General features: G+C 42.3%; 2 protein-coding genes across 3 annotated transcripts; both read left to right on the top strand.

The window, feature by feature from the left end:
• Positions 1-6845: 6845 nt before the first annotated feature.
• On the top strand, positions 6846-9698 carry LOC139435781 (uncharacterized; the record flags this gene model as incomplete). Its single annotated transcript, XM_071206638.1, has 2 exons — positions 6846-7516; positions 7603-9698. A coding segment is annotated over one exon (636 nt), but the record flags the coding sequence as incomplete, so codon positions are not given.
• Positions 9699-25784: 16086 nt separating this feature from the next.
• On the top strand, positions 25785-64199 carry arhgef40 (Rho guanine nucleotide exchange factor (GEF) 40). 2 transcript variants are annotated; one of them, XM_034106133.2, is made up of 27 exons: positions 25785-25960; positions 33601-33690; positions 34529-34636; positions 36936-37221; positions 37599-38694; positions 38913-39145; positions 39246-39434; positions 40512-40626; positions 41097-41190; positions 41295-41384; positions 42217-42333; positions 43019-43117; positions 43250-43401; positions 44413-44551; positions 44634-44753; positions 46156-46347; positions 46585-47091; positions 47406-47785; positions 48184-48433; positions 49480-49569; positions 51505-51711; positions 53255-53434; positions 54071-54251; positions 55408-55518; positions 58292-58401; positions 60201-60244; positions 61212-64199. In XM_034106133.2, exons 1-26 carry the CDS (start codon positions 25958-25960, stop codon positions 60225-60227), a joined length of 5166 nt encoding a protein of 1721 aa, XP_033962024.1. In that variant the 5' UTR covers positions 25785-25957; the 3' UTR covers positions 60228-60244; positions 61212-64199. The 2 variants fall into 2 exon arrangements, with proteins under 2 accessions (XP_033962024.1, XP_033962025.1); XM_034106134.2 differs by lacking the exon at positions 25785-25960 and adding an exon at positions 27221-27336.
• The last annotated feature ends 7890 nt before the right edge of the window (positions 64200-72089 follow it).

Here is a 72089-nt window from a genome sequence, read left to right as displayed (position 1 = left end):
AAACATAACCGAAAATTTAGCAAAAATACCTAGGATAAGATATACCACACTGCAATAGCCTAAAGAAAAAGGGGGACTGGCACTTCCAAACCTAAAGGAATATTATCATGCAGCACAACTACGTCCTCTCATTTATTGGTGCAACTCCGATTATATAGCCCACTGGAAAGACATCGAAATACTTACTTATGACTGAGTCCCCAATTCAACCATTCATAGGGCAAAGAGAAATGCCTCCCCATATTAAAGAAAAGGGAGACCTAGACCCAATAACAACATTTACACTCGAAACATTGTATTCTATCATTAAACAATTTAATGGGAAGGGAACTTGGACTATTAGACTGGATAGCCTATGACAAAGGATTCAAACTAGGAAGCTATGACTGTAGATTCACGCAATGGACAGAAAAGGGTTTAACAGCCATATGCACGGTTATCTAGAAGAGAGAAATGAGAAGCTTTCAAGACCTGAAAAACCTCTTTGACTTAGAAAACAAAGACTTATTCAGACATATGCAAATGAGGGACTACTATACAAAAAAGGTAAGAAAAATGAAAATGACATACAACCTATTGTAAATGAACCAGGACTTCAGTGCTGGATTGAGACAGGGCGGAGTCTGGGGAAGAATGCAGTCCGACCGGGCGATGTTTTTTATGTGGGGTGCAGATGAGAGGGAGCTGTCCAGAATGACACCAAGATGTTGTGTTTGAGTTGTGCTCTTGATAAGCCATTACAACAGTAAAATAAGGCACCGGCCACACGAGGACGAAAACGGCTAAACGCATAGGATTAACGCAAACACAATCGCAAAAAAGCTTCCGTCCACACGCAATATTCACCGGATAGTAGGCGTGTTTGAGACGCATTGCGGCTCGCCTCGAAAGTAGATGAGAATAGCCGATCGCAGCCGGGGGAGGTCTCAAAAAGCTGGCCTGAAGTCGGACAGCTCGGAGTCGGCTTCGTCTTCTTCTTCTCTCGGTTTTTTGCAAACAACTTTAAGGTGCATACCGCCACCTCCGGAGTCGGCTTGACTCGGTTTGCATTTATAAAGAATGCACACGTGTTTAATCGTTAATGTCAGATATGTACTAAGTAAATACATGTACATTTGTTCCTGCTCAAGATTAGATTCAACTTTATTGTTATTGCACATATTACAGGTACTGAGACAACGAAATGCAGTTTAGCTTCTAACCAGGTGCAACAAGCAGTGAAGTGGAAAGTAATGTACACAATCCACAAAATAACATATAGAATTAATTGAATGATGAATAAACAGTGGGGTATGAATACACTAGATATCAGCCTGTGAGCAGTATGAACAGTGTGTATGAATATGCTAAGATATATAAAGTATGAAAACGGTAAGCAGTATAGTATAACATATATAGATATTAATTTCATGATGATAAACATTGTGGAACAATGATGAAAAATAGGAATGGATGTGGCGACGTAAAACTGACACAAAACAACAACAAACGTTTGCCAGCCAATTGGAGAGTTTCATCAGCAGCACGTGGTAAAAACCACCAATGAGCGCTCAGCTCGAGATACCAGCGAGCCGTTTCCCATCAAGCATTTCGTTCCGCAGCCCGTGGAGAGGAACTCCGAGTGTGCTTGCTTTTCTCTTTGAAAGTCATCACATAACGGCATTGTAATACACGGTTCGGCTGCATTAAATATTATATATCTGCCGTAGTTCTGTATTTATAGAGCCCTAATGAGAAGACAAACATGAGGAACTGAAAACGTGACGTGGATCATAAATATGTCAGCCATTAAACAACATCTTCCATTTCTTTTCCCACAATGCGTCTCCTTGCAGTATCAACACTAATTCGGCTGACTTTTATATTTGATCCAATTGGTAGATAGGCTGTATTTACACCATAAAGGTGCACAGCTGATATAAAGGGACACCTGGTGGTTAAAGCATGTTATTGAATTTCATTATTTTTATTATTAGATATTAATAGGATCCCTATAAAGTATATTCATTACTCGTTATTCTCTACTAATAGTTAATTAAAGACTGTATATAATGACTATTTTGCACATCCCGTTCAAGATTTCAAGATCTTCTAAGGTTTATTGACATATCATATAGGCCTACACAACTGTGGTGTAGTTCTGCCCTGAATGAAAAACTTGGGTCGCAGGTTCCTCAATAGTGCATTACAAGACATCTATCAATATGTGTGCATACCTCCAGCAATGTTAACTATGTTGAAGCACTTATTTTAACTGATATTATACATAATGTATTATACTCTTATAAGATGTATGTAGATATTTCATCTCCGGCCTTGTCAGGTATTGAACAATCAATAAATAAAGAACACAGAATTGTTAAATATAAAACACAACATTTGTGTGATTATACTAAATGATTTACAAATAAACACCACTGCATATTTACAACTGTTACACATGCTGATGTAACGCAAATGTTCCAACTTGGGATCAATAAAGTATATCTTATCTTAAGCTGATCGATGGCTACTGCCATATTTGCAAAATGTGCCTCTGAACCTTGACAAGTGCATGTTTCAGGCTTATCAATTAATGTAATGTAATGTTATCAATTCACAACAAGGGTCACAAACATAATACCAGCTGTTAAATAAAGCTCTTCTGACCTTAGCTGGCATGTGTGTATATATATGTATATATATATGGGCACGAGCAATTTTCACCCATTTATTAATTATATGTTTTAAATGTGAGTGTTTCCTATCCCCTAAACCTCCAGGGATGTACACAGTTTAATACTGGCAACTTCTTATTATGGGAAATACGAAAACGTCTTTTAAAACTACAACTCCCAGTAGAGACGTGCCATAGATAGAGAACATGTTGCGAAACAGAATAGCCAGCATGTGTAGTTCTGGGGACGGGTTGGGGGAGGGGGGGACGCGGTGGACCCGTTCAAATCCAGTTCTGGACAGTCTGCCGTGGTTCCATCCCATTTCAAGTGCTGTTCGAGAATCGGCTTAACCCTCGGAGCACACTCTCCAATCACAGAGCTTGAGGACTATCACGGGTTTGTCAAACAGAGCACATGGTGTAGTCCAAACGATAGCTGGAGATTCTGGGTAGTGTAGTGTCTTCTGCCATCCTTTACTCCGAAAAAATATTTGTTTCTCCGAATCGAAGGGGAAAGATACAAAAGCATTGCACACAATTTAAACCAATCAATGTTGTGTAATTAACAAGGATAATCTGGTGTTTTTTAGTAGTGCAGATATCACTGTAAAATCAATCGACAGTAAGAGGAGTACTTACTTCCGGGTGTACAATTCTCCGTTATCCAATGAGAATGGACGCTCACATTGCCTTTCAGGGCAGCCGACACAAACGAATGCCGTGCTTCCATGAGCGTCAAATCCCGCCGCAGATGGGAATACATTGCAATCAGTTGAAAGCTATTTGCGTCCCTTTATGAAGCTGAAGGAGCCTAGGAGCGTCACAACTGCACGCCACGGACACTGACCAAACGTCGCTCCTGGACGATTATGGAGTGAGAGTGTGTTGGTTTCATGCAGCAGCTGATCCAGTAATGAGTGACCCGGCCGACAGTAAAAATAAACATATTTATAACTAGTTTAGGTAGTTTGAGAGGTGTCTCCGTCCTGTCAGATTAGACTTCACTCGCGTTTAGGTCCATATCGAGAGAAAGATAAATAATCTGAATTCAGTGTGCCGTTTACTTTGACGCGGTGGTGAGCAGCAGAGGTGGGGAGAGGCGGGGCTATTGCCTCATCATTATCAGAAAATGATCATATAGGGCGTACACACGGAGCCGTTGGACCCCCCAGAGCGTTGCGTATGCCGTTCTATCCACCTTGGGAACCGTTATCGTTTCCGCAGTCGTTTAGTGCCGTATTCGGTCATCCTCGTGTGGCCGAACGGTCTATATGACACTAAACAGTAATGCAAACGACCGTTTTCGTCCTCGTGTGGCCGGGCTCTAGTGTCTCCTGTGCACCAAAACATTCCCATCTGTTATGGAAAAAGAAAGTATTCCAAAAGTATTCTAAAAGTAATTTGAATACGTAACTTTTTTAAGACACGTAACTGTATTCAGATTCTGATTACTTTCAGAGCCGTGTATTCAGTATTCAGGAACTAATTACATTTACAAAGTAACCCTCCCAACCCTGGTCACCAGTCTCATGTCCGGCTTCATATCCGTGCAATTTTCCACAGGCACACTCACACACACTCTGATGCTCTCAGAGATATTTGCACTGGGGGTGGTTTGTATGGAGAGCTCACTGAAGGGATCTGAATAGCAAGTGCTTAGCTAAAACATAGTGTTTTGACCATAAGAATAGGCACATTTTCTCTTATCATTGTATTATAATAATAAAAATTCTTTGTGCTCAATTCTTATTATTAACATACCATTTTGGAGGTGCAACTGGATTTTTAATTTTCGGATTGAATATTGAATTAAAATTGGGACCCTGTGAAACCTAATTGTGGCAATTAAAAAATCTCATTGTGAGGCTGAATAAACACACACATATTAGACAACATTTTCTCCGTGACTGAAATCTTCCAGGAAACACATACCAACAACGAACCCTGATGTATGAGACTCAAACCCTGAGCATTATGTGTACTATTTAAAACTTATTTATAATAACCAGGATGTTGCTTTGCATGACACATATCATAAAAGAGAGCCATGTAGAAAGAAAGACCTTGCACAATGCACACGGTAACAGAAAGATTGTTATCTTTTCTTTATAATGTCAATAATGAACTGGGATCCCTCAAGGAAGTAATGCTATTAGAAACCAGATTCTAGCAGTCAGAGAGGCTGCTGCTCATAACCAATTGCCCCTTGCGGGATTAATAAAGTTGTTGATTGATTGATTGATTGATTGATTGATTGATTGATTGATTGATTGATTGATTGATTGATTGATTGAGAGGTAAGGTGCAATGACAACGCAACAGCTCCATCAATTACATCATACCTGCTCTTAAGCACTTATTCTCCTATTCCCAGCCACACCTTCTACAAACACCATCCATGATGATGGAGAAGTAATTGTTTTCTTGTCTTCGATATCTGGACTTGTCCCAACCCTCTTTGGTTTAAATAGCGGGACGGAGGGAACAGGTGTCACATCTTTAGCTGGGATCCTGCAAGGAACATCCTAAGGGCAAAAATACCATTGGTAACATCTGAGACTATAACTACACAAGACCGTGGAACTGAGCATCCTTTTGTTTTCGCCGTATTGCACTGATCGTTGGAACAGCAGAGAAAAGGTAGGCTAAAACAATGCACCCTGATATCTATTACTCCTGGAGGAACTCTTTTAATGGAATTTTACTTTAATTTAAGTGTCTTTTGAAGTAAATACTTAAAATGTACAGCCCAATGACAATTTTTGATATTTACATTGTTTAGAGGAAAATAAGAAATATTATGAGCCATTGGTGATTGTTATGAGAATTTGTAGTCATATAAAGTCAAAATTATTATAATAAATGTATTTATTAATTTAATTTTGTATGAAATACATAAGAGGTAAAAGATAACTTATATATTTACATTTTAAAAAGACTACATTTTATTCATTTTTTGTAGAATACTGCTTTTAATTAGTAGTTAGTTGCAGTACAGCAGGCTAAACAATTGTTTTAATATTTTTTATTTGAAATTTAAGTTTAAATTAATCATGTGTAGGATTCAATGTTTGCTCATTCAAAGATAGAGACAAACAATTCTAAGTTACTTTAAAAAGTGAAGTTATTCAAAAATATATATAAATGTAGTTGTTTAAAAAATTAAAAAATTAAAAAGTATTATGAGCCATTGGTGATTGTTATGAGAATATTTAGTCATATAAAGTCAAATATATTATAACAAATGTATTTTTTTTTGTATCCTCAATTTTCATAGTTGTCAGTTAAAATAACTAAAAAACAGAGTGAGCTTAAAGGTGGGGTAGGTACATTTGAGAAACCGGCTCGAGGTCGCTAGAATTTGAAAATACACAACCGGAGAAAATCTGCCACTTCCTCACAGAGCCCCTCCTCCAACACACACGAACGCGCACATGACCAATGAGGGCACGAGTTAAGTTTGTGCCCCGATGGAAGGCTGACAGGCAGGTAGGCCATCCAATCCGTTTAGTTGGTTGTACTTTTTACAGTATTACGGCTTCTACAGATGACGTTTTGTTATGGATTTTTTGTCAAAGCACTTCAGATATTCCTTGCTATCGGGATGTTAAGAGCATTCCATGGAATATAACAAAAAGTGTATCTCGAGCCGGTTTCTGAAACTTACCTACCCCACCTTTAAGTTAGAGATGATCTTTGGTGTTAATTTAAATGCATTTTACAATGAATAAAGTCAAATGATTGGTTAACATATTATTTATTAACCTTTTTATTACACTAAATAAGTTAACTTCGACATCTAAGGGTGCTACCACAGAGTGTTTCATTTTACGATTTAACTGAATCACCACCTTACTCCACCTGTTCCAGCCATGGACAACAGACTGGTTTTCCTCACTGCCCTGCTAGTGACGCTGTCCTGGATGTCAGTGGGCACCTACGCAACTACAACAGCAGCAGCGACAACGACAACAGCAGCAGCGACAACAGCAGCAGCGACAACGACAACAGCAGCAGCGAAAACGACAACAGCAGCAGCGACAACTACAACAGCAGCAGCGACAACTACAACAGCAGCAGCGACAACAGCTGCAGCGACAATTACAACAGCAGCAGCGACAACAGCAGCAGCGACAAAAGCAGCGTCAGCGGCTGCAGCGACAACAGCAGCAGCTGCAGCGACAACTACAACAGCAGCAGCGACAACTACAACAGCTGCAGCGACAACAGCAGCAGCAACAAAAGCTGCAGCGACAACAGCAGCAGCAACAAAAGCTGCAGCGACAACAGCAGCAGCAACAAAAGCAGCAGCGACAACAGCTGCAGCGACAAAAGCAGCGACAGTGGCTGCAGCGACAACAGCAGCAGCGACAACAGCTGCAGCGACAACAGCAGCAGCAACAAAAGCTGCAGCGACAACAGCAGCAGCGACAAAAGCAGCGACAGTGGCTGCAGCGACAACAGCAGCAGCGACAACAGCTGCAGCGACAACAGCAGCAGCAACAAAAGCTGCAGCGACAACAGCAGCAGCGACAAAAACAGCGACAGTGGCTGCAGCGACAACAGCAGCAGCGACAACAGCTGCAGCGACAACAGCAGCAGCAACAAAAGCTGCAGCGACAAAAGCTGCAGCGACAACAGCAGCAGCGACAAAAACAGCGACACCGGCTGCAGCGACAACAGCAGCAGCGACAACAGCTGCAGCGACAACAAAACCAGCAGGAGCTACAACAGCAGCGGCTACAACAAAACCAACAGCGGCTACAACAAAACCAGCAGGGGCTACAACAAATCCAGCAGGGGCTACAACCCCCACCATTACTAGCCATGCCATTACAATCCAGCAATCTCTGACCCAAGGTAAATCAAAAAGATGGGGTTGATAACCTGAAGAGATCAAATGTTTTAAAAACAAAGCCTAATACATGATTTTTTTTTTCCTGTAGCTCTGCTGATCACTGTTGGTGTGCTTGTTCTGACCGTGCTCTGAGGAAACTGACAAGTCCAAGAGTCAAGACAAGACAACCATTTTCCGTCTTAGCGTGCTACTGAATATAATCATCTCTCACGAAAAAGCAGTTTCCAACATTTGAATCTGAGCCTTTGGCAGTATCTACATTTTTGGTATAGGCCTATTTTAAAAGTATTGATCTAACTTGACTTATTCTTACTTTTTTTATTCAGGGGAAAATTTAGAATATCAAAAGGCTACTAAATGTATATGAGAATATGTATTTTTAAATCTAATGTAGTCGACCAAGTGTGTCTCACACACCTACCTTTGTTTTTGATGAATGTGTTGCAAATATGCAAAAAAGAGGATATTAGCTGATTTAAAAGTAGTTAAAGAGATAACTAGTATTTCCAACACACTCTCACTCCATAATCGTCCAGGAGCGACGTTTGGTCAGTGTCCGTGGCGTGCAGTTGTGACGCTCCTAGGCTCCTTCAGCTTCATAAAGGGACGCAAATAGCTTTCAACTGATTGCAATGTATTCCCATCTGCGTCGGGATTTGACGCTCATGGAAGCACGGCATTCGTTTGTGTCGACTGCGGGCGGGTCATTCCAGAATTGGAGGACATTTCATACCCCCCATATAAAAAATCTAATAATCCATGCCCAAAAAGCTAAAAGATGCCCTTGTTGTGTTAAACATACTTGTCTTGAGACAAAATGTATATAAAGTTGTAGAAAAAGTGGTTTCAAAATATTATTTAAATTATCAAATAGCTCTCGAACATCCCCTAAAATCGCATTTTTCTCTTGTCCCCGCTTCTTGGTGACCAACTTACAAGTCAAATATAACATTTAAAATAGGGATTTTATTTAGTTTTTTTGGTATTATTCTATTGATATATGTCTCTTGTAATGGTAAAATCAATTTGTTAAATCATAAACATATTTTAGATAACAGTAATTTTGCACAGAAGGTGTGTCCCTCAACATGCGTTCAACCCTGTTACCCAAACCTTTTTAGATTGGCACAGGAAGTGAAAAAACTGTAAGTCAGATGACACATCTGCAAGCCATGTGCTAGTGCCATGGGTAGACCAAAACTAAGTCCTCTCTTTTATTTTTCATATTTTTACAATCTTTTCAGTCTTAAAAGAGTGTGGCACTCTGACCCACTCAACCCTGTTACTGATATTATCAGAATAAAGCATATTCATGTAAAAGTTATCTTTCTTGCATTAGATATCCAAGTTTGTCCTTGCCTTGAAAGTAGCATTACATGCTACATCTAGCAATAATTCCTGAGGTTAAAGCTCAAATTAGTATTGATTTTCAACCCTGTTACTATAATTAGAGTAACAGGGGTAATTCTTCATTGGAAAATATGAATTTGATGCCTAGCTGGGCAAATCACTTTTTTTGATGGTTTATTGTCTGTTTTTCCTAAATACATTAAATAAAAGTTCATTTGTGTCTAAATTGTCCTCCAATTCTGGAATGACTAATGTGAGCGTCCATTCCCATTGGATAACGGAGAATTGTACACCCGGAAGTAAGTATTCCCCTTACTGTCGATTGATTTTACCGTGACATCTGCACTACTCATCGACTAAAAAACACCAGATTATCCTTGTTAATTACACAACATTGATTGGTTTAAATTGTGTGTAATGCTTTTGTATTTTTCCCCTTCGATTCGGAGAAACAAATATTTTTTCGGAGTAAAGGATGGCAGAAGACACTACACTACCCAGAATCCCCAGCTATCGTTAAGACTACACCATGTGCTCTGTTTGACAAACCCCGTGATTAGTTCTCAAGCTCTGTGATTGGTTGACCTCCAACTGCATTCCATTATGAAAAAAAAGGTTTCGTAAAAGATAAAATCATACTTTATTCAACAGTGCTTGCTTTACTCTTTGAAAGTCATCACATGAATGCATTGTAATAAATGGTTCGGCTGCATTAAATATATTACACATCTGTCGTATTTATATTTATTTATCTACAGAGATCGGGCTCAGAATAGACCGGAAACTATTCTTTTACCGTTCTGTTTGAATTTCACAATAAAGTTAGTAGTAATATTTTGTTTTGATATTATTGTTTTTTATGAACTACTAGACCGCTGGGTCATGTTAAGACCATCTTTTCTGTGTTGCTGTGGGGTTTTTCCACCGCTTTTGTGTTACAAATATCAAAACAATAACTGTAGTGGCAATATTGTCCAAAGAAAATCCATGTTCAAAGGCCACTTAGTCTAGGAGGCGAGCTCGAGTATTGACTCGCGTATATTCAAAAAATCAGATACCTTGCTCGTTCCATTCAGGTGCTTTATTGAGAGGTTCAATAGATCAGCTGGCGGCCCACTGCCGACGTGCAACATGTGCATGGTATTTAAACAAATAAACAAACAAGATCCCTTGGTCATACGGATGTGTGCGGTCAAAAACTTTTTCCAACTGCCTCTCTAGACTTCCTGCTGTGTCATGCTGGCAGCGTCATTTATACCTGAGCACGCCCCTACTATTGCTTTGTATAAATAATAACAAAACATAAACTAGAGCTGTCCATAAGCAAGATGACACGTTACAAAAACAGTAAAATAATAATTCATAGTTATTCAGCTCGTTAAATTAAAGAATATTCAATTGACTCACAAAATCATAATTCATTACCATAAAATAATGTGCCTAAATGGCTCTTACAATAACTAAATATATCCGTCGTAAACTAAACCAGAAACAGCAGTATATTTTATTTTGTTAACACTGTAAACTTGACAGCTTTTTAACCCAAACCACCTACTGGTTAAAGCACGTTATTACATGTTTAGAGTATTGCAATGCAGGTAGATTGTGTTGCTTTTTAATGACTGTTTAAAATGCCTTTTTCTTAATGTCTTTTATTATTATTAACTACTTGTTACTGGTTGCTAGGGACGCTGCTATCGATATTATTTCTGTTATGTTGTGTAAATGTTTAATGGTGTTATCTTTATTGCTACCCCCTTCCCCGTCAATGCTGTTGGTCCACAGCGCAAACGTATTAGTTTAACAAAATCTGCATCTAAAATATTGGCATAGATCTACGTTATTTTCCCCTGTGCAATTCTCCATTTACTCAACAATAACACATAATTATCCTTGTGTTTATTTATTTGTTTGATAAATAAACACAAGTTGGAGTCCATCAGGACCGAGGGTCGGAGCAGCTCATTTGCTTTAGAGAATATTACACCGGGAAGTAAGTATTCTCTCCGCTTCGCTTGACAAACCCCGTGATAGTCCTCAAGCTCTGTGATTGGAGAGTGTGCTCCGAGGGTTACGCCGAGCCTCGAACAGCACTTGAAATGGGATGGAACCACGGCAGACTGTCCAGAACTGGATTTGAACGGGTCCACCGCGTCCCCCCTCCCCCACCCCGTCCCCAGAACCACACATGCTGGCTATTCTGTTTCGCAACATGTTCTCTATATGGCACGTCTCTACTGGGAGTTGTAGTTTTAAAAGACGTTTTCGTATTTCCCATAATAAGAAGTTGCCAGTATTAAACTGTGTACATCCCTGGAGGTTTAGGGGATAGGAAACACTCACATTTAAAACATATAATTAATAAATGGGTGAAAATTGCTTGTGCCCATAATGGGCAGCATTAATATATATACACACACGCCAGCTAAGGTCAGAAGAGCTTTATTTAACAGCTGGACTTATGTTTGTGACCCCTCCTGTTGTTCATTGATAACATTACATTAATTGATAAGCCTGAAACATGCACTTGTCAAGGTTCAGAGGCTCATTTTGCAAATATGGCAGTAGCCATCGATCAGCTTAAGATAAGATATACTTTATTGATCCCAAGTTGGAACATTTGCGTTACATCAGCATGTGTAACAGTTGTAAATATGCAGTTGTGTTTATTTGTAAATCATTTAGTATAATCACACAAATTCTGTGTTTTATATTTAACAATTCTGTGTTCTTTATTTATTGATTGTTCAATACCTGACAAGGCCGGAGATGAAATATCTACATACATCTTAAAAGAGTATAATACGTATAATATCGGTCAAAATAAGTGCTTCAACATAGTTAACATTGCTGGAGGTATGCACACATATTGATAGATGTCTTGTAATGCACTATTGAGGAACCTGTGACTCAAGTTTTTCATTCAATGCATAACTACACCGTTTGTGTATATTTTTATGATATGTCAATAAACCTTAGAAAATCTTGAAATCTTGAAAGGGATGTGCAAAATAGTCATTATATACAGTCTTTAATTAACTATTAGTAGATAATAACGAGTAATGAATATACTTTATAGGGATCCTATTAATATCTAATAATATAAATAATGAAATTCAATAACATGCTTTAACCACTAGGTGTCCCTTTATATCAGCTGTGCACCTTTATGGTGTAAATACAGCCTATCTACCAATTGGATCAAATATAAAAGTCAGCCGAATTAGTGTTGATACTGCAAGGAGACGTATTGTGTGAAAAGAAATGTAAGATGTTGTTTAATTGCTGATATATTTATGATCCACGTCACGTTTTCAGTTCCTCATGTTTGTCTTCTCATCAGGGCTCTATAAATACAGAACTACGGCAGATATGTAATATTTAATGCAACCGAACCGTGTATTACAATGCCGTTATGTGATGACTTTCAACGAGAAAAGCAAGCACACTCGGAATAAAGAATTATTTAATTTTTTTAAAATGTTTTCGGTCTGTTTCCGGTATTTGTTAATGACGATGTGCTCTGAGATGTGAGACTGGAATTGCACAGGGGGGAAATAACGTAGGCTATCTTTAGATGCGGATTTTGTTAAATATGTTTGCGCCGTGAACCAACACATATACATTGACGGGGAAGGGGGTAGCAATAAAGATAACACAATTAAACAATTACACAACAGAAATAATATCGATAGCAGCGTCCCTAGCAACCACCTTGGTAACAATGAAAACGTTCTATGGACGCAATTTCCTGAAGTAATCTTCGTAATAACTAGCAAACTAAAGATCATGTACATCCACTGCACACATAATCTGAAATAACAACTCGTATTTTTCGCATCAAATGACATCAAAACGCATTTTAATGGCCAAACTAACTTTAAAATAGGCATTTTACACCGAGAATAAAACGAAGTTCGGCCATGTTTTTTTTTTCTGCAGGGAGAAATTTGAAAATCACGTGACATAGCCATAGCCATTGGAATGAATGGTGGAAAAAAACGGGGTTTGGTATGAAGCTGAAGGAGCCTAGGAGCGTCACAACTGCACGCCACGGGACCCTGACGAAACGTCGCTCCTGGACGATTATGGAGTGAGAGTGTGTTGGTATTTCCTGATGAGACCCCATACATAGACCTTCATCTCGTTAGCCTTTGAAAAGTAACGTTATATTATCAGTCTATAAAGCTAAGTATCGTAGCCTAGCAACACTAGCTAATCAATAGGGTAATCAACCGGTGTTCGGTAACCCTAACTTAAGATGAGAAGCAGCATTTTACGGCGCTATGCATGGGGCCACCTTGAGGGAGTTTCCCGACATGTCGTTGCAGTAAATTAAAGGGTGTTTCATGTTGTCATTGCTGTGGACCTTCTTAATCTCCCTTCTTTGGGGGCCCCATTCTGGTCTGGGGCCACAAGCAGTTGCCTGCCTTGCCTGTTCGCAAGCAGTGCCCTGGGTGAAACTGGAATACATGAGTTAATAGTTAAACATGTGTATACACGTCAGGCCTAAACATTTAAGCTACACAACCATCGTAACTTTAGCCAGGAGTTGTTCAATAATATACATTAGGTTACACTGCTGCTAACGTTTACCAATGCCTAACTTCATACCTTCTTCACATGACTTTCTGTCTGAGAACAAAAATACAAACGAAGCAAGTCATTTTAAAACACTTACCTGTGTTTTTAAGATACGTTTAGCATACAAACTGAAAGAAGACATATTATGTGGGCTGAACAATCTTCTCTTTATTAGTCCAATGTTCACGCATCACAAGTTCCTATTTTTAATTCAAAACAAAGATGGCGGCCGGAAGTGACTTAGGTCTATATCATCATCTTTTCTTTTTCTTCTCCTTTAGTCAAGAATATATATATATATATATATGTACATTGAACAGTATACACATAACACATTGACATCAGGGATACAAAGGTGAATATCCAGAATAAAATTAATACGAAAATATAAACTAATAAGGAAAAAAATATAGAGAAAATATCTAAAATATTTATCAAAGACACATTTGGTTTGGATTGCCTTCTTTTCTTTTCTTTTTAATAGTGGTGCCGTATTGTTGTATTTAAACTTTAGAGTCATTCCATTTCTTCTTGTGAATGTGGATTTTCCCAAAAATTAAATTAGTTGAATAAATATTTGTATCAAATCCATCAAGGTCTATCATCTTGCCTATCTTTAAAGGTGCGTCGCCAAATAAACAGTGTTTTACGTACACATGCAATGTTGCAAAACGTACAGTATGGTGTCTATGTAGGGCTAGGCCAACCCAGTCTCACAAAAAAACATGTAATAACTACGTTGGTCCACAACTTGGGACGTAGTATTTCTACAAAAACGCCTCTTTGTAAGATCCCTACGTTTTTTTTCACCATTCATTCCAATGGCTGGCGTCTATGTCTATGTAATAACTAGCAAACTAAAGATCATGTACATCCACTACACACATAATCTGAAATAACAACTAATATTTCTCGCATCAAATTACATCAAAACGCATTTTAATGGACAAACTAACCTTAAAATAGGCATTTTCCACCGAGAATAAGGGTGCGTTCACACCTGCCTTGTTTAGTCCGGTTGAATCGAACCCTGGTGCGTTCAGCCGCTTGGTGCGGTTCATTTGGGTCGGTGTGAACGCAGTCCGAGACTTCTTAAGTGAACTAAACAACCGGACTCTGGTCCGCTAAAATAGGTGGTCTCGGAGCGCTTGCTTGAGCGGTTCATTGCTGGTGTGACCGCAGTCCGCACCAAAACATAGGAGGTGCAGTATTTACGTGTCACAAGAACGCGGATATCTTCAAAAATCTTTAGCGAAAGAGTCTTTCAAGACATCCGCGGTTATTTAGTTAAAGAGTGAAGCAGAATGAAGTGTTGAACAGTGTCGTGTAAAGTAAAAATTCTCCGTCAGCTAGGCCTACATAAAAGTAAGAACACCTGTCATCGGTGAAACGCCCCTCCTTACTGCAGAACGTCTCTCATTATATGTGTTAATGTTTTTTAACGGACGTTGTCTGATTATATAATCGTATGCGCGGGCCGCTAGAGTCTGTTGATCTCCAGACTAACAGCAGCATGAGAATAACCTGCCGAAAGTGCCGATGCTCCATGGCGGAGGCTCCGTTAGAAATTGCCGGGATTTGCGTTTTTACCCCCTTAATGTCTGACCAATGGTTGAACAGCATTTCCGTGCACATGACTTGTGTTTAAAGTTTATAGTTCGTTTGAGTTTTGTCCGTGTGAACGCAAACTGAACCTTCTGAAAAATGAAACAATGTAACAAACTGTGGTCTGGTGCGCACCAGAGAGCGGACTATTAGGTGTGAACGCACCCTAAAACAAAGTTCGGCCATGTTTTTTTTTTCTGCAGGGAGAAATTTGAAGATCACGTGACAGAGACGCCAGCCATTGGAATGAATAGGGAAAAAAAACGTAGGGATCTTACAATTTCAGAGGCGTTTTTTGTAGAAATACTACGTCCTACGTTGTGGACCAACGTAGTTATTACACGTTTTTGTGTGAGACTGGGTTGGCTAGGCCTTATGTAGCCTAAGAAATAATATACCAAAAAGTGTACTATGTAAAATGTGTGTAGGCTAGCAACACTTATTTATTTGTATTGAAACAACTTTTTACATACTTTTCAAAACATAAAACAACATATTTTGTGACTATGTGGCATCATATAATCTCCTTTTAAAATGTTCCAAATTGATTTCCTTAAACGTTGGAATGGGATTAACGAAGGTAAACATTGTAGGCTGATCACTCAAGCTTGTAGACTAACTAGTTTTTAGTTCCTTAACCTAGACTCTTGTTACTAAATAAACAATTAAATTAAATAAACAACAAATGAATGCACAATTATCAACACCGGGCAAATTGTTGAGGAAACAATTACTTTCAAAATAAAAAAAGTGAATCATTGTTGTTGATGAAAACAAAGAGACAGTTTGCATTACGCAGATGTGCATGTGGGTGTGTTTTGCTTCATGCAAACATCACTGCAAATTTACAAGTTCTCTTTTACTAAAACAAATGATCCACCGTATGTGATTGGTAATGCTCGAAGGAAAACTACAAAGACAGTAGGTAAGTCTACACACTAGTTGGGGTATCAGCGTTAAACTATATTTTTACATTGACTCTGGGAGCCATGAATCCGAATCAGTACATCTGGATCCTCAATGGTAAGTCAAAGTATCTTAAATTACACTGTTAAATATCTTTTTTGTGTATTATGGTATTTTATTTGCAGTTTTTAGAAAAATCTGTTTTAATTTAACTGTATGCGAATACGCTTTAAAGATAGTTCTCGAGGTCAGATGATCTACATGTTATCAATATAACATTCAGAGAATTAATAGAGCAGTAAACAACTATTCAGAATATAATAGTGGGTGCTTTTTTTACATATCCAGTTGGCAAAAGTCACTATAACAATGCAGAAATTAAAGTTATATATGTCATTTCAACATTTAGAGAACACCTAGTACACGTCTAACTTTAAAGTCTCGTCATTGTAGGAATTTCCCTAATGCTGATATCCGGAGCACTGGCTGGTAAACTTCTTGATAATGTGGCACTTAACAAAGAAGCTTCCCAGTCTTCAGAGGGCAGCGACTTTGATTCTGCTGGTGGGGCAGTCGATGGGAACAAAGACCTGAAACTCTGTACCCTCAGCAAAGAAGAGTCTGATCCTTGGTGGAGGGTAGACTTAGAGAATGTGTACAAAATATCTGCTGTAACGATAACCAACCGTGATGTAAATTCAATCAGTCTGAACGGGGCTGAAATCTGGATTGGAAACTCAATGGAGACTTATGACAGCAAAAACGTGAGGTGAAACAGCTTGATACAGACCTGGTTAATACATTTGTCATTATGACCTGAAAAACGTTCTGTATTTCTCACTTTCTCTTTTCTTCTCCACGCAAAGATGTGCAGTCATTTCTCACATCCCGGGCGGACGCACATTCTACTTTTCATGCAGCGCTACAGAGGGACGCTACGTCACTGTTCTTCTCCCAGGAAGCAAGAAGGTTCTGAGTCTCTGTGAAGTTGAAGTGTTTCCTGCAAGCCATGGTAATGATATTTGAAATATAATATAAATAGTGTATTTTAAAGCTCATTTTCATTTAGCTCTGGCGCAGTAACATAATTTTCTATTTATTAGATTAGATTAGATTAGATTACTTTATTGTCATTACAAAAATGCAAGCACAGTGTAACGAAATGTAAGGATGGTCTAACCAGATTGCAAAACAGTCAGTTACATACACATTTATCAGAAGTATATACCAAAATAAATGATACAAAAATAAAGGTAAATAGATGGGAAATGTATAAATAGGAATAAATACACAGATAATAATAAATAAATACAGTGAATACAGAATTGCGCTTCAGCACAGCACACGACAACAACTTATACTTTTCTGTCAACAATGCCTTGGGTTTAATTTTTGTTTCTTCTGAAAGTGCCCACTCATACCTTCAATTATCACGTGATGCCTCATTGAAATGATAGTATAACAGTCCGGCGACGAAGAACGGTAAATCTACCCATCCATTTTTGTTTCCAGCAAATCCTGTACCCAACGTGGCACTGAAAGGAGAAGCCACACAGTCATCAACGCTCTCTTTCGCCACTGCTTCCAAAGCCATTGATGGAAGACGAAACCCATACTACACCCATGGGTTTTGTAGCCACACTCTCGAGAACCAGGCCGACCCGTGGTGGAGGGTGGACCTGCGAAATACATTGATAATCACATCTGTCAAAGTCACAAACAGGGGAGACTGCTGTGCTGAGAGACTGGATGGAGCAGAGATCCGAATCGGGAACTCAGTGGAGAACAATGGAAACAACAACCCCAGGTAGCGACAAGAACTTCAGAACATGCATTTAAATTATATTTAAAGGTATTAGAGCATTATTATTCCAGCGGTACCACACATCAACCATACCTGTTTTGAACACATGTATCAGTCACTTAGGATGAAAGCTAGCCTATTTACTAGATGCTGCTAAATAATCCAATACAATTGACTGAGATCTGTTTCTGAAAAACTTCTGAAACTAAAAATCCACAAGATAAATATTCCCCCTACTCCCTCCACTGTCAGGTGTGCCTCCATCTTCCACATCAGAGCGGGTAAAACCTACACTTACTACTGTGATGGAGGCAGCATGGAGGGGCGCTTTGTGAATGTTATAATCCCAGGGAATATGAAGACCCTCACCCTGTGTGAAGTGGAGGTGTATGGTGCCCCTGAAGGTACAACTGTTACTGTCTAGCTTTGATTCATTTAAACACAACAGTCCGATATTCATTAAATCTCTTTTTTCCACTTTAGTGGAACCTCTACAAGACGTGGCCCTTTGGAAACCAACACAGCAATGTTGTGCTTTAGTCTCTGTGTCTGCTTCTAATGCTGTCAGTAGTTGTAGAGGTGGTCCGGGATGCTGTAGCGAAGTCTTCTCTATCAATCCCTGGTGGAGAGTAGACTTGTCAGCTGAGCACAATGTTAGTGCTGTCACCATCACCAACATACAAGACAGTTTGTCTTCCAAGATTGAAGGGGCAGAGATCTGGATCGGTAACTCTGAGCACCAAACCCAAAACACCAGGTGAGGCGTAATATTAACAATTGCAAAATTCCGCATCCCCATTTACATTTTTAGATTAAAATATGAGCTTGATGTTTTAACAGAGGTTTGTAATTCTCGTCGTCCATTGTTTTTTCTCACACCATCAGATGTGGTGTTATCTCATCGACTTCCTTATCGTACACATTCGACTGTGGCGGCATGCAAGGTCGCTACGTCATAGTGAGCATTCAAGGATCTTTTAAGACTTTGACACTGTGCGGAGTGGAGGTTTTTGCTCCTCTGGCAGGTACGGTCCTTGAGCTGTAAAAATAAATACAAATATAATGAAATGCTGTCGTTTTAGTAGTTGTTGTTTGCTTCTAAAGCATACTGTGACATATGGCAAGTTATCTTCGTTGCAATAGCTTTAGCTGATAACCAAATTAGAAGATTTGTATTCTTTCACTCAAAGTTGGTCAGATGATGGGTGTGGATTGTTTACTCGTTGGCTTCAAGGCCAAGCACTGACTCTGTGGCTTTTAATGTTTACTACTTTTAAAGTTTGGAACCAAAACTCCCCCAGCAAGTTTAGATCAAGACATGCCTTTAACAAACAATAATGGTAACTCAAAACCTAACAACATTCTTTCTCTGCAGTGCCAGCAGTTGTCTCTCCTCCTCCTCCTCCTCCTCCTCCTCCTCCTCCTCCTCCTCCTCCTCCTCCTCCTCCTCCTCCTCCTCCTCCTCCTCCTCCTCCTCCCACTGTGAGCCTGAGGCTGGGTGGCAGGGAGGTGACGGTGGTGGGAGAGAAGCTCTGCTGGTCCGACGCTCTGCTCTACTGCAGGCGTCACCACTGGGATCTGCTCAGCCTGCGCAGCCAGGAGGAGCAGAGCGAGGTGGGGGGGCTGCTGGGCCGCAGCTCTGTCCCCCTCACCGACTACGTCTGGCTGGGGCTGCGCAGGTACTCCAAAGGTGCTCAGTGTATCACCTAAAAACAACCAATAAGGACATAATATTGTGTCAATTATCTGGTTTGAGTTCCATTTTTTTACATACTGGCCTCTATAAGAATCGCCCATTAAATATTTTATAATTCTAGTTCAAGTGTTGTAGGTCTAAGTACCTGAAATAGGTGCCCTTCCCTGATCTCAAATCTTAAGGATTTCAATTTTGCAAATGTACATACTCAAAACACACAGGTCCTGAAGTCAAATACTGTGTCTCCTTAATATTTGCTTTGCTAATATAACAAGACATGCACGGATGCTTTGCAAGCAGCTCTCACTCACGCCACACCCACTGACCAACCAAATGTAGCGTTGGAGCTGAAACTTGCAGTCAATGTATTGGTTTGACGATTGACAACAACTTAACCGGGCAATGACTTGTTTTAACAATTGCTGATCACATTTTCAAGTGTGAAGATTAACTGTGTTTCCATTTATTTTGAAGAAATGTGGGTGACTGTTGTTTGGACAAAACAAATAATACTTAGGGTCTTATTCACTTTCTTTTTGACATTTAATATTAACCAATCTTAATAATTTAAAAAGAATGTGAGCTGTAAACATAACTACTATCACAAAGATAAAACGTAAATATTTCAAAATGGAAAAATATCTCTGTTTTAGTACCGGATACCTGTAGCTGTCGTGAAATTACAAATGTTGTCCTGTCAAATAAATCTACTTGGCAGATACATAATGCAAGACACTTGGTTCTGGATGTCTGGTGATTCCATGAAATTCACCAAATGGCCGCGAAACATCGCCCCGCTCCGTATCTCCAGCCCGTGCGGAGGCGTTGACGGAGGAGGGCTCCACCTGTGGGGGGACCGGCCATGTGAGGAGCCCCTCAACTTCATCTGCCAATCAGGTAGGGGGGGGGCCTCACATCCTGCAGCATGTATTGTACCTCATATCATCTCGTATCATCAGAAACTTCACCTGCTCCTTCTGTCCTTCAGGTGCTGAGCTGGGAGCAAAGAGAGTGTACTTCCACAGCAGCAACACAAGCCCTTAGAAAGGGACCAAACTATTGGAAGCTGTGTTTTGAAGTTAGAAATAGTGATTTTAAAGTTTCTGCACATGTTGTAAGAATAGATTAGCTAACAGAGGTGTGGACTCAGGTCACATAACTTGTACAGATGTCAGAATTGAGTCACGAATTTGAGGACTGAAGACTTGACAAAATGAAAAAGACTTTTGACTTGACAACACCCGATAATTCCCTCCCAAAAATGTAAGGATGTCATTAAAAACGTGTCCCACTAGTAATTCATCTGAATCCAGCAATGTGTATTTCATCCCTTGCAAATTAACACTCAATTCATATGATACACTTAGACAACATCCAATCACGGAGCAAGAGAAACCCGTGAAGAACTTGCAATTACTTTACTCAGCTGGACAAATATTCTATCAAAGCTGTTGTTTGTGTTAAAAAACGATACTGTAGTCGGCAAAATGTAAGTTTAGGAATCGAAACTTTGGACAGCCTTGACTTGTGACTTGGTCCCACCTCTAGTCTCAACCACCTGGATGCATTCTTCCAATGCTCTTCATATCTTTTTTAAAGTCACTGTTCTGTATTCTCATTAAACTAGTTATTGCATGTATGCTGCCTTGTCTGGTCTCAATTCAACAATTGTGCATGTATTTATTTAAAGTTGCATGTGAACAACCAATGTCAGATTAATAATTGATACACACCTCAACATATAAATATAAGAACTTGCATTCTTAAAGAATATCCCTAAATATATTTTACGTAAGAAATGTTTTGTCCTCAGTAAGATGCACGCAGAAGTTACTTGACTGAATATTTAATAATGATATCGCTTCAGCTGGTCTTACATTGTGGGAAAGACCTTGTTCACCACATCAAAAGTAGTTACATTTGCATTAAACCCACAGAAAATGGGAAACGTCGGCATATATGTTCTCTAATTGTCTGATTTACCTTGATGTAGAAAAAAAAAACAAGGGTAAAGGTCCTTTTTAATAGTAGAATTTTAACTATGGACTCAAAATAAATCTACCTGTTAAGGTTATAGAACCCAGTCTTTCATGTATGGTTTAATCCTCCCATCTAACCTGTTAAACCCCAAGGTCCCCGTCGGCGGGGACCCTGTTTTTTTTTTTGAGACACTGTGTCTCAGGGGATCTTAATATTTAAGAACCTATTAATGTGTTATACCAGATTAACGGGAATAATCTCAGCTAACTGACGATACACACCATTTTTACCAAAACAAAACACAAGTCTCATAAGAAGCATCTAAATGACCCCTTAGTGAAAAATGCTAACGGACATTGGCACAGAACTCAAGATAAAAGTACCCTTATTACTTATCGTAGCTGCACTTACAAGATATCCGATTAAAGCTGAGTTTCCACAGATTATTTAGGTATATAGTATCATCACTGAGTGATCCGGACTCGCGACAGGGGAAGCAAATACAGACATCACAACACGTACCTTTAGGGAGCTTCTAGGGAGATTGTCTCACCGTAGCTGTCAATCTGATCAAAAGACGTGTTCAATGGCATTAAAATCAGAAAAAACGCGGCTGAATCGGTTAATCCATAGGTTTTTAACGTCTCTGTATAAAAAAATGATTTAATTTATAATCCATAATTCCATTTGTATGTAAAAATCGGAGAGCAAATGTTAGCTGCTAATGGTAGCCACCAGAGTGGCTGCTGCTTCCGGTCAAGGCTATGCGGCAGTCTCACACACACACACATTACCAAATAAGGACTATGTGGGAGTTCCCCTCAATTCCATTGGCTCTGACGGTCAGGAAGAGATGTCACATGTCAAAATCCAGCAAGGGGCCAGAGATATGGAAAATCCACCCAAATGGCCCCAGAAGAGGGTTTTTGTGCTAAATCTGTCTAAAAAGGTCAAATATCACTTGTTTTGCATCAATCTTGATACAGGGTACTTATTATATGTTGTACTTTGGATTCCTAAAGCTTTTAGTCTACTAACCCATCATCCAAGGTTAGTTTTCACGATAAGTACAACATATTTTTTGGACGGACACTATAATTTACAGTTTTTTACCATGTTCAATCTGAATTTTCTTTAAAATAAAAAACATCTATATTGAATCTGACTTTTCTACATCCAACTCACAGGTTTATCATTACTTTGTGAAAAAAGATTATTAATTTAACCCTTTTAGAAGATATGGTCATTTGTTCTGGGAATGACATTTTCGAGCCTGAAACCTGAAAAACAGGCTCGGGTTTAACAGGAACCTGTGATTACCCTACAATGCATTCTAAAAGGCGTAATTAAGCAGACTACTAAGCACTACAATGTTGGTCGGTAAACACTCTTATAAGTCATATATTATTATTATTATTATAATGCACTGCTTTTTTGTAGTAAGTTGTTGTGTTTCTCTTATTTTCCTATGATACTGTTATGACTATTTATTTGTTTTTTTTAGAAAGGGTCAGATAATATAAGATAATTTTCTTCTCCCTGCTCCTTTTCGGTCAATGGTGTGTTTACAGACACATGTTCTGTAACCAATTGTTATACATTAAGTAAGAACGGAACAAATAAAAATGAAATGAAATATATGCCTCGCATTAGGTGTGGCAGACTCCTGTGAGTTTGAATGATGAGTGTATTCATCAGTATTAAGGAGTGTGCTGTATGAACTGGAGATGGACACACCCAGAGGGTATCTAGTTCTTCTTGTCCATCGTGCCAGGTCCGTACAGGACGTAATGAGTCATTACTTCTTCCCAGCAGTGAAACCAAAACAAAAGATGAAAAGATAATTATTCAGTAGGGCAGAGTTGTTATTGATAAAACAATAAGGACAAAAGAGGATGGGCCTTTTGAGGAAAAGCACAGGTGAAACTCATTTAATTAACACGGTTTACATTTAGCTCTGATGTCAGGTTCCTGGGATCTAGTATTGTTAGTGTTATTATAACACCTGTGTTTTTCCTACTATGACAAGTCAAACTAAAATAACTGGTGAGAAAAACCTCTGTCTGCAGCAAACTCCTTTCCTTCTCTGTTTCATTACTGCATGTTCACACAATGAACACAGGGAGGCGCTGTTGAGCTGTTGTAGAAGATACTCCATCCCTTTGCTCATTACAGCAGTTAAACCAGAGGGTTACATTTAGCAATGGTACCAGTATGTCACGATTATGGGGCGAAAAGCAATAAAACCCCTAATAAAAAGTGAGGTATGGCCACTCAAGCCTTGATTGTGACTTCATGTGATAATATATATATATATATATATATATAAGGAAAAAGTAAGTTTCCATGACCATGATAGTCGACGATCTCCCCTACTGTAACTGGAATGCTTACATGGATAACATAGGTAACTGTAAAGTACATTTTAAATGCTGCATGTTGTCCATGGAAAATCAGAAATCACAGAATGAATGTTCTCTATTTTTGTTTTCAATTAGACTATTGGGGATTAACCTGAGAATACATTTTAATGTATGAACCCATCAAGCTAGCCTAAAGCTGAATTAATTTGCTCTTTGCTCATGGGTTCAGTTGTGTGGTGAAAACAGCAAGTAATGTTTCAATTCTATGGTTACCTCGTCTGCTAGCTTGCGCCGCTAATACAGCTGTTATCTGATTGGTTGTGTGTCAAAAGTTCAGCGATGACTGGGTCAAAGTTGACATAATTTCAAATTTAAACGCAATGAGCGGCGACAATTTCGACCGATAGCACTTCGGCCTAGTTGGCCGACACGGGTCCCTCCATAGAAACACAATGGCAACGTCATTGGAGAGCCGTTTTACCACGTATCATGTGAATGCATCTTAACCCTCCTATTGTCTTCGTTCCCCCCCCTTACTTTGGAGTTCGCGGTCAAATTTGACCGGTCCTGTTTTAACTGCTATTACATTAACACATAAACCATTAATCATCACTACATTTAATTTAACAACCTTTCAAACTGTACATATTTGTATCAGACTACTGGTATAGGCCTATGAAACACTGCAGTAAAGAGCAGACACTGTACATTGCGTGTGCCAGGTTTGATCCATGTGGGGGGATGGGCACATAAGAGCGGGAAATGTATCAAATTGTTCTGTGTGTGTGTGTGTGTGCCAGGTGGGATTCACATGGGGGGATGGGCACATAAGGGGGGGGACACATCTAGAGTGTGTGCGTGTGTGCGTGCGTGCGTGTGTGCGTGCGTGTGTGTGTGTGTGTGTGTGTGTTTTATCTGATCCAGATGGGTACTAATTCCATTTCTTTATGGCGTTCATCTTTGAGCGGGAACACCATGGATGTCACAAACTTTACAAAGTTGACTCAATCATCCACAATTCAATGAAAGTGGTGATCAGCAGCTGTGTATGTTCAAATGTCTACTGTGAAGGATATCATAAAGCCTTAATGCAGCAGTACATCGGTCAGATTTGACCCGAAGACAACAGGAGGGTTAAGAATAACATATAAATTAACAATGTGTCATGACCTTCGATTCCTATTATTTCACTACATTCCGAGGAACAAATGTGTCCTTTTCAAATGAGCTGCATTGTGGGAAAAATAGGATCTGGCGTTTTTTCTAATCTAGACCCATACTAGGGACTATAAATCATGATATATTGACCTCTGCCGCATCCATTTCAACCAATCTTTTACAAATGTGTCTCCTGCGTGTTCATCAACAGTGTGGAAGTGAAATACTATATCTCTAGAGAAGCCCTTTAACCCCTGTTTAACATCAGACGGGTGGCAAAGGGGCGATTTCAGTGACCCGGCGAAAGGAATGTAGGGCCTCCTTCTTTGAGACAGTTTACAACCATCACTACTGGAGTTAAATGCATTGCGCTAAAAATAAACTATTATTAAAAGCAATTCAACGTGTTTGTTCTGGTGTGAAATGTTACCGCTTCTCTGCTTTTACGAGACATTCTGAGCATGCAGGTCTACATAAAGAAACAAACCTATTTTTGCAGCTGTTTGAGTCATTTCAGTCAAATTAACTGAATTACGAAAGACTTTAATTATTATCTCCCTATAAAAATAAAGGATTCTAACAATAAAACATAAGAGGTTTATTTTAAGCAAGCATGGGTGGGGTAACAGCTTTTCATTGTCTATTCATTTAAAGTTACTCTGGGGGGATAAATGGAAAGTTTGAGTGCAGAGAGGGACTGTAGTGCTCTTGTTAGGTGAAAGCAAGGAGAGGGAGGGGGGAGGGAGGTGGGAGTGTGTGGGACTGCCGGGCAGACCGAGGGGAGGGGAACAAATTCAGCTTGGACATTCCCAGGCTGGGAAACATAGCGGAGAGTGAGAGGGGAAGAGAGGAGGACTGTTTTTACGCAGATCCTACAAAAAGAAGGACAAACTAATGGAGTCTGTTTGAAAACAACTGGGAGGAAAAAAGAGAATGCCGAGAGGAAGCACATGCCGGAAAGGAGCTGAGGACTATGTAGGAATTCCTGACTGAAGTCATGGTAAGTCTCCCTTTCTCAACTGTAGGGAAAACCTTCCCTGGAAAATGCTTAAAGTGAAGTCAAAAAATGTACGGAACTCCTTACGTAATCTATCCTCAGCTCTATTTTCACTTTTTAAGTCCTATAAAAAAAGCAATATCATGTGTTTTGTTTTTCATCCATGGCAACAATACTTTTTAAGTTTGGTCTACCTTAAATGTACTTAAGATATATATGTTTTAGGATTTGCCTAATATATGTGATGCAGATTTCTCCAATATTTCCAAAACAGGCTTGATTTTACTTTAATTAATCTCAAAAAGGCGTGTTTGATTTAGGAAGAAGCTCCAGTCAGCAGTTACAGTATAACCCCCAGTTTACAAAGTTGTCAAATCCCAACGGCAGTACATCAAATTGACAGGATTGAAGTAGTGTGACGTTTGTGATTTCTGTGGTAGGCTTGCAGATGGAATCAAGGGCTCTCTGTTGCGACTCTTGGGATTTTGTTTACCATCCCCACCCACTCGTGGTCTGATCAATGACATACAGTGGCAGGGAGACAGGCGGAGGATTTAAGCAGACACTTGCACGCATATGAGAAGATACATTGCATTAGCGGAGAAAGAGATTAACAAAGAAAGATTTGGATCATATTCCCGCTTCTGTGCATTGGGCAGGGTGGAGCAGCTTTGACAAGAGTAAGAAAGAGAGAGCTGGAGTGGGAAAGAGAGAAATAAAGGAGGCGGGTATGGTTACTTTTTTTATTTTAGGAGACTTGGACGGCAGTATTGGTGGTTTCGGTGATGCCGCATTTTCCACATTGGACCAAGGAGAAAAGGGGGGAGCGAGAGAAAAGGAAAAAAAGAGAAAGGGGGAACAAGGGATGGCATGGACTTCAGGGGGAGGAAGAACATGTGCAGTACAGTTCATCTTCCTCTTTAACCGTTGGGAACGTTTAGTGTGTAAAACAGCACCAGATGTGGACACACATAGTCACAGCAAAGTAGAGGAATGGATAATGTCTATGTCACCAGGCGTCAAAAGGTGGATGTAACCTGTGTATGCACAAAACATCATGTGTCCCAAAAGTAAAAACACTTAACACGTGTGCATTCATGCTCGCATCGGGACACACACGGGTGCTAACACATGCACAAAGGTGTTACAATGCATCATGCAGGAAAGTGACATACACAGCAACCTTGTGCCAAGAATATGTGGCAGAGGGTATTTCCACCCCCTCTGTCTGGAGAGTGTTGAAACTAACGGGATGGACTAGTTTTCAAGTCACGGAGCAAAAAAGTCCGATGGAAGTTTTGCCAGCAGTTCAGTGTGTTTGTTTTAACCTGCTCGGAGTACCAGGCGGGTGGAGATAACAGCCGAACAATCGGGACAGGGTCAGTGATGTTGTCAATTATCAATCTGTCTTTAACTCAGCTTCCTGTGATTGTCAAGAGTCTCTGACATAAACAGCGCAAACAGAAAAGGGATGGATACGTTTCAACGCAGCGATCCATCTTTATTGGGCAGCCGTGGATATTCTTTGTTTGTTTTCAATTTGCCTTTTATCACGATCTTACTATGCTTCAATATCCAGCTATTTCAGCTGTTACAAGCACTATGTTCACATTACCAATGGATCAGGTATGTTAAGCAACAGCTGTTCAACTCAGACAAACTGAGCATTTTAGCGCCTTTATCTCATTGTTTTGATTGTGAGGAATACAACTCTGTGTGTTTTGGTTCACGCTAATAGCTCTCATTAACTTTGTGTTTTGCTGCAGCAGAAAGCTTTTGTTTTTAAAGTAGAAAGCCTCCAATATCAAATGTCTAATGGTGAAAGTGAAAAAGTAAAATGACTGGCGAAATTGTCCTTTTTTTTTTTTTCATGCAAAGCTCATATGAAGTACCCAGAATCAAGTAAAAACAAACAAAGGAGTGCAAACTTCTCAATGTTACCTCCAAATGAACCGTTTTTTTATCTTAACTGTTGTCTTGTTTGCCAAGCTTAGAAACGATAGTCCAAGCTACAAAAACAACAACAATTGTTCTTAAAGTGTTACTCTTCCACTAGTGCTACATGTTGTTCTGTGACAGCTACGCTAACAAGCTAACACTCTGCTTGGCCTAGCAAAGCCTAAGCTAGGTTGCTTCGAGAATGCCACACACTGGGAAGACCAATAACGCCGATACATGTGACACAATAACACGCTTGTTTGTCACAGACGATAAACTGACAATGAACGGAGGCCAAATGTGTGAAATCTGCTGTCCAACTCGCCTTCACTCACTTCAGCCACAGACTGGAGCACTTAGGTCGTCTCAAACAATGTGAGAAGATGTTTGACCCACTGAAGGTCAGCTTGGATAATACAGGAAGATATAGGAAAGGAAATCTCTCTCAGGCTTCTCCTCTTTCATCCCCACTTCCCTTTGTCTGCTTTCCCCCCCTATTTTTTTCTGTGTCGACATCCCTCTCAGTTTTGCTCCTAATCATGTCATCCCCTCCGAGCGCCTTTCTGCTCTAACTCTCTTCCTCTGTCCTCTTTGTAACGTTTGGGTCTACATCTGGTTTTCATCATGGTCGCTGCTCTTGTTTCCCATCGATCTCTCCCACCGGTCAGCCCTCCTCCTCCTCTTTTCCTTTCCTCTTTTCTGTGTGATCCCTCGGTGGGTCTGTCTGGCTCTCTGTCTCTTCTCCAATCTGTTTTATGAATCCACTGACACTTCAATGAGCTGAAGTGACAAGAAGGACAGTTCAAGGACTCCATGTGCACTCCAAAGGGACTTGATTCATTCCACCTTGTCTTTTCTATTTTACGACTACTTGTTCTGTCCTTGGGTCTGACATCTCTTTCTTTTTCTGGGATTTCCCTGTGTGAATCTCTACAGAAGACCACTTCTTCTTTTTTCCATTTCAGTCTGCGCACACGAGAGAAAGACAGGAAGTCTGACGCAAGTATGACGTACCCTGTGTCTGTGCGTCCACATTTGACACAAACAGGAGGATACACATTCATTCACACCCTACCGGTTGTCCTCACCGATACGTGTCGTATGAACACTTTTCCGGTAAATTGTTTCCTTTGCAATGTTGCGCTTAACTTAGAATAAGACATTAATTATCATTAAGACACTTAATATAGCAGACAATGCATGGTTCTTCAGAAAAAGCAACAATTTGACTCCAAACTGTACACTTTCTCCCAGAAGGACATGACATGCAAGTCTATCAGCCTAACACATCTGAATACATCTAGTGTGGAAGCTATTCTTAGCTTGCCTAAATGCTAAGAATAGTCGTGTTTCTTGTTAAGCTCCTGACTCAGATCTGTTATTCGTCATCTTTCTGGTTTGGTTTCATTCGCTGATAATGTGCGTAACAAGCTATAGTTCCCCAAATGACATTGGGTACATGTGCTGGAAATGAAAATAAGGCCTTTACTCACGATTCCTCAAATCTCATTTATTTTATACTCAAAGATTTGTGACTTCAAAAGTAAAACACCCGAGTTCGGAATCGAATGAAAGAATAACTGAATTACACCTATTGTACCTTAAGAAGACGGCACCGGATATTTACGTGAGAGGCTGCCTCTGTCTTGGAGTCAGAAAGGAAATCTAATTTACAAATGTAATCAGGGCTGCTTCGTTACAGGAGCACGTATGGGCCTCTGATCGAAAGCAAGAGTGACTAAGTGCATTAAATGTACCGGTACTGTAAGACCTGAGTTAGATTGAAGACGTTTGGTTTGGTGGAAAGCAGCATGGCTCTCCGTTAGACAGCATTCCTAGCGTAATTGAGTGATTGTGCTTCCAGACTGAAATTCCATATCTTTGGATTTGACCAATCAATCAATCAATCAATCAATCAATCAATCAATCAATCAATCAATCAATCAATGTTTATTTATATAGCCCAATATCACACATGTTACATTTGTCTCAGTGGACTTCACAGTTTGTACAGAATATCAGTATGACAATACGACACCCTCTGTCCTCAGACCCTCTGTCCTTAGACCCTCTGTCCTTAGACCCTCTGTCCTCAGACCCTCTGTCCTTAGACCCTCTGTCCTTAGACCCTCTGTCCTCAGACCCTCTGTCCTTACACCCTCTGTCCTTACACCCTCTGTCCTTAGACCCTCTGTCCTTAGACCCTCTGTCCTTACACCCTCTGTCCTTAGACCCTCTGCCCTTAGACCCTCTGTCCTTAGGCCCTCTGTCCTTAGACCCTCTGTCCTTAGACCCTCTGTCCTTAGACCCTCACATCGTACAAGGAAAAACTTCCGGAGAAAACCCACAGTTTAAAGGGAACATGGGAGAAACCTCAGGGAGAGCCACAGAGGAGGGATCCCTCTCCCAGGACGGACAGACGTGCAATAGATGCCGTGTGTGAATTGAAAAGATAATACATTTGCAACAACCAATGGAATATCTTGTTGAACGGTTGTGTGTCCAGGCATGCAAACACCGTGAGAGCAGAGGAAGTTAAATGTGAGGCTTGTGGCATAAATTGCACATCCAAGCTAAATATTGTAGCAGGCGAGCTAGCTTGTCGAGCTAGCTGCATTCGGTTCAGCTACTTCAACGTCTTAATATGAGCTAAAACATTAAATAATATGATGCTAATAGGACATAAAGTGGTTTGAGTCCTATTTGGACCAATATTTTAATAAATGAACGGTGCATGGAGTTGTGTTTTCTGGCACAAGCCGCATATTTGATCCCGAGGGGTTTTATTGAGCCAATTGGGCTACATTTGAAGAGTTTTTCCCCATTTGTCCGTCTAAAAAACAGTGTTTCAATTAAGAGGCATTGGGCACAAATATATTGGCATTTACGGTCCGTATAATAATACATAAAGCGCTGGGAAAACACGTTCCTAAAGAATGTCCACCATGTTTCTGCGTTAATATAGTGTTGTGTTAAATGAACTCATAGGATGCATTATCAGGGCTTTAGACGAAGAGGAAGTTCCTGCAGGCGCGCCATGCAATCCCCTGAACCCCCTGCTGTGCTTTTACAAGACTCCATATGTTCTGTCAGTGAGCCAGAAGGCAAACCTCTTTTACAACCTCTGCACCTATTACAACCTGCCCTCTGACACAGACAGTTGCTTACGCATTGAGACACTTCCTGTCTATGTGATGTAATCGCCAACTCTAAATAGCCCTTTTTAAAAATGTTCCAAAATGTGTTTTCTGTTACAGCAGTCGAGAAGAATAGTGTGCACTTTGCACAAGGCACTTGAAGGCAATGCCGTGTGTTGTTCGAGTCACGAATATCTTTCCATTTGTTGCTTGAATGTCGTTTCAAATGCATCGATGTGCTTTTTCTAGCTTGTTTTATGTAATAACTTTTAAGAACTTTAATCACTCAGAAACTCAAATGGCATGCCAAGCATCTGGCAAAGTGTTCGCTTGCGTTACGATAAATAGGAACCATTAGTTTTATCCTTTAAGTGCATTTTATTTGTGGCTTTGGAAAGCAAGTTGTGTTTACTTAAAAGCCGACGCACTAACATGGAACTGCTTCGCTTCTGGAAAACTGAGCTGCAACATGTATGTATGTTTCCTCCGCTTCTGTCCGAAATGCTCTGTTACTATGGAAAAATAAAGCTGTGTGAGTTTGAGGCCGGTTGTGCCACCCTGCAGTTGGTGCCATAAGAGCTGAAGTCACCGTTGAAAAATGTGCTTTGCAGCCAAGAGTGGATGGAAACAGAACATCTCTGCTGAGTGACCCTGAGCAACCTTACTAGGTCTAAACTGCAGATCTGTGTTTGGCTGCATTACGAAAGCGTCATGACACAATCTCGATTAGATTGGTTCTTTACAAGTCTCGCTTTCACTATGCAATCTTCCGCTTTGTACGACTTCACTAGATTTACGAGAAAGGAAACGCGTCGACCATTGGGCAGCCAAAACAGGAAAAGGAAAGTGCTTTGGTTAAACGAGGTAACATCAGGAGCTATCCCCAATTTCCAAAGAGGACCAGAAGAAAAAATGCGGAAAAACCAAAAGACACTGTGGAAAAACAGCTTGTTTTGCTAACTTTCTTCCAATGAAAGCAGCTAGCACAAGCTCGAAAAAGTCCCCAAAAGTAGTTTGTATCCTGATTAGTTAAACAAGTTGATTTATCTGTCCCTAATAGTCGGCTCTGAGGGTCCGATGCAGTAGTCTTTGCAGCCAACAATAATGCCACTTGGACACAATGGAGGGAACATGTGTCTATTGTTAAGATTCTTGCTCTGTTCAAAGTCCCCCAGTTACCTTAGACAGAATATCTGATTCATTTTAAGGGCATTTCAGGCAAAGCAGGAAAACGTCAGTACTTTGTTGTTGGTAATACTCATGCTATCCTCCTCTGTGGCTAACCCCAAACCCTCTGTGTACACAAATCAAACCCAGAGAAAATAATGTTCAGTTCGGTTGAACTTATGTCTTCTTCCATAAACCCCCTCCTGGCCCCTTCTCTTTCTATTCACTTTTTGTTTTTCCGTACACTCTGTTCTCCCATTGTGGGATTTCTCCCATGGCTTTCCATCCATCCTCCTCGGGGTTCTTCTCGCTATTCGAGACAATATGCCGTCTGTTGAAGAGAATCCCGACGTAATTGTTGTCAGATGACATTCAAGGAGTCGGATGGAGGTGAAACAAAAAAGTGAGGAGGAGAGGTTTGGGAGGACATGTGAACGGGTGGGAGAGAGAGAGAGAGAGAGAGAGAGAGAGAGAGAGAGAAGTTGAGGGGAAACGAAGTAGCTGGTTGCCATGCCAACACGCCATGTATAAAAATAAACACCGTGTTGCTCGCTCTGCTCTGCCACACTCTGATGTGTGTGTGTGCAAGGTTAGGGTTACTATAGCACTGTCTTTTGTTACATTTGCTCGTTACATGTAAGACAAGATGCAGTCAGTAACGTAATCAAAGTATCGCACTATAAAAGTAATGTAATCTGATTACTTTCCGTTCCTGTTTCCTCAATATCAAATGCAAATCAATACAATAGCTAAGACATATCAATAAATTTAATTATCTTAAATTAAGGCTTGCAGAATACTATAGTTTGCAAATACTGTTTTAGTTTAAAACTTTGATTAAAAGTCAAAGTTAATGTTCAACTGCATTAAAAAACTAAATGTAAAAAAAGACTGAAAGTAACAACCAAAAAAAAACAAAAAGAAGATTCAGGCAGTACGTCTATCTATAATATATATATTTATATATATTTATTTATTTTGCAATAAATGTTTTGTTACATCGTAATCCTGCTATTAATCCCAATTTTAAAGAATACAAGTTATCTGATCACTAACTTGTTGTGTAACTGTAAGGGAAAACTGTAACTTGTCTTGTGACCTCGTTGTGTAATCCGTTTCTCCCCACGCATGTGTGTGTTCAAGTAACTGTGTGTGTTAACGTTATTATGTTGCCCTGGCTCGCCTCTTCTGTTCCGGGGGTTCCTACATGGACTGGGCCTTGGAGTGTGTGACACTCCCCAGACCATACACCAGGAAGTTGAAAGGAGAATGTGTGTGACTCTGTTTGTGTGTGTCAGCAAAAAGCGAGACGACCCGGCTGTTAAACACAAACACAGACATCGAGAGCTGACTCAGCGTTATGGATTAACCCCTTCCTCACCACCGCCTTTGTGTCGTCAGGGTTCGGAGGCGATGGAGGATTGTGTGCAGGGGGCGCTCTCATCGCTGTACCCTCCTTTTGAGAGCACCGCACCACCCCTCCTCTCCCAGGTACACACACACACACACACACACACACACACACACACACACACACACACACACACACACACACACACACACACACACATCGTTGCAGAAATAAACAGGGGGATATAAATAATGCAGATTCAATTAAATGATAAGGTGAAGTTGGAGAGGCGATATGTTGTGCAGATAACGTTTCTCTCCCCAGATATCAACTGCTGCTGCAAGAAGCCAACATTAACAACACCTAGCTAGCTGGCTAATTAGAGCCAAACCCTCTTCCTCCAAAAACTGCTTTTAACTCATAATGAGAAAGCAGAAGTAAGCTGTAATCGTTATTCTTTACTCATTTTAACACCATGTTTGTGTCTCAATCTTTCTCTGTACCGCAATTTGCCTCTGCATTGTATAAAAGCAGCTATATAAATAAAACTAGACGAGCAATCTCTTTCTGGTGCATTGTGGGAACTTGTTGTCTCAAACTTCGCACCGCACAGCTTTGTTTCCCTTTAAGCCACTGGACCAATGGGCTTCGATCATGTGTGTTGGGTCTGTCTGTCAGTGTGTTCCTATAGTCGCCATGTAGCTCACAATCTAATGTCTTTGTTGCTATGGATAAAACTGCTTCATGTATTGATGGAATAATACGGACAAAAGGAAGCAGCCTCTCTGATTACATGCTGTCTGGCTTGATCCACGCGGGACACTCCACAATGCATGGCAGCAGCTGAAACAAAGACTGTTCCTCGTTTAAAGGCTTCCCCCAAGCACCAATGATATGTCAGGCCTACATCATCGTGTTTTCTGATCAACAAACCCACTGACTACAACTGCATTCCCTTCTCTGCCTCTTTGTATGCAGGTCTTTTCAGTCCTGGAGTCGACCTATCAACACGACAGTCTTCGCTACCTCCTGGACTATTTCGTCCCCGCCAAGCACCTCCTGCACAAACTCCAGCAGCACGCCTGTGTGAGTTCCAAACTCCAAACACCGCAGACGAGAACACACACGAAGCTGTATAATCAAAAGCAGAATCGTCTGTCCAATTCAAAAAAGTATCATGCGAGTAAACAGTCAAGCGTTCATTTTGATGTGCCTACACTGGCAGTTCAGTCTTTTGGGGAAACCAAGTCCCCGCACATGTTGGCAAGCATTTCATGGCAAGTCAAGTTGAATGCCATGTTGAAATGTTGTCAGCCTGTTGAACGACTGATAAGGGAAACTTAACCGTACTTGTTTTAGGTCAGGGCAACAAAACGCCTTAGTTAAGTTTAGGACACATCATGGCTTGGGTTAACATGAACATAACGTAACTTAAAATAGGCATGTGTTTGGGATCGACCATAGAAATGGATGATAACCGCCTTACTAGTCCCAGTGCCTTTCGACATGAAGACACGGGTGCAAAGTAAAAGTTCAAGGCTTTTATCATCTGACACGCGTGCGACCCTGTACCCGTTACTCACTGCACCGTGGGGGGTCGAGTCTGCTCCCAAACTCTATCTGGCTGCTAACATGTGTGAAAGTGGCTGGTGACATTTGAGATTTACAAACCGTGGAGCCAAAGACAAAAGCGGTGGTTTTCCGGCCTCGGAAGCTCCAAAGGATTTGTGAAATACGGAGGAGCGAAGCATGAATTAAAGAGCTCTGGTTTTAATTGTCAGACATGCAAAAAAGCCAATTTGTGTAAATAGTAGGACATTGGATACACTGTGCACACACATGCAATTTACTTAGTGCAATCAAATCTCTCACGCACGAGACAAGTCCATCGGATGAGATGTGACATGTACTTAACTCAAACCCCTGAGGTTTATACCGAACTGCATTCCTTTTATTGTATTTCCCACACACAGATATACAACACACACTGTTTAGCCCAGCTCGCAGGCTAAGAGCTGTCTCATATTTCTCTTTATACACTTTTCCTAGACTTGCACACACTCACACACTCGCATGTGAGCAAAGTGTGTTTTCATTGTCGCTATGCGAGCTGCCTGGGACGGGAGTTAGACCGTGAGTCATGACAATAATGCCTTCCATATGTCAGCGTTGCTGCTGTGCGAGCGAGAGAGAGAAACGGAGAAGTGGTGGGAGTGGAAGGAGAGCATTAACATGGAGTTCATTCACCGTGCCGTGGAAAGAAAAAGAGGAGATGCTGGAGGTCGCGACTATAGTAGACTGATTGAGGAATTTTTGTGAAGCGGGAGGTGCGGAAGAAGGAGCACACACTGGGCTACTTTGAGGGAGGGAGTATGAGAAGGGGGGAGGCCCCGAGGACACAGGGAGTTACAGAATGTGGACTGACTCAAAACAGACACGCTTTTTAAGAGAGGAAAAGTCACACATGCTTTTGAACGCTCAAACCCACCCTTACTTTCCCCATCTTCCGTACGGCACGAAAACAGGCCTACGAAGGAAGGACTTAAATGAGGGACGAAGGTGGAAAAAGGAAAGATGGAGGAGAGGTTGCAGAAGGAATATAATGTGATCACGTCTCGTGAGTGGAGGGCACGGAGGGGGGGGGAGGCGCCGAGAGCCAGTCGATTAGACGAGACTGAACAGCAGAGAAGTTTACACGTCAGACTCCAAAAGAGATAGAGGAAGATGGGATATAGATCTGACCCATTGATCAGGGTGGGAGTAGCTTTTGTTTTCCCACTCAGACCAGTTGATTAATAGTGCAGGGGATTAGACTCGAGGCCTCCTCTCCTTCACCTGAATGCATTCTCTGGTAAACGCTTTCGTTGCGGGACTTTCTATTTTTAGACGAGGTTATTTGGAGAGCTTGATTCGAATTGATTTCCTCCCAGAGCGACTTGATGTGTTTTCCGCTAATGAAACAACTGTTTCAACAGAGGCTGGCTTTTGTGGAGAGTTGGCCGTCTGCATGTTTCCATGTGACTCACACCGACTCTCTCCAGAGCCTTCTCCCTATGTCATGCCGCCGCCTAAGCAGTTTTACACTTTAGAAAGCACTGCGTGAGTCACATGTCAGGGTGTTGTATGTGGCACTGGCGTTGGGCCAGTTGAGCTTGTGAAAAGTGTCGACTGGTGTGTTATCAGTTCTAGAAATTCGACTCATCTGGATGCCAATGGCAACCATGCAGTCAGGCTCCAACATGCAGGCTGTGCTTATGCTCACCATTACATAGATTCGTTGTTGACAAGAGGGTAGCAAAGAGGGTACTTCCTGCACTTACAAGGGACAGAGAGAAGAGAAGATAGAATTGTATGCACATTAAGGTTTCATGTTGTTCTTTTTCAGTCTCAGTACCTGGGCTGCTTGTTCCTGCACTCCGGCTGGCCTCTGTGTCTAGGCGAGAAAGTGGTTGTGCAGCTATCCACGTTGGACTGGAGGATCCTGCGCAGTAATGACTTCTACCTGCAGGTGGTGCCCTTCTCTACACGCTGTCCACGGCTGGCCCTGAAATGTCTGGCTCACGGGGGACGCACCGTTCAGGAAATATTGGTGCCCGAGTCGCAGCACCCTCTGGTGTTCACAACTGAGTGGCTGCACAGCATCAACAAAGAGCGAGGTCACAAAAGAGAAGGTAAGGAAGGTAGGACGCGGGCTGTAAATCCGTCCACTTTTCGTTTCGGGTAATAGATTAGGAAGCATGCGATCTTTAGGTTTTAGGAGAAAATGATTAACACTTTGTAACCTAACCAGGAAGTCATGCTTGTGAAGAACACTATACTTTAAACAGAGGTGTGAAACAGATGGCTTTAAGAGTTTATGACCGGGGGTGGCATGTGGAAGGGCAACGAGAGAAGGGAGAGGTATACGAGGGTCAGAGGGTGTTGAAACGGTAGAGCTAAAGAGAGCCAGCAAAAGTCTAATTTGGAAGTCACTTTTTTTAAATAGATACTACCCTTTACAAATAAGCACACTTGAAACTCACTTGGTCGTTTTTTTATCCTCGCCCAGTTGGAGGAGGACTTGACACCTGCCTGGTCAGTACGTGTGACGGAGTGGTTCGAGTGCCGTGGAAGGAGGTCGTTTACCCAAAATTCATCCACGACCCGTCTGAGGAGCTGATGTCCAACCTCGAGGGGCCGACGACCAAGCGCCTGCCCAGTGAGGGGGGCAGCAGTCTCGGGGGCTGGGGAGGCTCGTCCTCAGGAGAACTGGACTCCTGGTCCTGGGACGAGGAAGAAGATGACGGCTTGGACTCGGAACCTGTGCGTCCCAGGCGAAGGCGCAGCGAGGACGGGCTCGGGCGGACAGCGAGGCACCCTCAGCTGGACGGGGACTATGTGGAGCTGATGGAGCCCAGACTGGGTCCTGATGGAGGGGTCGACACGCGGCAAAGATACCTCGAGATGCACGGAATCAATAAGACAAAGACATTGCCGTTGTGCCGGAGAAGTAAAGCCATCAAACTCAGGAAGGGAAGGGCATGGGGATACGGGAGACTGGAAGGGTCCGGAAGCTTTCGAGCGGCCAAAAGAGACCGAGTCACCCCAAAAGGGGACAGTTTACCACGTCGGACTTCACCAGGAGTCACCGAACCGTGCGGAAGCAGGCGGTCTTACTCCTCGTCTGTCCTTGACTCAGATGAAGGAGATAAAACAAGTGAAGGCCTGGAAAGCAACCGGCTATATCACGACGGCCTGTTCAAAGAGAGGAGGCCCGGTGTGGGGAAAGAGAGAGACAGCAACAGCCTCCCACAGCCGTGCAGAAACAGCGGGAAAGACTCAGAGGGTGGCGAGAGTTTTGTCGCGAGTGACAAAGTCGGGCATGTCATCGAGGGTCACTCGGATCCCGGATCCCATTCGGACTCTGTTTTCGAGGATGCAGATAAACCGCTGAGCGCAGACGGCGATGCCACCACCCCCACATCAGACGCAACAGAAAGATCATTCAGTGGAATTTTAGAAAGTAGAGAAACTGACAAAAGTGGATCCAAAGGGACGAGTTCATCTAGCCCAAAGGTGACAGAGGAAAGGAACGACGGGAAGATGGAGGACAGTGTCAGTCCCAGAGGAAAGGAAGTTAAAACGGCAGGATTCAGAGCACCGAGGTAAACAGTTATTTCTCATGGGCATGCACTCCTTCTTTTCATCTTCACGCTCCCATAGGAAAGGACGGATCAGTACTTTGTGCACACATACAGGCCTGACATAGTGGTACCAAAGACACCGTGTAAAACCATTCTAATGGACACTATGTCCAAAAAACAAAGAAAGTTATTAACTGTCTGTTGTACCTCATTAATACCCGCCTGTGCTTTGTCTCTAGGAGGAAGAGGAAGGGAAAGGGGGCCAAAGGGAGGGCTAGGTCCGGTGGTCGTTCACACCACAAGGGATCCAAACAGCAGGGCAAAGCCGCTCTACCAAGTCCCAGCAACTGCTCTGCTTTAACTAAACTGCCCATCGTAGACGAGAACAAATCTGAGCAAAGAAAACCGACAGACGAACCTGATGGCCCATCAACGGACAAGGGGACGGGCGACAGAAGGAAAAGCAGTGCAGGTTTGAAGATATTTAACGTTAATCCACGAGCATCGGATCTTTAAAAATGTAAAGTCCTCGACAACAGAATATTTGCTACAACTTGTGTATCCCTCAACAGAGAAAGAAGCCACATCTTTGCCTATCTGCAACGGCCAATCCGGCACATCCTTACTCAACCGCTCTAATGAGGAGGCGGCGTCAAGAGACACAAGTCCTGACCAAAGAAATGGTGTTACATTTAAAGAGCCCCCTCTGCTCAGGGAACTGGAGACAGGGCTTCTCCAGTCAGGGAGGCTGAAGTTGACAGGTACGTTCATTTCACGTGTTGTCGTTCAGTACTTATAAGTGGGCTAGTCTTCACCTCTAACCCAGGGGGGTCAAACTCAATTTCATCGCGGGCCACATCAGCATTATGGTTGCACTCAAAGGGCCGGTTGTAACTTTAAGACTATATAAAAATACATATAAAAATATTTAATATATATAAAATAATGTATTATATGACATTATTGCCTCTGCTTTGGATTATTATCGCATAGGGTAAAAGCTTCATAATTAACTACGTCTGAAAGCAGAAGTCTAGGGCTAATAATTGCAAGTCTCTTCAGTGAGAATGTCACAAAATGATTTTAAAAGAAAAGCCAAATTCTGGAGAAAAAAAAAAATAAGTCAGATTTTGGGGGGAAACGTGACATTTTTAAAAATAAGTAACATTTTGTAATTCTGAGAAAAAGGAAAATTCTAAGAAAAAAGGCATATTAAAATTAAAAATTCAGAAAAAAAATTCAGATGCATTGTGGGACATGTAGTTTATGGGCAACGTGCTCCTGTAAAGCGGCATGTAACCATAATACACTGATTATATTCTTTGCAAGCTCTTGTGGGCCACATCAAATGAAGTGGCGGGCCGGACTTGGCCCCCGGGCCTTGAGTTTGACACCCCTGCTCTAACCTTAGGATTGAACAGCATTTTGAAGTCATGATTCAGACTGTTAGACTTAGTGCGTCTTACATAAGTGTATAACAACATCTATACTGTCGATAAAAGCCAATGACTTCACTAAAGAAAATGATGCACAGTGTAACTTTCTTTCCTTGTAACGCCTGGAAGTTTCTTCATAAATGCAATCCAGTTATATTTTTCTGTACATTTTATGTTTAAGGAACAGGCAAAGGTAAAAGGTTATTTGGCACGAGTTTTCATGGTGCAGGTTTGATGAACTGTAAACAGATTAAATAAGAAAAACAGAGCTGCGGTGTTGCATTGACTTCCTGCCGGTAACCCTCAGAGCATTACGGGAACTGGAGGACAGATAATAAATAAAACAACGCAGCCGAGTAGACTTTCTTATCAGTGTTTAACGTGATGTGTTACCGACCACAGGCACACTGGACAGGTTGGGACGCGCTCTGGTTGTCACGGAGACAGATGCATCCGATGAGAGCTTCTCTGAGGAGGACCTGGCCCGAGTCCTGGCCTGCTACTACAGAATCACTCGGTAAGGCTGCATCGAGAGTTTAGTTCACGCAACTCAATCACAAACCTGTAGAACCAAAAGTGCTTCATAAGGTTCGTGTGCAACCTCACTTTTGCTGACTTGGCAAAATGCAGCAGAAGGTGGGGCAGAGAAACAGCATGTGCCAGAAGACCATGACAAACGGATTCAGAGTCAATTTAGCAAACATCTTTCAGCTTGCCAGTGTACTTGGCACACGTCCTGTTGCCGACAGCAAGTCTGAACAAAAGCCCGTCAGCAGGTTTTGGAAGAAATGATATGAAGTTCAATGTTTGTTAAATATAGATGTACTGACAATACAAAAATATCTTTAATTGGTTTCAATCTTTTGAAGAGTAGGCATTTATATTGTTCCATTGCTGGTGTCTTATTTTAGAATAAGACTATTATTCTCTAACTGCCGGTCCCGTTTACGCTGCATGCTGTATCCTCTCTCCCTCCATCCTAATCAGGCCTGCAGCCAAGGAAAAGGGCCTCACAGTGTTAATGGACGGCAGGCGCTCTCCCCCCTCCGCCCCCTGCCTCTCTGCTCTTAAACTGTTCCAGGTGAGACAGATGTGCTTCACGTTCGCTTGTGCTGCTTCCATTTGCCTGCAGGTGTGACGAAGCAGCACATGTGTGTCCTGAGTCTGTTTTGAATGTGGTTCCAGGTGCTGGTTCCTGGCGGTCTTGGATCTGTTCTGGTTTTGGTGGAAGAGCAGCAGCAGGAGTCCCTTTCGTATAACGTGGAAGGCGCTGAGGTGACTTCATTCGAATCGCATGTTTACAGTTTATCATCCAGCCTACACGCGGCATTAGCGATTCCTTCTGGTTCGGTTAGCTTTACTTTATTAGCACGGTAGAACACCCACATGACCTTGTAAAACACTTTCAATCAACAGCTGAAGTAGCTGCTAATATATACACTGCAAATTGCTGCAGAGGAAATAACATTTCATACCCCAAGCTTTGCTATTCCGGTTGCTCAAATGTGATAAATGTCAGATGCTGTTATCTGGACCTTGCATTCACAATGAGCCTGAATCTAAATGAACCTTATATCCAGGCGTTTGGCACATCTGGAGTTTGCAAATACGTTTTGCGCTGGCCATGAGGTTTGTATTTCAACTTGGCAGCGGAAACTCGCATAATAGAAAGGACCAAAAAGAATGCGTGTTAAAGCGAAATCCCACCCAAAAGACGTTAACACTGAAACAGCTGTTGGGCGTACCTCGACTATTGTTGCGGTTCAGTTGAAATGAATCCCACTGATCGTTAACAAATGGAGAGGATGTAATGGGACGACATCGTTTTGCTTTCTCGGCTCAGTCTTTCCAAATGTCCGACCCTGAGAATCACGAAGGAAGCGTCTTTGTCAACAAAAAGCTTTGTTAAGTCCATATTAGCCGCGGAGGCCGAAGCTCTTGGGTGAGAGTTTATATTCTCAGGCCGACAGCAGGATCTCCTCGTATCTTTGGGATTATTTTCTGAAATCTCGTTAGTTCTTCATTCCTTTTCTCTATCGCGTTTAATTTATTGCTGGTTTCTTTTTCGTCTAGCTTCATTTTTGTTATCCTCTGCTTCCCCGTGCAGGTCCACGTGGTGCGAGGAACAGCGGTCCTTCAGCAACATATAGACAGGCAGCAGCTGCCCACAGAGATGGATGGAGACTTCAGCCATTGTCACTCAGACTGGCTGGCCTTCAGACTAGTGAGAAAAACTGACTTCTACTCTGGTTGGATAAAATGATATAATTTCCTTCTCCCCCCCCCCCCTTATCTTCACATACCTTTCACCTTTTTTCCATGGCATTCCAGATTGATATCTATGTGTTATACCTATTATTTAAATGTATTTTATGTTTACTAATTAAGGACATTTTCCCACACAAAGGATGTTGCAGTCTTATGGATAATATAACACACATGAAGAGTCGCTTTCCATTTGATTAATTTGACTGTAGAAGTTGTCATGCCTTGTTGTTGTTGACGATTGTTGTTTTTTTACCTCAGGTTTAAAATATGACCATGAAAAGTGAGTGACTATAGTGGGAGAAAAGAGGAGGAACGACAGATAAAGGGATGTTGGCTGGGAAAGAGCGACTGTATGGGGGTGGTTCGTGATTTCAAAGACTGGGTGTGGAGGATAACTCGGGGAAAGGATGTCTGAGAAGAATTTGAAGGGCTCTTGATGGCTTTTCCCTGGGATAGTTTATTTTGTTTACTTTATCCAAACAGATGAAAACTTTTTTCCTGTCTTCTGCATTTTCTCTGACCTCTGTCATGGGGTTGGAGAAAGACATGTATACACCAACCTTGGAGTCTTGTCGTTTCAAAGACTAACATTTATAAATCCATGACTTAACCAATACTTTTAATCCTATGTTTTCCTTTAGAGCCTGGAGAGTCTGACGGAGCGTTGTGAGGGCGCCCTGGCTCTCCTCGGTGAAGCTCTGCAGTCTATGGACACGGAGCCAATGCCAAAAGACATCAAGGTAGAGACGCCTAAAAGGACATGGTGTTTAACCTGAGAGAGAGAGAGAGAGAGAGAGAGATAGAAAAGAGTTGGGCGGGCCACGTGCTCACTACCGCACCCCCCCCCCCCCCCTCCCTCTGTTCTTCTTCAGGCTGTTCCTCAGAGCATCGACAAACACCGACAGCTGATGGCGAGCGTGCTGGCCGACCAGCGCTTAACTGAACCGCAGCAAAGGGGAGGGGCCTGGCTCGCAGGACTGACCAATAGCGCAACGGGACTGGCGCAGAAGTCACCTGACTGCAGGTACCCGAACCATTACGATTCACAAAGACGACCAAACAAAGGTGCATCGGCATCGTCCTGTATATATACTCATTTACATTAGCAACAAGAAATGTCTCCGTGGAAACGCCCAAAACTATAATGTTTCTACGGTAGGCTATGGCGGAAAAGTTGGTGTATAGATAAAAGCTAAATTACCTTATGTGGCTCCGCTTACTACTTTTCTGGACTAACAACTGCTAATAATCTAATAATGATGGAAACATGTATTCATCGCATTTTCTTTTACATGTGCGATACAATTCGACTGAATCGTGGCTACAGAATCCTGGTCAACGTTAAACCCGTTTTGTACAGAACTCAAGATAACCGTATGAATGTATCTCCAAACAAGGAATTGATTGATATCATGAAAAAAAGCCAAAGCAATAGGAAAGCAATATGCAGTATATGAATAGCCAGATTTAGAAGTCTACACTCATTATTTGCAACGTGTGCATCCTCATTTTCTTCTTTTAGTGATGATACTGTATATATGCTGAAATATACATTAAAAAAGTCTATTGAAGTAGGACTATTTTAAATACAAAGACGTCATGACAAATACAACATTTCTAATTGGGCAAATCCAAGCAGCTTGGTGCCGAGGGGCAGAGAAAACATCTGCATGTCTTTTGCCTTCTACTTTCTGGTTTTTCTTTGTCAACTTGAGTTATAGGTTAAAAATACTCCTCACCGTGTGAACAAAGTTGTTTGTGTTCAGCCAAAAACAATAAAACCAGTCGGAGGAAGCAAGGAATGTGAATTGAACATCAAATGGAGGACAGATCGATGCGGCGTGGTTGTTTGTGCCCGACTACGGCTTAAAGATGATCTAAAGCCTGCTGCACGTGAAGCTGTACAAGAATGAGGCCAAACACAAGTATCGGCTGATTTGATTTCTTTGATGCCAGGCGGTTGGTCTGCAAGTGTTTTTGGAATTAATCTCGCCTATTCGTCACGACTGATTTCCTGGTGTTTTCGTGCCACCAGGGCGGCTCTCGCTGCGACCGCGAAACTCTACGACAGCGTGGACGACGCCCTCCATCAGCTCGTACAAACGTCCAACCAAAGAGGTCGCGATCTTGACGCTCTGGGACGACTCGCCGGGCTCGTGGACAAACTGGAAAAGGTTTGTGAGGACGGAGGTGTTCCTGGAAAGCTGACAGACTTGCCTCTCCTGAAACAAACCTTCTATCTTTCTGTCTCCCCAGTGTGATAAGGAGATTGAGCAAGTCCAGTCACAGCTGGAGGACTACAAGGACCCTCCTCTGTCTCTCAGCAGACTCTCCCTCAAACAGCAGAAGTTCAAGACCTTCAGGGAAACAGCCAACGTGAGTGGGACTCTCCAATGAGATTTGAAACCTTTCCCCCCTATTTCAATGTCATTAAAGTGTCACACAAATGAAGCACACTATGATGGTATGATACATTCCTTACTTTGGCACGCGTTGGTGGCAGCATCTAGAAGGAGTTGTAGAGTCATACTTTTTGTTCGCCAGGTTCGTAAAACTTGGATATTTCTGATCACATCAGACTACAAAGCTAGTTTACCTACATTTTAAATAAATACGTTCTTCTTTTTCCAACAGAACGTAGACGTTTTGGTTTTATTTAGCTCTCTGTAGGAAGCCTTGTAATGTCTTCCTCTAAAACACTGTCCTCCTAAGTCAGGGGAAATGAATTCCTCAGGGCTCTCGACTAACTTTTTTCCCCATCCTCCCGGAACCGTCCCGAAATACAATCTAAGCCGTCCCGAAATTAAAATGTTAGTTTTTCTACATTACATTATCATGAGTTAAAATCATTCAAAGGGACCTTTAACATAAATAAAACATCATACAAATCATTAGATGATAATTCATCAACCTTTTTATTTGAGTAAATCATTCAATCACAGAAACAAAGGCCACATATATTTAAACAAACACACAAACGAGAAAATTACTCAAAAAAAAAAAATTACTCCAATCAAGTCCAATCCAATTAGCACTGTGTCCTGAAGACAGAACCCAGAGCAACCACTAAGCAGGATGCCAGTCTGTCACACAGTCAGGAGGCCTTTACAAACGGCCCCGCCCCCTCGCCCACAGACGGGACAGAGAGATCTCGTCTGGATTGGAAAGCTCGAAAATACATCATAGACGCATGTTGTCGTCTCATTGCATATTAGAAACGGAGTTGGCGAAATTAAACTGCGATATAATGTGTGTGTAGCAATAATACATATGACATATATTTTTTAAATATCTCCTGTACCGATAAAAAGTCTGATAACGTCGGAGCTTAACGTTACCACTGTCTTTAATAATTCCGGCCCGGGGCCCGTTTAACACCGGGACTCGGTACCCGTCCCTACACGGGGTGCAGTCGGTTTCATATTCATCGCCGTTTGTAGTAGAGTTAGCAGGGTATTTTTATTTTAACTCTCGTCCCAAAATTATTTGTTATCCTCCCGACACTATTTTGTTCGGCCCCGGGACGACGGGACGTCCTTAAGCTCGAGCCCGGCTGCAAGACCCCTAAGCTGCACGTGGTACTCTGATTGACTTACTGAAAGACTTGAGAATTGTATAACTCGTTCCAAATGTAAACAGATGTGCCCACTTTGCTGCTCAGTGTCACTCTTGATGCTGGAAGGCACTTATTCCATTCATGATTTCCCAAGTGCATCTTGTCAAGAAGCCTCGACAGTAAACACTTACAGCTCATAGCGGATCTCCCTGACTCCTTTAGGATCTGCACAGCGAGACTCTGTCGGTGCTCAGCGATCTGGAGGGCTGGTGCGAGCTGGACTGGACCGGCCTGAGCGCCGTCCAGATCCGACTTCCTCCGGTCAGGGAGAAGCTGAGAGACATGTCCCACGTTCTGTCTGACTGCTGGACGACGCTGGACAACACTCAGAGGCTGCTGTCCACGCTGACCGAGGTACACCGGACAGGAAGTCATCTTTTACTCCGGAAGTCTTGGTTATTTGGTGCGAATGCAGTCGGACAAAGGATCTTCATCGGAAGAATATGTTTATTATTATTCTGCACATGTTTTGATTGCCTTCTTCTTCTACATTATTAAGTTGCAGACATTCTGTTCACACATCAAAACGTTCAGCTCGGTTAGGACATGCGCGCTCTAATCTCCATCTTTGTGTTGCCGTCTCCTGTGCAGGCCACTCAGTGGTGCGAGGTGGTCTACTCCAACTCCTCCTCCCCATCTTCCACCTGCCCTCTCGCCTCCCTTCCTCCGATCCCCCCGTCCCGTTTCCAGGATGCTCGTTCCTTAGCCATAGAGCTGGGCGGCGGGGCGCTCCTGGAGCTCTGGACGCAGACGGTGGAGCGCTACCAGCGGACCGTAGCGCAGGTTAAACCGCGCTTCCTCCAGCCTGACCGGGCCCAGAATCAGAACCAGGGGAGGCCAAAGACCCCCTCCGCCAGCAGCCTGTGGGACCTGATGGGTCCCGAGGGAGAGGGCGACTGGGGATTGGGAGCCGGAGGAGGCGACGGGGGGCTTCAGTCCTGGGGATCCCTGGCATCGCTGTTCAGACCGCAGACCTGCTCCACGCTGAAGATCGGAGAGGACAAAGGGACGAAGAAGGATGGGACAAGTGGAGGGGGAGCTAGCGGAGCTGGGGGAGGGAAGTTCCTGCAGAACCTTCTGAATCCAGCAAAGAAGAGTGTGAGTTGGTGCTTCAGTTCCTCCAGGGAATTTGGTGTGAACACAAATGTTCTTTATACTGCAACATCTTGATTAGCGTTTTCTTCCATATTCCTCATCGCAGAGATTCCGTTCAAACATCAAAACATTTAGCTTGATTAGGAATCGGCGGCTTTTACTCCTGACATTCATAACTTCAGAACTAATTCCAGAAATATCAACCATAATTCATCCAGATGTTTGTATAAAAGTTCCGCGTCAGCACTTCAGAAGTCCCACAGCAATTTTCTTCAGGAATTGCACTCTCTAGTTTAACAATGTCCTTCGCTTTTCAGCCTACGGAGTCCACGCTCCCTCCAAAGCCCCCCAGGAAGCGCCACCCGAGCTTTGACCTCCAGGCTCTTCTGGCCCCCCGCAGAGGCGCAGGAACCCCAAAACCAGAGTACCCGGTTGGAGGGCCGAGCCGAAACTCCCCCATGTCCTGGCTGGGGAGACGGGCGGTGGCCGACCCGGTGATCGCCACCAGTATGGCTGCAGCTATCCCTGGATGGGCCGCTGGAGGTTGTGGTAGCGGAGGAGGAGGAGTGTTAATTCGAGGGGTGGAGGTCAGCAGCAAGGAGGTGGTGGACCACACGGGGTCGCCACGACAACACGTTCTGCTCGGGAGGACGGAGAGAGAAACGGGGACAGATAGAGCCGGAACGACTCCACAGAGGTTTGTTTGTGTCTTTTTTTGCTTCTTTTTCCAAAACAAAGACTTTCTTGAGGCTATTTTTCTCTGCGGGAACTTCACAAACCAGTGGTAGAAGGTTTGACTTGGCTTAGAGCTCCAAAACAAGACCAACATTATAAATGGCCATGCTAAGATGAAAGGGGGGATTCATTCATCCTTTTGTGGATAAGCTAAGAACAGTCGAAGTCTGTTTCAGAGCGATGTTATCAGTCAGCATGCAATCTGAGATAATCTGATCGTGGCCAAGGGTTTTTATCTCCGGCTATCTCTTAATACTATCTGCACTTCCACTTCCTCTTGGCTCCTGCTTCACACACTATTTGGCAAATGTACTCATCCATGAACTTGTGTTTCTAATCATCTCCTTGTTACTCCTGCAGTAAGCTGTACCTGCTCTGGTGCAGGATGCTGAGTTCAGAGAGGCAGTATGTGGCCGTCCTGAAGGGGGTAGAAGAGACGTACCTCCCATTACTGGCACTCTCAGACACTCCCGCCTCCATCAGAGGGAAGGCAGACACTCTCTTACCTAACTGGGCCAGCCTCAGAAACTTTCACTCGCAGAGCCTACTCCCCGCCATGGAGGGCGCTCTAGTGCAGAGCCTGTTGCAACAGGACTGCTTCAGCAAATACGTAAGCGTCCCAATGTTTTTAAAATCTGGCCTTTTTTAATGTTGTTTTAGCCATCAAGGGTGCGCGCATGGTACATAACGTACGAGCAGAAAGATTTGAAGAATTTAGTTCGGTTTGGATGTGAATCGAGTCGTATTAGTTCAAGTGTAATATTAATAAGGAAGCTATAGCACAACTACAAAAATAAGATCCTCAGAGGTAAAACATGTACATGTACATCTTTAATTTGTCAAGCTGCTATATAAATACTATAAAAGTATCAAAACGCTTAATCCATGAAGAAAAGCCCACAGCCGGTGTTCAGAGATCTTTTTTATTATCGGTTATCGGTATCGGTCTTGAGAAGCAGGAAGTTATCGGTATCGGTATCGGTTTCAAAAAACCAATATCGTGCATCCCTAATTGTGATGTTACAACTATAAAATATATAGGTACAAAGTGTTGCTTCAGAGCAATTACAGTCATACCCCGGCTACAAAAACCCCCTTAGTGCAGATACCAACATCTGAAAACACTGACCAATCAGAGCAAGGCTTTTTCTGGATGGAGTCTTAAAGAGACAGGCGCTAAAACAGAGCGTTTCTACAGAGACAGAACACAGGTGTGTTCAGATGGACGGCATGAGAAAAATAACGTGTGTTTTGAACATTAAAGCATTTAAACGTGTTCAAAATAAACCCTAACACACAGGTATGACCCTAATAAAGAGCATTATATGTCCTCTTTAAACACTTGATTTGTAGATTTAAAGGGAATCCCTTTGTTGAAGACTTCTTTGATGTAGAAATCTAATTGTCTGACATTTTGAGGCAAGTAATAAAAGCGTTCATCTTGGTAAGAAAGGGTTTGTTCCCATTTGTGTGTAAGCACTAAGATACAACTCCATTTAAGTGGCCAGAAATGTTTTCTATTGACCAACTGGTTCTCCAACTACTGTATTATTTGTTGTTTAAATTAAAGGCAGTAAAAGAGTAGAACATTGTCATCAGAAAACTTTCTCCATGTTCACCACTTATAACAATGTGTACTCTTCCACTGACATGCAGCGGGAGCAGTTTCTGCAGTATTCACATTACATCAGGACTAAACCAGAACTGGACTCTCCTCTGGTCACACAGGCTGCTGACTTCTTTAAGGTAAAAATAATCACGCGGCTGCGGTTTAATTAAATCCGTGGATCAAAACATCAAACTGTTTGCTTACAGAGATTTCAGGAGAAGAGCTTCAATATAACACGTTTTTCCTTTCTGCTTTTCCATTGTACACACATTTTAATTAGAGAAAGTGTCTTGTTTTCACACACTCCTGCATCCACACATAGTAAGAGTGTTTTAAGATTTAGTTATTTTCTGTTTAATGTGAGAACACCATTATGAGTTATTTTGCCGCAGATCATAAGCACAAAGCAATTACAGTTGCTTTAGTCAACGTTTGCTGCAATAGCTGTATACAGTAAAGCTAATTACATGTTTTATTAGAAAAGCCAATTAAAGGCGGATTATAGGGAAAGTCATTTGAGTTTGCAAGCTACAATGAACTACAACTAATACACCGACGGCATTGCAAGAGGACTTAAAGGAGAGATCACAGTGCTTAAGATCCCATTCACGTTATGAAGTGTTCAATAAAGGAGTATTTCTACAAAACGGCCACCAGGAGGCGATACTGGTTCATGTCACGTCATGTTTGCAGCGTCTAAAAGATGTTTCAAACAGCTTGAACACATTGAGGATTAGTGCTGCAGGAGGTTTATGGTTATCGTGATGGACGTGATGATGGCGATCATTTTGGGGATGGTGATTGTTATGAGGATGAAGATGGGAACAGCACATGTTGCTGCTTGAACAGGGTTTCTGTGATCGGTGGAAGGAGAATGGGATTACTTTAATTAAAAAGCAGACTGAAATGTCATTTCAACTATTTGACCAAAGCAGTCTTTTTCCTGATTAAACATGCCTTTGGTTATACGTAGCAGACCATAAGCTCTACACCAACAATAAATGAGTGGTTTTGGTTTGAATAAAGTGTCCTTTTTTATCATGTGTGCGTGCAACAACAAGCTATGAGTTCTTTTGAAAATAGTGTCAAATCGAATGGAAACGGTGTAAAACATTTCAATTTCTTCATTTTCATCATAAATTATAAGATGATGAAATATAAACTTTTTCATAGGAAGGTTGGGTTTTCTTTTATTATATGCATTTTGGCAAGATGCCAGACAAAACATTACCTCTCATCTGATATCTGTCTAAACATACCTTATGTCCTCTCTGTCTGTCCAATGCATTATGGGTATTACATATATGTTAGTGAGAAAATATCGAATCACCACTTTTTTAGGTCGCACTGTAACACAATGTCTTTAATAATAATAATAATAATAATCATAATAATACACTTTATTGTATAGCACTTTTCATGCACAAAGCAGCCCAAAGTGCTTTACAGAAAAACATAACAACAATATTAAAACATTGCCCCCCTAACACTGACCAGTGGGACCCGGTCCGCCCATCATGCGCCTTGGTGACCGGACATCTCCTTCATAAAACTAATACAAGGGGGAGTAATTGGGCAGTTTGATGTGTGTGTGTGTGTGTGTGTGTGTGTGTGTGTGTGTGTGTGTGTGTGTGTGTGTGTGTGTGTGTGTGTGTGTGTGTGTGTGTGTGTGTGTGTGTGTGTGTGTGTGGTTAAAACGTAACAGCCTGCGGTCACTCTTTAGCTGTTCGAATGAAGGTAAACACAGTGTAGGCGGTGCGTAAAAGCTCCCCCCCCGTTTTTTTTTTTACATGTCCCTTTAGGGGCTTCGTACTAAAACAAACAAACAAACTACTGAAACAAAAGATTGTAAATTAAATGTACAAAAACAAATACCAATTACTGTATTTTATGTTTATTTTACACAATTACTTTAAATACTGTCTTTGTCTTTTTAACCCGCTTTTATTGTTCCCGTCTCATGAAATAACTAACCTGGCCCCCCCAGTTAAATTGGTCTAGAACCGCCACTGACTAGGTCTAACTTGTCCTTTTCCCGCACCTCCCCTCTTCTCTCTCCCCCTGTCCAACAGTCCAAACTCCCCCCTGCCTCCCCCCTCTCCCCCCTGTCCTACCCTCACTGTCTGCAGGCTCCCTCGCAGAGGCTGGAGCAGTACTGCGAGGCCCTGGAAGAGCTGGGAGGGATAAACCCCGCCTCCGACTCCGCCCTCTCCATCCTGAGACACGCCCAGCGGCACGGCGAGGACCTGAGGGCCAGCGACCTCATCGTGGGATGTCCGGTGAGAGCGCCTGTCCCAGATTGTGAATCAAGTCCCAGTTTTAGTTTTCTCAGAGGGAAAGAAACTAACTAATCAGGCAGTTGGAAAAAGACGGAATTCAAATCGCTCCTAGAATCCAATGTTTACAGATTTTTGTTTATTAAAAAGGAGAATTCCAAAAACATGTTTAGGAATTCAAAATATCACAAATATTCTTAATCAAAATGCACTTCAAACTAATCTTCTGGTCTCCAAAGAAGCATTGCTTTTTCAAATGTTTGCTGCTACATCACGCTATGAAAGTAACCAAAAACACAAATAGAGAAATCAGCCAATAAAAGTGGAAGAAAAGACTAATCACTACGGAGACACTTTGGTACCACTCTTACAGCAATTACCGATTTCAAAACAAACAGCTTTAACCTTCATCAAAAAGTCAGAAGACACCACATCCACACCCCATATTGTGCTACTCTGACACAGCAGTATCATTCAGAGCTAGTCGTGACAAACGTTTGATTCCCACGCACAAAAACACACACACACTCACACAACGATCCTCTCCTCCCCTTTTCGAGCGAGGGGAGATTACAGCAGCACAAACACTCCCATTGAGCTACTTCAAATCGCTCCAAGTGAAAATACCGTAAGTGCAGGTGTGTGTGTGTGGGTGTTCATTACGTGTGTGAAGCATCACTTATGTCATCACACACACATATCCACAGGTTTAAATATATGTGTGACCGGTTGCTTCTAAATGATCAGTCGTTTGTATTTAATCTGTGGATAAAGTTGAGAAAACGCCGTCTTGCTTCTGTCTATTCGCGTCCTTGCTACACTCGGGTCGAGTCCTCGAGGAGCGTTACGTAAGATTTGACTTTTATCAACCTCCTGGTAGGATTCGCAACAACATGTCAAAGTCCCGTAACCCCGTCATCGACTTGAACAATAAAGTTACATTTTTAACAAAAGACGTGAGTCAGCTGGCCAATCACAGCAGAGATACAACAGACAGAAGCATCCCTGTGAAGGGGGAATGCAGCATGTCACCACGCAAGGCACCGTAATTATAATACCGCTTTGTCCTATTCTTTATTTTCTGGAGAATAAGGCTTTTCAGTGTGTGCAGCCGAAATGTCTCGCAACTGGAAGTGAAAATATGTGAGTAGGTGAAGGAGAAATGTGCTTGGGAACAGAGAGAAAGCGTGTTGATAAAGCCGCAAGATGACATAACCGCAGGTAATACAAATGTCAAACACGTGGACGTACTGGCTCTTTAAAATGTTCAGAAAACAAAAGCTGTTCCTTTTAAGACACCAGTTATTCATTTGCATTTTTTCAACATTATTTCTTCAATTAAATAAAAGTGGACGAGGGAAAAGTGAACTATTAAAACCCCCCCATGATTCAAAGCTAAATGGCCTCTTAAGATATCAATTAAGATGGTATCTTTTGCAGATTAAAGCCCTGGGCCTGGGCCTCGGGCCAAGATAAGTGCATCAACGTGACAGTGTGTGTGTGTGTGTGTGTGTGTGTGTGTGTGTGTGTGTGTGTGTGTGTTCAGATTCCGGTGACGGAGCGCGGCGATTTGGTGCGGCAGGGCGAGCTGACGGTGTGCGGGGGGGCTCGGAGGAAGCGTACTGGCGTGAGGAACGTCTTCCTCTACCAGCACGTCGTCATCTTCACCAAACAGAAGAGCGCCGGCCCGGGACGCACCGCCTTCAGCTGCAAGCACAGCATCAAGGTACACACACACACACGCACACACACACACACACACACACACACACACACACACACACACACACACACACACACACACACACACACACACACACACACATATATATACACACAGATATAAATTCACCTCACACACACACACCTCACACACACACACACACACAGAGATATAAACACACCTCACACACACAGACACCTCACACACACACACACACACACACACACACACACAGAGATATAAACACACCTCACACACACAGACACCTCACACACACACACACACACACACACACACACAAATCTCATTTCTGTACATATTATATTTAAAGTCCAATTTCACTTGTTTCTGCTTTAAATGTCACTTTTTCAGTCTATTTTATCGGCGAAATGTTCCGTCATCGCCTCTATTTTTCTTCTCGACTTCACATTGTTTACGCTTGAGATGTGTGTGATGTGTTCTGTTCCTATGTTGACCTTACATGTCTGCCTCATGTTGTTCTTGTGTTCACGTGGTCTTAATTTGAACTTGTGTTCTTTCTTGTGACGCACTTTGTGAATTCTATTTCTGTGAAAGTTGCTAAATAAATAAACGTATTCTTATTATTACCGGATCACATGTTCCTCCTCTCCCCTGCAGACCGGTGAGATGGGTCTGACTCAGAGCGTGGGGGGGGACGGGCTGAAGTTTGAAGTGTGGGTGCGTCAGGCTCCTCGAACCAAAGACTGCATCACGCTGCAGGCCAAGGACAGGGAAGGAAAAGTGGCCTGGACTCAAGACATCGCCCACCTGCTGTGGACTCACGCCATCAACAACACAGGTAGAGCCTGACCTCTGACCTCAGAGGGCTCAGCTATAGGCTCTCAGACCTTTTTCATAATCCACCCCATATGGATATTTCAGATCCATACGCTGATGGAAACACATTCACACGAATGTCTGAGGGATGTAAACTGCAACTTGACTGGTTGAGTCGAACAACTGCAAGGATATTCTTTTCAAGGTTCAAGCCTTTTATTGTCATTCGAACATAGCTGCAGTGTCGATGATCTTAGGTCCCAGGCTGCTCCAACAGTGCGACTCAATAAAACAGATAGAATAGTGCAAGGATATGATTCTTGCAGAACATTATTTGAGTCCGAGGTTTACATGGGTTCGTAAAAATGTGTTTGACAGTAGCCTGTAAATGTTAAATACAAGTGGCTCCTCCTCTAGATGTGCTTCTAGAGAGAGGTTTTGGCGCAGTGGTTAGAGTGTTGGTCATCAGGTCAAGGGGCATTGGTGAACTCCAGTTCGAATCCCGCCTCGGATTCGTCAGGCCGTTGTGTCCTTGGGCAAGACACTTTATCCGCATTTGCTCCTGTGGGTAATGTCCGCAGTAATGACTCTTAAATGTGTACTTGTAAAGCGCTTTGAGCACCTGTAAAAGCGGTCTAATAAAAAATGTTTGAACACATTATTATTATTATTAGAGCAAGGCAAGGCAAGTTTATTTATATAGCACTTTTCAACACAAGGCACTTCAAAGTGCTTTACAAAAAATGAAAGACATTAAGCATTAAAAAAGAAAAGATAATAAAATAAACATTAAAAGAAAAAAATACATGGATAAAAGTTACAGTGCAGTTTAAGATTTAAGAAATTAAAAGCAGCGACAAAAAGAAAAGTCTTCAGCCTGGATTTAAAAGTAGTCAGAGTTGCAGCGGACCTGCAGGTTTCTGGGAGCTGGTTCCAGATACAAATTAAACAAAAAAAATCTGCACCAGTCAAAGCTGCGACCTATCAAATGCTTTATCCATAAAGAGACATTTTAAGCGGCATTGTTGCCACGTACACAAACAATAATTAATAGATGTCTTCATCATGTTATCTAAAAAATATACAAATATTCTGTCCCAATACTGTAGTGATTTCTCCAAAAATGGTGCAGTTTTGAGTTTCAAAAAGACCCTTTTTTCTATGGTTTCTTCCCCCAGAGTTGTGTCTGAAGGAGTCGCTCTGCATGGGCATTTCCAGTAAGCTGCTGCTGGACGCGACAGGAACCCCTGGATCTGAACTGGACTCCATCTACAGTCTCAATGACAGAGGTAGGACGGAAGGGAAACATCTGTAACACCTCTACCTCATTCACACCAACGCAACTCCGGTTCAAGCTCCGTGCTAGAGCTTTTCAGGTTCAGAACCGGTTCTTCGGTTTAGCTCCGGCTCTTTCCACACCGCCCAGAGTCCGACTGGTGCTGCGTCATGACGTAACCGTTTGCGTGTCTGCTTCATAAAGCCAAACCGCGCGGAAACCCCTCACAGCTGACACCGACAACAACAACAACAACAATGGCCGATTGTGTTGAAGCGCTACTCGTTTTGGTTTCGCTCTGTCGAAACGAAATGGAAGAAATGGGACGACTTTACTACCAACTGTACAGTCGTTACATGCTACATTAAAAACTGCTTTCCAATCTTAATCATCAACTTCAACGACGATTCCGATTCCCCCCGCCCCGGCGTAAGCGTCACGTATGCGGTGCTTTTGCTCTAGCCGGAAAAAAATGTGGTGCTTGAAACGAACCGGATTCCGGAGCTAATACCTCATTCACACCAACGCAACTCCGGTTCAAGCTCCGTGCTCGAGCTTTTCAGGTTCAGAACCGGTTCTTCGGTTTAGCTCCGGCTCTTTTCACACCGCCCAGAGTCCGACTGGTGCTGCGTCATTGCGTCATCGGAGCTAAGAGGCTGCTCCGCTGCGGTGTGAACAGGAAAACCCGGTGCTTTTCAAGCTCCAGCTTCGAAAGGATTTGCATGTCAACTGACCTGGTATCTGCAGGTATATCGCTAAATAAGAGGATGTGATCATGTTTGGGGAAAGGTTAGTTTAGTGTCTTCTTCTAATTTCAAACTGTGTGTGTGTCAGTCCAGATCAGATTATCGGACTGTTCAAATTTGCTCTCTGAGCCGCGAGTGATGGCCAACAGATTACCGACAGGAAACTAAACGGTGCTGGTTGTTTCTTCCATTGTGACAAAGTAATAACGTGCTACATACAGTTTTTTTTTCAATCTGGCTCCCCCGGGCTATTCTATGAATTTTTTATAGTTGCCTCGCGCTGAGACATTTTGAAGAGCTCTGACGTGCCTGCAGAGAATATGTCACGCAGTCCAAAAGCACCTTTTACTTCTCATGTGATCAAATGCCCTCACAGCCTCAGAGCTGTGGCTTTGTCCTGATCACCTCACATAATAGACTCGTATACAAGTACACTTAACTTCAAGCATCAAAAGGGAAACTATAAAACAGAACAGCTGCAATGTACTCTTATTTTCATAATCAATCCAGCACATACTTTCCAGATGAATCAATTAATCATCCGGTCTCTAAAGCGTTAGACAATAGTGAGAAGATGTCCATGACAGATTCTCAAATTCTAAGCAGAGGGCTTTTAATGTCTTGTTCTCTCAGATTAACAAGACATATTAAAGAGAACAGCAGGAAAGCCCAGTTTTAAGAATCTGAGTTGCAAAACAGTTGGCGATTATTCTTCTGTTAATTGGCTTATCGGATGGTTAGCCAGCTCTTTGAAGTAGCATACAACTATGACATTCAAATTATGTCGGGTGCATACCAAACATAGTACTTACTTTAACATTGAATCCCTTTTTCATCTAAAAATGTGGGCTACTTTAATGTTAACGTTGTAATGTATTGTCTTTTATTGTGATTGTAGTAATGTGTTTTTATTACATGTACTGCACAGCACTTTGGCTCGACCAAAAATCGCTTTTAAATGTGCTTTATGAATAAAACTTTGATTTGAATGTCAAAGGATTGTAACCACTGTATAGTTAGTTTAATAGGTTTATTTTTCCGCTACTCTCCCCCCCACCCCCTTAACCTGTCTGCCTTTTTTTCCCCTACTCCCCCCCCCCCCTACCCGACTTGTAAAGCGACCTTGGGTTTCCTGAAAGGCGCTATAAAAATATTATATATTATTATTATTATTAAGTTCCACCAAGTGTCCACATATTCTTACATGATCCGATTAACTACAATGCAGTCTGACCACAAACGTCACGTTGTTTATAATATGTGTCATATGTTCAGGCAGCAACATAAATGGAGAGTGGAAAATATATGAAAGTCTATGAAAAAAAATAAAAATGCTCTTACTTAGGAACAGAATCAGCTCTCCCCACCTCCACCTCCACAACAGCTCCCTTCTGAACACACACATGATAGTCAAAAACACGACGTGAAAAAACAAGGAAATGACTGAAAGAACCACCAGAGGCCGGTTGTAGAAAACCCCTCGTGGAACACGCATCACACGATCGCCGGCCCGCCCACACGTGGAAATAAAAGCACACAAGTGGAAACGTAATTCCTCAGATTCCAGACCCCAGCGAGGCCTGCCGGAGCCCAAGTGATTCCCCATTCATGGCTGGGTGCAGTGCACATACTGCTCACCAGGTGTCTCATTGAGAGCAGCAGCTCAGGGTTTCAATGCATGAATTGTCCTCTGGGACGGAGCGGCGGCGGCGTGTTAGAAATTCATTGAGCAGGATGAGAGAAATGCCTCGTCTCTCTGACTCCTCGCCCTTTGTCTCTCCCCACGCCACCTCCTTTCCAGAAAACAGTATCACGCCGTCATTTTGGATTTCTAAGATTATTAAAGTGCACACACACAATGCTTTTGAAAATGGGGAAGAATCCACACGTGGACATGATGCGAGAAAGCAGTCGGTTTCAGTGTTTGACATTTGACTCACGACCTCGAGAAAATAAGGCACATATTTTAAGTGTAAAACAACTGCTAGATGTGATCGTTGGTGCTTTCTGTTAACCTTTAACCACCTTCCTCTCCCACAGTCCACAGTAGCTGCTCAGACTCCTCCTCTGTGGGCAGTCAGAAGGAGGGGGGGTCCCCGGCGTCTGGGAGGGACCCCAGGAGAAGCTCCGGATCAACAAGTTGCTCCCAGGTGGGATTACAGTTCACCATGCAGTCGTTCTAGGGCGCATGAAAACATGTGCACTTGCAGAAATGCCTCGGCGTAGCTTTGTGAGGAATGTTTAGGTTTTTTTCTCTAAATATTTGACGGTTTTCCATGAAACCTTTTTAAGAACCGGTGTTTCCCGAAAAGAAAGTCCCTGATATGACTTTCTGACGGCCTGGGAACTGTCTTGAGATGATGATCACGGTGACAGACGAGCCTTGAGAATGCAAATGAGAGCAGCATTCTTTGAACCCATGCACTGGTTGTCACTAGTATCGACTCCGTCAGCCAACTCACATAATGGATTATTATGTGAGTGTGGAATATGTAAAGGGTTGATATTTGGCATCAGAAGTTGTGATGCCTCTAACTACAGGTTGATGTCAGGGTGAAAGACAGCATGTTGCCAAGTAGGAAGTTGATGAGACTGAAAGCGGGAGGATCACAACATAAACTATAACTTTCAACTTGCATTGGATTATCTTATTCCTGCGCTGTGTTCCCATTAAGTTGAACCTTTTTAAAAAAGACCCGAAAACTTGAAATAGGGATAATTTCAACAGAAATGTTAATAAGTCATCCAAGTTCTTTAATTCTGTCTAAGAAGCTTCACGTAACAAAGTGAAATACTTGATTTGATCAAAACCTACACAGAATATGCAATAAGAAATGCATTCGGCTTCATGTGTGTGTGCACCCAGTGCCTGAGCAGTGATAGTGTTGAAAGGGGGAGACAGAGGGAATGGCAGGAGCTCCATGGGCCACCAGCTTATTTGACGTGTGTAAAATCCATATTTGTACTCGATAAAAACAGCTAACAAAAAGCCTAAACTATGCCTAACGAGTCCACCTTAAAGGAACTATGACGGAAGAGGTCGAAACAACACACAACATTTTCCAAAGTTGAAATATGAGCTTTCATAGTTTCATGTGAAAGGTATGGTCCTATATCAGCGCACAACCCAACCGCTACGCACCGGGTTAGCGCCGTGAATCCGACTATTTGCCGTCTCTCTTTCTTATTTCCTTTCACTTCACTTCACTTTAACTTCTGTCTGACCAAGGGGTGCATAGCAGAGAGGAACAGACAAGGGACGTTGCAATCAGAAATCATTGAAATGTGTCTCTTTTTAATCAGTAATTTGTGCATTCGAAAGCTCGTTTGGGTTTGAGTCATTTTTGCTCATCTCTAATGTATTATACAAAAGAGAATATTTTCATCGAGCAAAATGAGCAACTTAAACGTCCCCTAGTCGCTGTTGAATTGCAGCCATTTGAATGTAACGTATGTTTGAGACTAGCGGAGGTGTTACGCTACAGTTTCAGTTTAACGGTGAGGTTATTTATATATAAAAGGTTCTTTAAGCAGCAACGGAATTAGGTGAACGATACCTGCCTGCCATTTCCATAGCAGTTTAAATGAATGTGCACTGTTCACACACACACACACACACACACACACACACACACACACACACACACACACACACACACACACACACACACACACACACACACACACACACACACACACACACACACATACACTCAAATCTCCTTATCTAGCAAACCGAATATGACAGATTGGCAAACAGACTGTGCTGGGAACAGATTGACAGACAGACGGACACACGCAGCCCAAACAGATAGGGCAAACACACAGACAGCGATACACACATATTCAACAACAGAGGGAGGATTGCCGCTTTGGCTTTGGCACGCACACACACTTTAGCGCAGAATAAAAAATGTGACTGTTTCTGTTTCTCTTTATTCCTCCTCAGAGCCACTCTCCCTCTACAGCTGTGTAACTGTCATCTCAATAAGAGTAAGTTAGTCGTTTTTATTTCTTCCATCTTTTCTCTTAATGTTGTCATATCACCGTCACTCACTTTCAGATTTTACAACTTTTACTGATTTTTACTTTACTACGAGAAATCAGAAACGTAGTATCGTGGAGAATGCTTAAAGTGACAGTTCTTGCCAAAATCAGAAACACAACATGTTCCGCTTATCTGTCGTGGTATTTAGCAATCTGGACTGTTTACGTTTGGATATAGTGGCTGTATAGATGTAAGGCTTATCTCTAATATAATGGAACTAGATGCCACTCGACTTGTGAGGCTCAAAGCGTCAAAACACGTTTTATTTGTATAGAAATCACATGCCGGGTAACTCCAAATAATTCACTAAAGTTGTTGTTGGCAGTTTCCTGTAGGAACAAAGTACACACGATAACCGCTTGATGAAGAAGCAAGAAAGTTAACGGTCAACAGTTTGACAGATTTCCTTACTTTTTGTGTTAAGTTGATATCCTATATTATTACATTGCATTTAGCTGACGCTTTTATCCAAAGCGACGTACAATAAGTGCGTTCGACCAACAAAATACAAACTTGAAGAAAACAGAATTATATAAGTCCATCAGGTTTCATAGAGCCAAAACATTTCTATATATATTCAATTTTATCAAAAGTGTTTTTAAATAAATAAAAAAACACCTGAAACCCGAATGAATCACAGACCGATGTACACACAACTCACAAAACACAACTATCTCATCAGTTTTACGATATTTTATGGATTATAATTTGTATTCACTGTAACAATCCCAGGACAGATAATATACGTTTCTGGTAGAATGTCCCGTATATATCCATCGTTAAGCAATCTCGATTGATAAATAGCTCTACAGGTAAGACATGTTGTTTTGTTTTTGGGTTGAACAAACTGTACATTTGAATGTAAAACTAAAATGTAATATATTATTTCTTTGTGTAACTTTCTACAATCAGAAACGGGTCTCTTGAAGAATCATCTCTATTCCACCTCGGGGAAGCCAAACTGGACTTCGTGGAGCAAGAAGACAAAAGAGAGACGCTCAGACTCTATTTGAACTTCTCCCACATGCTCTCCTTCCCTTCTCCCCCCTTCACCTCCTTCAAAGTAATAAAAGGCCATCAGATTAGCTGGAAGAGCGCTGCACTGCCACATTCTCTAATAAGAAGAGGAAGAAGAAAAGCTGCCTCCCGAAAAAGGATCAACACTGCCCCGTCTGAACCATGACGAGCACCAGCAGGGATCTACCCGCTCCGCCATTTTGGATCTGCCAGCCTCAGTTGCTGGCAGAGTCATTGACACCAAAGGCACTTCAGCCACACAGTGCGGCCATTGTCTGCCCCGCGGCTCCCCACTAGGCCAAACCACTTGGTCTGAACCACTGACTGACTGCCTGGCTGACTGTACGCATCACATGCTCCAGCATCTGATAATAAACAGGAAGTAATATGCGGGGGCGTAAATCCACCGTAGGATTGCAGATTTAGAATGTATGTACTCTGTCATTTTCATAATGCTGAATGGAGTACTGTTTTTCTCCCCCCTCTTGCCTGTGGAAAAATGCGTGGCATAGGCTAGGTGTGATTGCATCTATGTAAATGAGGCAGGGGTGGTGTGAGCACACGTACACACAAACACACACAAAGAGTGTCCGTCAACACATGCAGTCACTCTTATTGTTGTAAGACAGTGGAGGCTCTATTCACATGCTCACACACACTCACTGGCCGATTAGAGCCTGGTACAGTGGCTAAATAAACATCAGGCAAGCATCTGATCACATACAGGAAGCACTGCCTCGATAATCAACGCCTTATAGGATCATATCCGACTGTTTGTTTAAGCTAAAGATGTATTGACAGTGGCAACAACTGGTATTTAATCTTCTTAAAAGTATAACTTATGTCAGCTACTTGAGCTGGTTGGTGCCTTATAGTGTACTGATGATGAACTATATGCCTTTTGTTTTATATTCTGTGCCAAAGGTATAAAATGGGTGTCTGTGCAATGTTTTGTGTACAAAGAGGTATTGTTGATACATTTGGGTTGCTCTTTCCAGATCTCCATAAAATGGTAGATCTGTTTAATTTGCTTTATTCCGGTTTTGCTGGTTTTTTGCTTGCGGCCGGACGACATGAACTACATATTATTCCCCAAGAGGTAACTTACTCAAAACGAGCTTCTAGGTCGAGGTTCTAGGTCTAAGACAAAAAAGGATGTCTTCTCATTGTCACTCTTAAAGGTGGGGTAGGTAAGTTTCAGAAACCGGCTCGAGATACACTTTTTGTTATATTCCATGGAATGCTCTTAACATCCCGATAGCAATGAATATCTGAAGTGCTTTGACAAAAAATCCATAAAAAAATTTCATCTGTAGAAGCCGTAATACTGTAAAAAGTACAACCAATCCGATTGGATGGCCTACCTGCCTGTCAGCCTTCCCTCGGGGCACAAACTTATCTCGTGCCCTCATGTGCGCGTTCGTGTGTGTTGGAGGAGGGGCTCTGTGAGGAAGTGGCAGATTTTCTCCGGTTGTGTATTTTCAAATTCTAGCGCACTCGAGCCGGTTTCTCAAACTTACCTAGCCCACCTTTAAACTGAAAGGATTGCTTTATCTCACATTTTTAAATAAATAGTTTGACAGATTGGGAAATGTGTAATTTAGCTGTCTTGCCAGGAGGTAGATGAAAAGATGGATACCAATCTTCAAAGTCTGTGCGTAACATAGGAAGCCTTTGCAAGCAGAGAGTTCGCTTAGCTTAGCGTAAATATTGAAAAACAGCTAGCTTGCCAAAAGATAACAAAAAGTACATACCTGCACCTTTTTAATCTTATAAGATATAACATGTTAAACTTAAAAAGGTGCCAATAGGTGGATTTGTTACCAAAGATAGAGCTAGGCTAGCTGTTTTGGCTAGGCTAGCTGTTTTGGCTAGCTTACTCTTTGTGCTAAGCTAAGCTATCTCAGCTAAGTAGCTTCATATGGCCTGTAGAAATAAGAGTGTTATCAGTCTTGTCATCTTGCTAAGAAAAGCTAATAAGGGTATTTCCTGAAATGTTACACTTGTCCTTAAAGATATTATCTCTCAGAAGTAATGGCTTATTAAAATAACTTCCACTCATGGGACAGACACTTCAGTACTTCTCTGCTAAACACACTCATGGGTACATTTGAGTAGAAATATGTAACACTGCTGAGTTGTACTCAAACTCACACAACTACAATTATAGTGAAGATCCCATATTACATTAGTGATTTAAATCTACAGAATAATGGCCAGCATATCTGGAAATTGTCATTTTATTGTCACGTTATGATGCCGACGAAACCAAAGATATGAATATTTCATACGACAGTGTAGTTCATATTGTATGACAGCAAGCATGCAGTCAGTAAAACCAATCATCATCCACTCACTGGTTTGATTTGATCACTATCAGACAATATCACGCTTAAGGTACAATATGAAACCATCAGGTAGTGAGAGATCCAGCAGCAGCGGGAGGTCAAGCTCACGTCTGCAGACGGCCGCGGTTATCAGGTTTAGCACGTTTCATATCTGCATTCAAATTCAGAAATTGCAAATGGCTATTGAGCCGTTTCTGAATCAATATGTAATTTGTTGGCTTGGAGAAGGCCCCGTACACCTCGTAGCCTTTAGCTGTTTGGTACATTGCGTTATATTGGAAGCCATGTAATGAACACCATCTTTCATTCTTACTGCAATATAGATTGTCACATGCAAAATCCTCTACTTTGGTATGCCGTGCGAGGCAGTGTTAATGTAGAAACATTGTGCTCTCTTTCTCTCCTCACACTCTGCCTAGTGTTTACATTTTTTTAAAGGAATGCGGAATGTTGCAAACGCATGTTATGCTTACTTGATATTTGTACTGTTTTTGTACTTTTCTGTGTTGAATTAAAACTAGATGCAAGTTTGAAACGTCTCAGAGGGGATTTAAGAGGAGGGGAGACAGACAGACAGACAGACAGACAGACAGACAGACAGACAGACAGACACATAGAGACAGACAGACAGACAGACAGACACATAGAGACAGACAGACACAGGCAGACAGACAGACAGACAGACAGACAGACACATAGAGACAGACAGACACAGACAGACAGACAGACAGACACACACACACACACATAGAGACAGACACAGACACAGACAGACAGACAGACAGACAGACAGACAGACAGACAGACAGACAGACAGACAGACAGACAGACATACAGACAGACACATAGAGACAGACAGACAGACACAGACAGACAGACAGACACATAGAGACAGACAGACACAGACAGACATACAGACAGACACATAGAGACAGACAGACAGACACAGACAGACAGACAGACACATAGAGACAGACAGACACAGACAGACAGACAGACAGACAGACAGACAGACAGACACACACATAGAGACAGACAGACACAGACAGACAGACAGACAGACAGACAGACACATAGACACAGACAGACAGACAGACACACACATAGAGACAGACAGACACAGACAGACAGACAGACAGACAGACAGACAGACACATAGAGACAGACAGACAGACACATAGAGACAGACACATAGAGACAGACAGACAGACAGACAGACAGACACAGACAGACAGACAGACAGACAGACAGACAGACAGACAGACAGACAGACAGACACATAGAGACAGACAGACAGACACAGACAGACAGACACATAGAGACAGACAGACAGACAGACAGACAGACAGACAGACACACACATAGAGACAGACGGACAGACAGACACATAGAGACAGACGGACAGACACAGACAGACAGACAGACAGACAGACACATAGAGACAGACAGACAGACACATAGAGACAGACAGACAGACAGACAGACAGACAGACAGACAGACAGACACATAGAGACAGACGGACAGACAGACACATAGAGACAGACAGACAGACACAGACAGACAGACAGACAGACAGACACATAGAGACAGACAGACAGACACATAGAGACAGACAGACAGACAGACAGACAGACAGACACATAGAGACAGACGGACAGACAGACACATAGAGACAGACGGACAGACACAGACAGACACACGGACGGACGGACTGACAGATAAACAGACAGATAAACATATAGGTGCATTAAGTCAAAGTAGAAGTACCAGAGTGTAGGAATACTTTGTTACAAGTAAAAGTCCTGCATTCAAAATGTTACTCAAGTAAAAGTAGAAAAGTATTAGCATCAAAATATAGTGAAAGTAGCGACAGTAAAAGTAGTCATTGTGCAGATTGGTCAATTTCAGAATAATATATATGATATGTTTAAGTGTTCTGGTGTTAAGCTGGTGAAGGAGCAGCTAGTCTGAATGCCTTAGTAGACTGCAGGGTACAGTAGCTGGTGGATTTACTCCAGGTGGAACTAAAGTCTGATTTAACACTTGATTACATTATTCATCCAAATCTGTAAAGTATCTAAAGGTATTAAAACAATGTAGTGGAGTAAAAGTCCACCATTTACCTCTGAACTGTGGTGGAGAAGAGGTACAAAGTATAAAAGATAGAAATTCTCAAGTAAAGTCCCTCATACTTGTGCTTAAGTAAAATACTTGAGTAAATGTATTTACGTCACACCACTGATGTAGAGGGATAAACTAAACACTATGGAGCAGTGATGTCTCTGAGGGGTTGTCGAGGGTTACGGCCGGCTTGTCGCAGGTTTAACCTCAAAATAAGGCCGGTAACCTCCACAGCCTGAGAGTTGGTGTAATGCGTGGGGTCTTTTTCCCTCTGAGCGCCAGCTGTGCTGCTGCTTCACAAAAAAGCCGAATGATTAGATAACTACAGTGCAGCGCCATATCAAATAGTTCCAGGGATCAAATTCTCTAAAGGAGGGGAGGGCAGTTTGAGTGTGTGTGTGTCCATCTGCGTAGAGAGAGCGGAATGAGAGATAAAGGGGTGGGTGAAGAGGAAAGGAGGGGGGGGGACAGGAAGAAGTGAGGGAGAGAGAAAGGGGACAGGAGACAGTAGGTGGGAATGATGGGAAATGAGCGAGGGCGAAGGGGCAGACAGACAGAGAGGCACAGTCAAGGGGGGAAAACGAGAGGAATAATAGAGAGGGGGGCTTATATAGAAAGAGGGAGACACAAAGTGGAGTTAGAACTTTTTTTTTTTTTAGGGAGAGAACTAAGAGAGGGCCGAGAGAGCTGCAGCGTGGATGCAGGAGAGAGAGAGCGAGCGGGGTAAAAAAAGGGGGGATGTTGACAAAGCAGCGAGACTGTGGCGAACAAAGAGAACGTGAAGAGAATGAGTCGGGGGAAACATCAAAGGGATTTTTCAGGCCCGGTTACCGGGACAACAGACATTTGCATGCGATTAGCTTTTTACATCATATTAAGAAGGGTTAGGGTGAGGGAGGGAGGAGGGGAGGCAGGGAGCTATAGATCATACACACACACACACACTGTATGAGATAGTGGGAGAAAAAAAGGGGAAAGGAAAAGAGGGACGTTGGTCATCTCACGCGGATAAACTGACTTATAGGCAGCCAGCCAAGCGTTCCCTTTGTAAATGAGAGTGCATGTTGGAGGGAGATACAGTAATATGCCGGCACAGACATTTTGGCAGAGGGAGGTCAGAGCAGGCAGTGTGTGTTTCTTTTATTCGATTTGATTTTTGTGGCTGCTTTGAATACAAGTTTGAAGGATTTAAAGCAGTCAGTTTGATAGATTTGCCACCAGCACCATCGCAAACAGATTTAGGGTTTACAGTTTGTGGGCATTACTCTCACGTGTGTCCATATGTTAGCACTCCCCCCCCCCCGAAATATCTTGTTCAACCGCCAATCATTCAATCCAGACTTAAAATATAATACAATTAATCAAAAATAAGTAGTGATCAAGGATTAACCGGACAGAAGTGAATCTGGTCAGATACCGAATACATAGTTCCAGAAGCACTGAAGGATCCAGTTTCTTTACGCGTTGAGACGAATGATCCCTTCTTCAGTTACGTAAAGCATTACATTGGATAAGCAGATTAATGCATTGTCACAAATCTGAAAACCGGTGGTGACATTTCGGAGAGACATTAACACAGCGCCGGCTGAGAATAGATGAAATTAGGGAAAATAACTTACATAGAATTATTATTATTATATACAAAAATGCCACTATCATAAATGCACGTCAGGTGGATTTGTCGTCCAAAATGGATCCAGGTTACAAAATAAACATTTGGTTGTTTGCACACACACAGTGCATATATCACTCTGTCAACAAAAGAAAAAAACACCTCACACACCCCGCCATAATAAAAGCCATTAAACATGTTTCTATGAGCACACACCCTCTGGCGCTTTACACATGTAACATTATCCCTCCTTCCTTTCCTTCCTTCCTTTCCTTCCCTCCTGTCTCTCCGTCAATCCCCTCCCTCATCTCCATCTCTCCCTTCCTATCCATCCATCTTCCTCCCCTCCTCCTCTTCCTCTCCGGCCTTCTCTCTCTCTCTCTCTCTCTCTGAGTGTGTGATGCTTCAGTGCCCTCTGTATTGTGGCTGCATTGTGCCAGTAGGCGTCGCCGCGACAGCCGTTGTCAGGGCAGCATTGTGATGGGGGGGTGATGGTGTGTGTGTGTGTGTGTGTGAGTGGGGGGTGGGGGTGTATTACAGTATCAATACCCTGACACTGCGACAAAAAGGACAGCAGCCGTAGCCACATATCACTCCACCTCTGCACTCCCCCTCCGTCGTCTCCTCCCTCCCTCTTTACTTCCCCCCCCCCCAAAATCAATTCCTCCTCCCCTCCTCTCAATTGATTTCCCACCATATCTCACTGAATATGTACATATTGATCCCCCTCTTCCTCCTCCTCCCTCCCCACTCTTTCTTTCTCTTTTTTGTTTTTACTCAAGGATCTATCAGATTTCACCCCCCCCCCCTCCACCCTAATTTCACTCTCTCCATCACACACACACACACACACACACACACACACACACACACACACACACACACACACACACACACACACACACACACACACACACACACACACACACACACACACACACACACACACACACACACACACACACACACACACACACACACACACACACACACACACACACACACACACTTTCCTCATCTTTCATTTCATCTCCCCTATTCTTTCCCTCTCCTCTGTGCCATCTCTTCTGCCCCCTCCCCTCCCTCCATCACACCTCCCTCCCCGTCTCCCTCCCTCACGGCTGTTTTTTGTTTGTGCGTGTGTGTGTGTGTGTGTGTGTGTGTGTGTGTGTGTGTGTGTGTGTGTGTGTGTGTGTGTGTGTGTGTGTGTGTGTGTGTGTGTGTGTCACAGTCTCACTCACTCTCTGCATATTAATTGGTGCATTTCTGCTGCGGCGGAGAAAACAATCAAAGCGTCAGGGGCGGGTGATGATGCCATTGTGGCAGTCGCAAACACGTACACATATGTAGCACACAAACACAAACAGATAGCGAGGGCACACACACACACACACACACACACACACACACACACACACACACACACACACACACACACACACACAAGGCCGACACACATAAGTTCAGCAGACGGAGAACGTACATGTATGAACCTTTGTACGCACATATAAGCTGCTGACATTCAAAACGGGCCTACACACACACACACACACACACATTGATTTACTATGTACACACACACGGAGACGAGCATGCGCCGCATGTGCCACAGACTTAGTCAGTCACTCTCAGACACACAATGGCAGGCTTACAATGGCTGATCCAGGAGATATGTTCTGCGTCAGCAAAGACATTTGAATTTCCCAGCCAACATTTACCTTCACACGGCGAATCGCATTTAAATATTTTAAAACCCGAGGCCTTGAGGGCAGAAATATTCACACGTACACTTCTTCCATATGTCGGGGAGAAAGGCGCCAAGGCAGAGGTGACATCTAAATACCGTTCAACTGAAGGCCTGTTATTAAAGAGAATGAACGGGAAGTAAACAACTTGTAAAAGGTGAACATTACTGTCGTTACTTAACAGCCTATTCAGCTTTTTGTTCTTCAATTTGTTCACGCTGTAACTCTGTGCAATAAAGGCTGAGAGGTGGTGAAAGAGGCGCGTGGGCTTCACCACTCCACCAGCATCCAGCCCACGTACTGTAGATCTGACTCCACGCTTTGTGTTGGTGTCCTCTGCCCTTACACTGTACAACACAGTACGTCACTTACACGGAGAACAGGATACAAGTGAGCGCCTACGGAGGCCGATAGTAAAAGTCTAATGGGAATGTTTGAGCGTACTTGTTGACAGATGAGTATAGGACGCAACCTCCAAAGCCAGTTAACGTGTTTCCAAAGTCCATATCCATTGTTCCAAAATCGTCTATAAGCATTCGACTAGATTGCAAATCAGATGTAAAGTCGGTGGATAGGACTCAGCCTTGTTGTTAGGCAACACCAGCTCTGAAGAGGTGTTTAGAAAGCAGCTTTTTTTACTCAAGGTCAAGTGTTCGGTTGTTGCACAATCCGTCCCAACCCAGGTTTCCAACATTTGAACACTTGGTCTGATCCTCCTCGCATAGCTTCCTAACAAACGGTGTAACCTTCAACGGCTCAAACTATGATGCTCCTCTACGGTTACAGTACACAAGTGGTTGACGTTGTAAATGTATACACAAAAGTTTGGGGATTGGGTAACAACAAGATCTGTAACATTATGTCCTGAACAGGTTTCCCACCTTCTGCTCCCACCTACCCTGAGCGCTGCTTATTGGTCCGGTGCATCTCCACACTTCAGAATCACTTTCTCTAAGTGTCCTAATATTCCCACGGATGGGTTCACAGGAGCTACTTGAATGTCTGGTTGGTCTCCTACACTAAAGGGGTGCCTTGTGCTTCAAAGGACCGGGGAATGAGACCAGGATGAGTTCCTTTCCATCGTGGGTGCACATATGAGCAGTTGAACATTTCACATCAGCACATGGTCTAAAATGTGAAAGCCTGACTACTGGGTAAAGTTAAAATAACACATGAGGACTACAAGTAAAGTGAAAGGGGTGACTCATAAAGTTCAAACCATAAACATTATCACTGGACTCTGCAGTTCCCCCCCCCCCCCCAGGATATCACATCATCGAAGGCCTTCATGTATAACATCTGCCACGTCTGCCTTTCAAAGATTGGACTACAGCAACTCCTAGTAAGGATGCATATCGTTGACTTTTTTACGATACCGATACCGCTGAACGATACCGATACTCAACCGATACATATCGTGATACTTTGAAAATGTATCATCCCACAATTACTGCCATGAAGCGCTTTACGATATAGTTAACATGTCAAATGAATATTCAATTCAATTGTGGGACTTCTTGAACCTTTTAGTGCTGAACAAACAATGAAAGATACATTAAAAATATGAAGAAAACCGATTATGGAATATCTTTTATAACACCCGCGTGAATAGCACATCTTGTCAGACCGTTATAGCACCGTTATAATTAATGTTAAACCTGAGATTCGACTAGAGAACAAATACATAATAGAATAATGGTCATGAGATCTCGGCATTGCACAAACAAACAAATCTCATCTTTAAAATCAACATTTACCTTCACTGGTGAGAGAAAACAAATCCCATCACAGTTCATATACCTTTCTAGTATTGAACAAACAATGAAAAATACATAAAATATGAAAAAAAACCGATGATGCAATCTAATTTATAACACCCGCCATCACGGGCCACGGACTCACTTTTAAAATTAACTAAAAAAAATATATATATATTTGTTTTAAAGTATCGAAACCGGATCTGATTTCGGTACGGTATACCGTAGCCACCAGTAACCGGTATTTCGGTAACACCGGATACCGGTATGCATCCCTAACTCCTAGGCACATAACATGTTTGGTTTTTTGAGACTGTGATGTTGTCGCAGACTTGGTTGTTTGAGCTATGGAAGCCAAACCAGGTCCAATAAGAAATGAACACTTGTAGTACCTAAGTCTTGAGGGGGTCGTTAAGGCAATTCACCGCTCGCAGCATGCGCCCATAAAGCATTTTCAAGCTAAATAATGCCAAACAACACACGGACAAAGTAAGTGACTACCTGGTGAAGAAAGTCAAATATCTAAAAGCCAAATAAGAAGTTAAAGTAATGAATAATGGACTTAAATACATCAGATCAGAACAATCATTACAATGGAAAGATGATGTCACTCTATGGATTTGTTAAAAAATATGTCATTGGCCTCTCAAACTTTTTGAGGTGATAATTTGCATTTGTTCTACTGCCTAATATTCTAATACAACATTGAAGCTTTTGACAAACTTCCATCATTAAACCACGCCTCGTTTAAAAAGAGGACAAAAATAGGATGACGCAGGGGATGTTTTATGCAAATGGTGTTGATGCGGGTACATGGGTTGGATTAGACGTGCACCTGCTACAACTAAGCCATTGGCAACTGAAAAAAAGTGGGTGCAGCCATGTGTAAAGTGTGTATTATAAGATCACGGTCAATGTGAAACAATGATGCTTACCATGAAGTGGTTTCACTTTAGCAGGCCTACAAAGTCGCATTTCAACTGCATGGCTTTGGAAAGTATTTCTCCAAAGTGATTTCTTTCCCACTGCTGCTATGTTTTGCTGGGGACCCCCTGGAAAACCTCCCTCGGGACTCCCGGTTGTCCCCGGGCCTCATGTTGGGAACCCTTACACTTTCAAATATGTGCACTTTAGTATCATCCCCTCCTGGAAGTGGCCATGTGCTTCCGGGGTTTGCTCTCCACAACAT

This window comes from Pseudochaenichthys georgianus, chromosome 18, assembly GCF_902827115.2.
Source record: "Pseudochaenichthys georgianus chromosome 18, fPseGeo1.2, whole genome shotgun sequence".
In the NCBI taxonomy this organism is placed as follows: Eukaryota; Metazoa; Chordata; class Actinopteri; order Perciformes; family Channichthyidae; genus Pseudochaenichthys; species Pseudochaenichthys georgianus.
This window is presented reverse-complemented; position numbering and strand designations above follow the sequence as displayed.

What these genes read in the sequence shown, in the direction of transcription:
- arhgef40 (XM_034106133.2), top strand. An exon ending in TGCTGTCCACGCTGACCGAG is followed by an intron (nt 46,348 to 46,584) that starts GTACACCGGACA and finishes TCTCCTGTGCAG; the next exon opens with GCCACTCAGTGGTGCGAGGT. An exon ending in TCACGCCATCAACAACACAG is followed by an intron (nt 54,252 to 55,407) that starts GTAGAGCCTGAC and finishes TTCTTCCCCCAG; the next exon opens with AGTTGTGTCTGAAGGAGTCG.